Raw genomic sequence first — 60,948 nt, 5'->3', positions numbered from 1 at the left:
TACACTAGCAAAAAAGAATTCACCAACAGCTGTGTGTCTGAGAGACCAAGGGACTGATTAAATCCGTCACATGGACAACACTCTTTGAGTGGTAGGTGTGCACTAGAGCTTGCAGTAAGTCTGTTACCAGATGAGCCAACTTCAAAGATAGTGGTGGGCTGTGCAGAGGATAGTAGGAGGTGGGGAAGTGCCAAAGCTTCAAAGAAAATTGAGGGTGGTTTTTTTTTTTTAATCATTTAAATTCATTGAACACAAAAATATTTTGAGGTATGTTGAAAATGACCTAACATTTATTTTCAGTACAGTGACATTAGTATACAAGACAGATTAAATAAATAATGCAAATTAATTGCATTTATATTTTAAACAGAATAGTACTTCAAATGCAAATAGGAGACATCCTGTCTACAAGGATATTTAGCCAATTGCTTGATGCATGTGGTTACAAAGAGGATTGAGTATTGTCCAAGAGGCACAGATGGGATGATTTAGGCACAAACAACTTTTATTTTGTTACTTCTGTGCAAACTCTTGGACATACCTGCCTTTATAAAGATTATATTCTTGGTATACATATGAAAAGCCTTAAATATACATCAAGAAATTATATGGAGAGCAGTTTCTTGGCTAATAACTGGGGTTATTAAACTTTAATATATTACAGATCCATATTCTTTATAGATTTGTTATAATTTAGGAGTTAAATGTTGACAGTTCCTAGTTACAGAACTTTTATTTAAGATTTCTATTAGAATAACATTTCCCACCTGATTTGAAGGAACAATTTCTAGGATTGTTTCTTTTTTTATGCATATGCATTTATAAATGCACTAGATGATACAGTCAGCTGAAAGTATTTTTAATAATAGAAAACTCTTATACTTGGGATGTTTTTAAAACTTCTTCCTGAGCCCTCCAAGTGCCTATTGAAGTATTTGTTTCCCTCTTCTGGTTGGATACTAGGAAGATTACAGCCATGTTTGTCCTCTTCTAGTAACAGTAAAATTTCAGGACAGGCATACTTGAATACTAGTCTCATGTCGGTTTGAGGTTATTTTCCTATTCCTGTGTTCTTTTTAAAGGTTCTTTAAAAAAATGTTAATATTAAAATTTTCAACTTTAAATAACATTCTTTTAAATCTTACTTAATCTTATCACAGTATGTGAGCCACCTAAACAATCCTCAAACTATATACTGAAACACTGAACGAAACAAAGATACTGATGTTTCAGCACCTATAGTTCACTCATGATATAAATGTGGAAACTTTAACTCTGCCTTTTTGCATGGATGACACAGGGCTGCCTAGATTTCCAAGGGTAAAGTGGAATTAGAAATATATTACTATAAATGATTAACTCATCTAGGTCATAATGAGGATAATTATTTTTGTGTATCTTTATCCCTCTAGGATATGAAATAATTGTATCAATGCTCTGCCAAGTACATTTAAATATTGTTATTGGTTGAAACAAAATGCAAATCTTGTGGGCCTCATCCAATGTGTTCAAATGCAAAGAAAGATACCAAGAAGGTAACACCCAGATTCACATTTACTAAGGGATTCCAAATAATGCCCTAAATGACTATTTTGGAGCTCAGTTACATGCAGGTGCTAGGAGGATTTATGCTGTGAATGCCTGAAATACTTTCTCCACCGAGGGGAGATTATTAAGTACTAGCGAGCCTGAGTGTTTGGTGCCAATACTAACCATTAACTTTTGGCTCCGAGCCATGACTGTCTACTCGGCAGTGGACTCTGCCACCAAGGGGAAGGTCATTAAAGGCTGTTCTTTATTCTCGTTAGTATGTTCCAACATAATTAACAGAAGTTGTTCACCAGATGGTTTCCTTCCTGTCAGCAAGTACCTCCAGCTTAATGGGCTATGCAGGATTCTTTACTTTAAGTGGGTGAGGCGGGAAGCAAATTTAAAATATATCATCTTTGATCCTCCCACTTCTAATTAGTTCTAAAGGTTTTAGATAATAATGTAAAGGGGGCAGGGAAATGAAATCATTCTAAAAATCAAAGAATCTCAGAAGGCCGACAAGAGTTTTATACATACCAGGGGATATTTCTTCCTTCACGCCAGGTCTCTGCCCCGCACCAAGAAAAGTGCAGAAGCTGTTCAGCCTACTGCTAAAACATGTTCACAGAGCCTTAGAGCTGCAATGGATTTGAAATCTGATAACAGACTTCAGTAAATGTTTATGTAGTTCCCATTGGGTCTCAGAAATTGTAAGAGATGCTGGGGATGTACAGCCAAACTTTTGCTCCTCTTGACCCAGAGGTTAGAGAGTAATGGGTTCAGACCTGTAAACAGGCAATTTATAATGGAGCACTGTAAGTACTGTAGCAAATGCTGCTGGCTTCCAACCTCAGTGCCACACCCCCTTCTTGTGAAATAAACCTTGATCTTGTTTATGGATGCTGTCTCTTGCACAAGGTACTGGGTGCAAGGTGGGTCTGCTCTAAGCCAATCTTAGTTGTTTTATTCCCCTTCCTAGTTTTTGGTTTACAAATTGTGGACATATGAGCCACCTCTGGCCAATGCATCATGAAGGGAGGTTTGATTGGGAGCTTCTGGGAAAGGCTTTCTGGCTCCTAAGAATACACTAGAAAATCTGGCCCCTTTCACTTCAATTGTTGATATCATCATAGGAATCATCTAGCTACATGGCATAAGGCATCATGAACTATGTGCTAGAAGCTCAAGCTAAGTGGTTTCTCTCTAGTTACATTTAGATGATTTTATTATAAGGAATATAATAAAAATATCCCATTCTCTCTCATTATCTCAAATGATTATTATAACAATCTTGTAAATCACATGAGACAGAAACTGTTCCTTTTGTAACAGATGGAGAAACTGCATCTCAGACAGACTATGGCGATGGGCCTGGACTAAGCTGCTGGCTTCTGAAAGTAAGGATGCTTCCTGCCACACTATGCTGTTTCTATCTTAAATAGAGTAAAAAAGCTCAGTTGTACAGGCCAGGGATGTGATATAATTGTAAAACATTTCCCTCTCTTTCCCTCTTTTTTTTTTTTTTTTTTTTTTGCCTGAAAAATATACTAACTCTGCCTTCCTTTGAACTATTATTCTGGCATTTTAAATTCAGTTGAAACCTAATTGTTACATGAGGAATTTTTGAGAGGATGGTGGGAGACAGAGAGAGAGAGAGTAAGGGAGTGAGGGGGGGTGGAGAGAGAGAGTGGTAGGGGAGAGACAGAGAGAATCTTAAGCAGGCTCCACACCCAGCCCAGAGTCTGACCCAGGGCTTGATCCCACAACCCAGAGATCATGACCTGAGCAGAAATTAAGAGATAGTCACTTAACTGACTGAGCCAACCAGGTGCTTACATTAAGAAATATTTGGTTTTTGTTGTTTTAGTTTTTTAAATACTTATTTATTATTTCAGAGAGAGAGAGAGTGAGAGCATGGGGAGGAACAGAGGGTGGAGGAGAGAGAAAGGGAAAGAATCCCAAGCAGATTATTAAGTACTGATAACAAAATTCAGTAAATGTCCCCATGAGAACAGAGCTTGACATAGGCCTCGATCCCACGACCTTGAGACCATGACCTGAGCTGAAATCAAGAGTGCTCAAACAACTGAGTCACCCAGACACTCCAGCATGAAGAAATATTTTAAGTAAGGGGAAAGGGGCTTTCTAATAGGGTAAAATATCATTAAAAATCAGTTTAGTCTTCTAATGACTAGAAAGGTCTCAAAAGACTTTGAAGGAAATAGGAAGAAATGGTCTTCTAGTTTCAAACACTGCATACCATCACGCCACCTAGGAAGGATTGCAGCAGTGATGAATGGGCCAGAAGGCTGTGCTATAAAAATCTGGGCTAGAGTGGTTACAGGCTTAGTAATCATGTGCTATAGCTCACTTGTGAGGACAATTTTACTCATTCAGGATAGTTGTTAGGACTCCTTTATTTGTGAGTAACAGAAAGCCCAACTCAATTGGTTAAAGCAAAACAAGTAATATATTGGCTCCCATAACTAAATAATGTTCAACAGGTGGCTCTGACTTCTGGTGCAGCTTGATTGGAGGCTCAGCTCTTGTCAATAGGCTCCACCTATGGGCTCTCCTTTCTCTGGCTCAATTCTGGCTCTGAGTGGTAGTCCCAAACTTAAGGCTCATTTAATCATAGCACCCAATCCACTGGAAATAAAGTTTGCCTCTTGAAGGACTCAGATGAAAGTCTAAGAAGTAAAGTTCAGTGGTCTTGACTACATTGTTGTGGTCAATTGAGTTATTTCTTGGTCATAATTCTTCACTGTCTTATAGCAATATTATACATATAACTTTTTGCCAACTCTTCAAAGTAGGCAAAGTATAGACCTCTTCTTCCCTTGGCCATGGCCTTGGTCATGATCTGTTCAGGGACTGTGATGCTAACAAACAGATAGGGTGTACTCACTCAGCTGGGCTTGCCTTCTTGCTACAGTTCTGTCTTTTGCTATGAGAAGAGCATGCCTTGTATGTAAAATTTGTGCAAGGAAGATGAAAAATGCATGGAGAAACCCTTGACTCGTGGACTAGATCTATTAGCTATTGCTGTAATAAAACCATGTAATAAATTATCCAAAACTCAGTGGCTTATACATTTGTTTCTCATTTACATTTCTGCAGGTGGCTGAGATTTGACTGATAAAGATGAGGCTTGAATGATGTTGCCTCCAAGTGAGTGATTATGTCCAGGGTTTCTCCATATGTCTTTGCCTTCCTTGCACAAACAAATCTTACATTGAAGGTATGGCAAAAGAGAGAAGTGTGGTAAGGGAGAAAGGCCAACTGTGTAAGTATGCTGAAGCTTCTTTTTGTCTCATACAGTCATCCACTTGAAGCCAACACCATTCAAGCCGAGGCTTTATTAGCCAAATCTCAGCTACCTGCAGAAATGCAGGCAAGAACACAAATGCCTGTATTTATAAGCTACTGAATTTTGGAATAATTTGTTACATGGCATTATCACAGCAGTAGCTGACTGATATGGTTCACCGTGTCCATCACGATGTCATTCCCTAAGGCAAGGGGTTGGAATGTGATTGGGAAAGCCTAGGTGATGAGTTCTGCTGCTAGAACCTACTGACAGCATCTGACTCATATTTATTAGCATAAAGGAGGAAAGGGCAAAGAAATATGGATACTGTTGCCAGAAGGAGGTGCTGACAAGCAAGAACAACAGTCTACAGCCCCCACTATCAGCAAAACTGGCATTTAGAGTTAGCAACCAATTGCATCACACTGCCACACTCTACATGCAGACCTGCTGTAGATACCTGACACCCGGACATGAATGTGATATGCTACTGATCATGAAGGACTTATGGAGATAGATCGAAAGAATGACTTTCAGAAGCTACACGTTGTCCTGAAGCCTTGTGCCCAGAACAGAGTAAGTAGGAGGCTTGCTGTAGTCTTGACTGGTTGGGACATACCGAAAATGTTGGGTTTGATCCCAAATATCACATTTTTAAAGGCCCATTACTAATTGAAACCTGTTGGAAGTGAACGATCCAGAAATTTTGAAACAAAAAAGCTGGGCTTTATTGGCATCGCTGATGTAGGGGGGATGGAATATGAAATAAGGTCAGCAGGGGAAGAAATCATCATTTGCCAATATCATAAGAGATGACATATGGAAGAGTGATTGTATTTAGTCCACATGGTACAGATCAGATACAGGTTATTGTGGAAAGACTATGGACTTTGGGGTCATGGAGATGGAACTCAACCATTTATGAGCTATGTATCTTTGGCAGGTAACATTCTCTCAGTGTTTGCTGTCTCATTTGTAAAATGGGGGTGCTTCCTTATACATACAAGTGTTGGGGAGCTTAAAAAGTAATACACGTAAGGCTGGCCCTTGTAGGTGCTCATTTAATGTTAGCTGTTTTAATATTGGTGATGGCCTTATTAGAACTGTAACTGTATTAGAACCAACATGTGGAGTATATGGGAAAGCCCCTTTCACCTAAGGATAATAAAGAACACTTAGCACTGTCCAAAACCAGAATGGGCTTCTGAATGTCAAAGTAATTCTTCTGTCCCTGGGAATTGTTTCTGCAGAGGCTGGACTTGAGGAATGGAATGTGGAGGACTTTCTAGTAGTGGCAGGAGGCTATATTATATGGTTTTTCTAGGCTACCCCCTATTTCTGAGATCCTAAGGCCAATGAACTGTGAGCCAGCTTCATTAACACTCATCCCCAACTGGGCGAGCACTGAGAGGTATTATAAATAGGGAGTCCAAACATCTGGATGTACTTGGAACAATCTTGGTTTAGACCTGTTGTCCTGGTGTAATTATGAAAGAATCTCCTTTCTCTCTCAACACTGTCCCAGTTTAGATGGTAAAATTATATAGTCGCCCTAATTATAACTAATTCAATGAATAGAAGCCAAGCGTACTCTTGTTATTTTCAACATAAGTTACCCCCCTTAGTGCCAGAATTACCACTCTTCCTGGGTTTCCTTTCCTGGTGTAATGGTATTATCATCCTCCCATTAACTCAACCTCACACCTTTGGAAGTTGCTTGAGCATTTCTTCCTCCCTCTCCTTGCACCTTCAATCAGTTGCCAAACCCTTTTGATCCTATCTCCAAAACGCCGCCAGTATCTGCCCCTTCTTTTAAGTCTCAATGCTTTAATTCAGGTCTTGTTCCCTCTTGCCTGGAGCATTGTAAAATCCTCCTAACAGCCCTGACCCATTCTATTATCCATAAACCTCACTGTCACTGGAGTGTGCCTTTTAAAGCATGCCACCAATCCCACTGGTGCTTTCTATTCACCTAGATAGATAAAATTAAATTTCTCTTGTTAGAGCCTTATTGCATCATGTAAAAACAGATGGAAAGGTTTTCATCAAATGTGGAGGACACGTTTGAGATGGGATGATTTAAGATGTAGAGGTATGTGGCCTGCACAGAACTCCCCAGGAGGCACTCAGGAGGGGATCTCAATGATATAGGTTGTTCACCTTCAGAGCAAGTGGAATATACTGCTGAAACCAGCCTGTGTGACTCCTGCTTGGAAGAGGCAAAGCTAACAAAATAAGCCAAAAAATGGCTCCCAACCTGAGCCCAAGTTGAATGTCTAGGGGCAGGTTCTCAGAATTGCAGACGCTGGCTTGCAATAGGTATTGATTCTCCATGGAGTTGCTTCTTCATGGGCAATTTGATACAGCATTTTCTGGGTTTATTTACACAATGTTGGTGAGTGATTCCTTTGAGCAATCCCAGAGCACCCAGCTAGAATGGGAAAAACTACGAGCCTCTTGGATAAATATTCACATTCACCTGGTATCTCAGTCTACTAAAGCTGTGTCCCATGGACACTGTGCAGACCATGTCCTGTCTCTCACCTGTGTCTACATTCCTCTTCTTCCTGAATGGGGACTCAGGTGTCCTCTTCATGTGAAACACTCTCCCATCACCTCTATTTGTGTCAGTGCTTCCCATCTAGTTCAGCTCAAACACCACTTCCTCCATAAGACTTTGCAAGATTCTCCTGGGGTCTTTAATTTCCTCCTTGACCAATTTTCACTGTATGTTTCTATCTCTATCTCTATCTAAATATCTCTTTCCTTCTATATCTATCTATCTATCTATCTATCTATCTATCTATCTATCTATCATCTATCTATATTTGCCTATAATATGTCTCTTAAGCTGTAAGCCTGAGAGATGATACATAATCTCTTCATTTTAGTGACATCTTTAGTGCTTTACATATACAGATTGTCAATAAATATTTATTGAACTAAATGATATTTTATTTTATTTATTTTATTTTTATTTATTTATGATAGTCACACACACAGAGAGAGAGAGAGAGAGAGAGAGAGAGAGGCAGAGACATAGGCAGAGGGAGAAGCAGGCTCCATGCACCGGGAGCCTGACATGGGATTCGATCCCCGGTCTCCAGGATCGCGCCCTGGGCCAAAGGCAGGCGCTAAACCGCTGCGCCACCCAGGGATCCCTGAAATAAATGATATTTTAAAGAAATATCTTAATTGGGTTAAGCAACCATGTGGAATTGAAGTTATCTCCTAGAAAGGGGACCATAAAGGCAATATTATACCTTTATTTGACCGGGACAAGAGAGCACCCCTTCTGGTGAAGAAACCTATCTGCTTTGCAGTTAACAAAATGAGAAAAAGACTATATCCAACTTTTAAAAATGAGGATTCAGAAACTTTTAAAAAGCTATGGAATGCCAGAAAATACTGAGTATAAAACTAATCCGAACACTTAATTCTTGGTTATCCTAATACTTAACTTCCTTAGTTATCTTAGTACTTAAATTCTTAAATTTGGCCTGTAATGTGTGGAACTGGTAGAGCAACTTGTTACTCTACTCACCTATTTTGGGCAATGATCTCTGGAGAGTATCAAATCTTCAGCAAAGTTGTTGGCCTCAATCTAAGCAATTTTGAATTACCTTATGGGTTCCAGTCAGTGGGATATCAGATTGCTTCCTGTGTAGTATGCAAGTTTAAACCAACAACCACAAGGGCCTATCTTTGAAGCATAAAACACTTGGACATTAAAACTTCTTTTTGGCATCATGCCTGAGGTCAGAAATCTGCATTTTCAGAACACATCACCTGGGATTTCTCAGCACACATGGCCTGAGTTCCACATTTTCACTCAACTTCCAAGCATGCAGTTCTGTTGGAAAGAGAAAGCCCGGTTTTGGAGTCTGTTATAAAAGCAAAACATGGTTACCTCAAGCTGGGCAACCAGTAAGAAAGACATCTTCTTGAAAAGAGATATTATGGAGACCATGACAAGGTTATCAAGAAATCATTTGAACTATGTAAGGTGAAACTGAGAAAGGCATCTGCATTCAGATGAGCCCAAACAGAAAAGCAGTTTCCATGAAGACAGTGAAGATCAGACCTTGGGAGAAAGTCACTGGGAGTGAGTTGAAAGGGCAGTCACATAGAATCCTGTAGCAAAAAGTCCTAAAGCAATAAGTGATTCCTAATTTGGAACTGATAAAATGAAAGGGAAGAAATAATTAGTAAAAGAGCCCTTAAAGAATTGTTTAAACATGGGCTCAAACATGATGCTTGGTTAATTTAAAAGGGGTAGTCAAGGCACTACCATGTGTCTCCTTGATGGAGTGTGGGATATGAGGGTAGGAGACAGTGCAGGGTATTGTGTGGTCACAGGCAGAGGGCTGAGAACCTGCAGGGAGTACTCACAGGGGCTGGCAGAGGGGCTGTGGGAGGACATAAACATATCTTCCTATGGGCCTTGCCTGCTATGGTCAATTCCTCCTCCTAAAACTCTGAGACCCAGAAGGGACTTCAGAGGTTATTTAGTCCAACTTGTGTACTGAGAAGGAGAGTCCTAGAAGGGATGAGTGCAGTGCTCACTCACCCAGTGATAGAGCTGGGTATTGAATTGAACTGTTAGATTCCTCACCTATGCTTTTTCCCTTGGGACATGTGCTCCCAAATCAGATAGTATCCTGGCTCCAAGTCCCAACTTCCTCCCCTGTGCAGAGCACTCTCCTACTTTCAGATTTCACACAAGGGAAAAGAGAGTAAAGGATCCTGAAAGATGCCATGAAAGAAGGTGTGCACTAGGTACTTTGTCTCTGTTGTCTTCAAAACAACCCCACAAGGCAGCAATCACTGGCCCCATTGTACAGGAAGCTCAGAGAAGTTAAGGATCTTATCACAGGCAACAAAGCTAATAAATTTGGTATACGACAAGTGAATTCAGTCATGCTAACTTCAAAGTCAATGCTCCCTCATCCCTATGGTGAAGCTATCCAGGATTTTATCCCCTAGCTGATTCCTGAATAGGTTTCTCAAAGTTACCAAGAGTCTGCTCTTTCTTGGCCTTCTGGTCTGGCCCCAGCTCCCAGTTCCCAGACTCTGACTGGAGCTCAGTATAGCACTAGCACCCAGGCTCAGTGAGCAGTTTCAGTTACACTGGATCCTTTGTTGTAGGGTAGGAAGTCTTCTTTCAAAAGCTCAAGTCTGGATACCTATAGCCTCTTTTAGGCTGGTCTTGGAAGACCATCAAGTGAGGGAAACGTGTGCATAGGGGAGCTTAGGGAATAGTTCTGTGCATACTAAAGACTGTAGAGATCAAGGAGAGTGAAAACCACTATGTGGGACAGGAAAGTGACAACAGGAAACACAATGCCTTCTTCATCTTTTCCCTTAAGGATAAAATACCAGGAAGAAGTCTTGAAATACAATAAGAAATATATAGCTGGGGCTAACCTATCTCAACATGACCCTGACTGTGGATATGCCCAGGTCAACCTCACATAGAGGATTTTGTAAATAAGAATAGATCCCTTCATAAACCTAAGATATTTAGTGGCTGGGACCATGACTATTAAAAATTGTGAGAAGAAGGTGCCTGAGGAGAATGTGGGTTTAGAAATAAAGTTGTGTTCTGGGCTGTTGGACCTGTGAACACCAAGTCCTGGATGAAGGAATGAAGACTACAAAGGAGGCACTGGAACTGGAGAAGTAGGTTCTTCCTGCATGTGAGCATAGTTCGTCTGAGTCCTTTTGCATTAGAAGGTTTTCATCTATAAGCAATAGGAAAACCAACTCAAACTAGCTTATACAATAAGGTTATTCTTCAGCTTACATCTGTGAGGAAAATCAGAAGTAGGGGTGAACTTCAGCTTTAGTAGATCCAGAAGTTCAGTGATATCATCAAGGACTTAGGGTTTTTTCATCTTCCACATTGCTGTCTGCAGTGTCAATTTAATCCTAAAGCAGTTTCTCTTGGGGCCGTGGGATGCCTGCCAGTAGCAATCAGCAGGGGAGTGTCTGCTTTCCTGCTGCTCTTTCTTAAGAGTGAGAAAGCACTTACTCAGAAGCGTCCAGAAAATCTCTGGTCACATGCCTACTTCTAACCCAGTCACTGTCATGAGGGATAGGATAACCCTTCAGACATATCAAATCTACTCTTCAAGCTACCAGCAATTCCACAGAATGCTTTGATACCATTCATCAGAGGAGGGATGGAATGAATGTTGCCTATCAACCACAACATCCACCATACCCTCCTGACAGTCAATTGCATAGTGAATGCCAACAAATCCTTATTGAGTGAATGGAAGTATAGTTTCTAAGGTGAACTTCTTTTGGGTAGAACTGGGTACCGAAAGTCACCAAAGAAAGGCTAAGTCAAACAACCATTGGGCTGGAAGGTAGCCATTGGGCTGGAAGGTAGAGATACTGAATTCTACTCTCGACCATTTTCGACATACAATTTCTGTGGAAGCTTCGAATATTCTATATGCAAAATATATTTAACCCTCTCCTTCCCATAAATCCAAGGAGTTGTTTAAGATTAAATAAGATATATGTCAAAGTACTTTAGCTTCTTAGGAAGAAAGAAAATGTGTTATCTATTGTTATTTCATAACATTTTGTAACAAGATGGGAATTTTCCAAGTATATGAAAATCATCTCTTGTTAAGATAAGAATCTCCTGCTTATGACAGGTGACCAGAAGTACTGTTTTTCCAACTGAGCCAAAAAACTAATGGAACTCAAAGCAGCATGGGGGGAACCGCCCATGTTTCTGAGTCGATAATTGGCCCATCTTTTCTGGGTTTGGACTTCCTTTTGATTTAGTGAGGGCTCGATTAGAACTCATTATTTAGCTTCTCAGTCTGCTCTTGGGGGATTTGAGCTTGTTGGAGCAGCAATATCAGAAAACACAACCCTTAGGTTTATCAAATGGCTGACTCTGTTCTGGGGGCCAGAATGTGCTGGTCTGTTATCATGACTCTGTCCCAGTACTTCTCATAGCAGCTGTTTTCAAACACATTCTTGGGCTCATTCTTAACATATGATGTTAATCCATTTGTTCATTCAACTATCTGTTGATGTGTAATCTTGATCACTATCAAACCCCAACATATTTAGTAGGCCTAGGTCCAGGAATAGCACTGAGCTATGCTTGTTCAGAAGGAATTACTCAGACACGTTGCCTCTGGGTGTGATCCTCAGTGACCCAAGAGAGCTCACTCTGTGTTTCATTCTCTCATTACTACATATGCCACCTGCAACTCTTATTTTTCAAATGCCTTCATTATACCGATGATGATCATGTTAGCACAAATCATATTGTACTTCCTCCACCTCCAGGGGTTGCATGAGCCTTTGGGAGAGGCAGTTATAAGCACGATGGGTACTTCACAAGATTGGGAAAACCTAAGACTAACAGTAGGAAAGCCAGTGTTTGGGCCACTGTCTGCTTTCTATCTGCCTCTCCTTCACCATGGCTCCTTAGTCACTGTGTTCAGCAATAAGTCTAACATGTCTGGATCATGTCCTTATTCATGTACTATTATGATCCTGCCTATATATCCCATAAACTACCACCAATACACTCTTATAACTAATGGGGGGAAAAGAAAAATTATTTTAAAAAATATGTATATAAATTTTAACATACACATATCATATAACAAGGAAAAAAATACAGGTAGATATTATAATTTCATATCTGCAGCTGGTTAAAGAGCTATAGATCATGTTTATGATTTCCTTATTCTATTACTCATTCCATGTTCTCCTTGCTTGCAGGCAGTTTTTTCTTAGTGGGTTAAATCATACCTTTATACCTGAAAGTTCTGAGGCCTTCATAATCTTGCTTACCTAGGGTTGTAAACCTCCATTAAGTTTTCTAATCTTTGGAGACTGATGATATTTCTCCCCTAAATGTTAGAAGAATTCACTAGGGATGCCATCTGGGCCTGGAATATTCCTTCTGAAAAGTTTCAAATTACAGATTCAATTTCTTGAATACATATAAAACTATCCAGATTATTTTTTATTATTGTTGAGTTTATTTTAGTAACTTTTTTCCCCTAGGAAATTATACATTTATTCAGAATTTTCTGATTACCATGCAGTTGTTCATTTTAGCATTGCTTTATCTTTTTAATGTTTGTAGGATCTATAGAATGACCCCATACAAAGATCACAAGAATCACATTTAGTTGTTATGATACCACAAGTTATGATGTGCCATATTTCCATTACCAGTTAGTTCAAATTATTTTCTAATTTCCATCAAGAATTCTTTCATTCACAGTTTATTTGTAAATATACTGCTTAATTTCCAAACATTTGGGTATCTCTAATTCTCCTGTTGTTACTGATTTCTAACTTAATTCCAAGATGGTCAGAGAATATATTCCATTTGTTTCAATTTTCAAAATGGGTGAAGACTTGTTTTATGGTCCAAAATGGCTACTGTTGATAAATGTCCCATGTGTGCTTGAAAAGAATGTGTACCCTGCATCTGTTGGATGCAGTGTTCTGTATATGTCAGGTCAAATTTGTTCAGATCTTTCATATCTTTATTAATTTTTATTCTCAATTTCTCAGTTACTGAGAGAGATATATTGAAGTATCCCACTCTGATGGTGGATGTGTCTACTTCTCCATTTAGTCTTATGAAATTTGACTTTATGTATTTTGAAGCTACGCTTTTAGGTACAAACAAATTTAGAACTGTTTTATCTTCCTTGTAGATAGACCCTTTTATATAAATCAGTCATGCTTCTTGGCCAAGTTGACTTTAGGTATTGGAACAGCAGCATTCTTTTGGCTAAAGTTCATATTGTATCCATATTTTCCTCATTCCTTTTCTTCCAATTTTGGTCTTTCTTTATACGTAAGGTATGTATTTAAGTAGCCTATAGTTGGGTTTTATTATTCTCATTCAGTCATAAAATCTTCATATTTTAATTGGATTATTGAGTTACTTACATTTAATCATGTATTTGGGTTTATAACCATGTTACTATTTATTTTCTATTTGTCCTATTTATTCTATAGCCTTTTTTTTCCATCATGGTTTATGGTTAATGAAGCATTTTTAAAATTATTTTATTTTCTCTTTTATTGTTGGTTATGGTTTGCAAGAGTGAATATTCAGTTAGATTCACAAACATAATTACTCTGTTCCTTGATCTTTATTTCTTTTCTACATTTCCACACTTTTTTCCTGGTATTACATTTTTTACTCAAAAGAAATCGTTTAATTATTTCTTCGAGTGCAGGTTAGTGGGTAATGAATTCTCATAGGTTTTGTTTCTGGAGCTGCCTTTATTTCACCTTTAATTTTTTTTATTTAAAATTTAATTAATTCATTTTTATTTTTTTAGACATTATATTTTTAGAGTAGCTTTATTATATTTTTAAATTTTATTTATTTATTCATGAGAGACAGAGAGAAGGCAGAGACATAGGCAGAGGGAAAAACAGTCTCCTCACAGGGAGCCCAATGTGGGACTCAATCCCAAAACTCTGGGGTCAGGCCCTGAGGCGAAGGCAGATACTCAACCGCTGAGCAACCCAGGGGTCCCTTAGAGTAGCTTTAGAAGGAAGGATACAGAGATTTCCCATTTATCTCCTGCCCTTACACCAAGATAGCCTCCCCCATTATCAACAAACCAGAGCAGTACCTTTGTTACAATTGGTGAACCTATACTGACACATTATCACCCAACGTCCATAGTTTACACTGTGATTAACTCTTGGTGTGTGTTCTATGGATTCAGCAAAATGTGTAATGACATGTCTCCATCATTATGGTAGAATATAGACTATTTACTACCCTAAAAATCCTACATCCTTTATTTATTCATTCCTTCCTCTCCCCCTAACCCTGGCAACCACTGGTCTTTTCATTGTCTTCATAGTTTTGCCTTTCCCAGAATGTTCTATAGTTGGAATTATAATGTTATGTAACCTTTACAGACTGGCTTCTTGCAGTTTGTATGTGCATTTAAGGTTCTTCTTCATGGCTTCCTGGCTTGGTAGCTCATTTCTTTTTGATGCTGTATTATCCATTGTTCAGGTGTACCACAATTCATTTGTCCACTCACCTACTGAAGGACATCTTGGTTGCTTTCGGTTTTTGGCAATTATGAATACATTTTCTACAAACATCTGTGTGCAGTTTTTGTGTGAACATATGTTTTCCACTTTTTTGGATAAATATCAAGGAGTGTGATTGCTGACTTGTATGGTTAGAGTATGTTTGGTATTTTAAGAAGCAGCCACATTCTCTTTAAGTGTCTGTACCATTTTACATTCCTGCCAGCAATGAATAAGAGTCCCATTTGCCCCACATCATCAGTGGCATTTGACGTCAATGTTCTGAATTTTGGTCATTCTAATAGGTGTGTAACGGTATCTCATTTTAATTTGCATTTCCCTGATAACATATGATGTGGAGCATCTATTCATATGCTTGTTTGCCATCTGGATATCTCCTTTAGTGAGGTATCTATGAAAGTCTTTGCTCATTCACCTTCAATTTTGAAGGATATTTTCATTATATTTAGAATTCTAGGATGGTGGCTATTACTTCAACACTTTAAAAGATGTCATCCCTTTGGGTTTTTTTGTTTGTTTGTTTTTTTAAAGATTTTATTTATTTATTCATGAGAGACAGAGAGAGAGAGAGGCAGAGACACAGGCAGAGGGAGAAGCAGGCTCCATGCAGGGAGCCCGACGTGGGACTCGATCCTGGGACTCCAGGATCAGGTCCTGGGCTGAAGGCAGCACTAAACCGCTGAGCCACCTGGGCTGCCCCATTCCTTTGTCTTCTGGTCTCTATCTTATCTATTACTATGGTCCTTAAAAAGTACTACAGTTCCACACACACACACACACACACACACACACACACACACACACTCATTCCCCCTCCTTTGGCTGCTTTGTAGATTTTCTTGGGTTCAAACAAGATATTCTTGTCTTTGTTTTGTTTTTTAGCAGTTTTACTGTAATTTACCTAGCTATGATTTTCTTTGTGTTTTTCATACTTGTGATTCTTAAGAATTCTTGAATCTGTGGCTCTTCTCCATTTTGGAAAATTCTCTACGCCTATTTATTAAATATTTTTTCTGCTATACTTTCTCTTTTTCCTTCCAAGAGTCCAATTGCACAAGTGTTAGATCTTTTTGTCATGGCCCATATTTTCCATTCTTTTTTTACCCTATCCTAATCTGGATAATTTTTAATAATCTATCCAACAGATCACTACTTCTCTTTTTTTTTTTCTGTGTTTGATCAACTTTTGTACCCATCTCTTGTATTCTTAATTTCCCTTGTAGTATCTCTCAATGTCATTTGATTTTTCTTTAGAAACAATTCCCTGGTCAAAGTTTGTATTTTGCCCTTTATTTTCTAGCATATGTTAATTTTAGTTCTTTTAACATCTATATCCCATCACTTTATTATCTAAATCAACTGTGAATCGATTTCTATTTTTTTCTCCTCAATTTTGCTTCTTGATAATTTTTGCTGAATGTTGGATATTGTATAGAATATGGTATAGATGATCTATATGATGTTATTTTTCTCCAAAGAGGGCTTTCTTTAGTTTTTGGCAGATAGTTACAATAGGAGTAAATCACTTAATCCAATCAGGGACTGATCTGATTTAAGGCTAAGTTTCAGTCATTATAAGGTTTGATGTATTCTAGTGTGTCCTTATCACTAGAGTGTATTTTGGGGGAGATCTCAAAGCTGTTGATGTTTATCACAGAGCTCTATCTTGGTGGGCCCTGACCTTTAATTTCAATCTCCTTAGTATTGTGAAACTACTGATAGTTCTGCTTAATGCCTGGGCCTCTTAGCTTCCGCTTCCTGCTCATAATCTCCAACTCTAGGCTTGTGCAACTTATAATGATTCCAGGAAAAAAGAAGTAGAAGGCCTGGCTCACTTTAATGTGTTTTCCTTCCCTCTAGAATTTCTAGCCTCACAATCTGGTTGCCTTAGTAATCTTGATCTCCAATATTTGATTCTCCATCCCGTGAGACAGCTGAAGATCTACTCAGCTTCCATGACTCTTCACAGCTACTTTTTACTCAGTTTTTCAACCCTTTCTCATTCATTGCTTAGGCTTTAGCATGGAAAACGCATGGAAAAAAATAGCACAGAATTTCTTGGCTCATCTCAGTGGGTTTTCTTCTCATAGCCTGGCTGACTTAGTAGCTCTCTGATACCTTAAAACCGCTTTTAAAATGTTCAAGATTTTCTAATTGCCCACAGTGGGGGAGAGATAATTAATTTTTTAAAAGATAGGCTTCATATCCAGATGTGGAATTCTCCCATTAACTTTCCTGGGTAAGTCAATGCTAAGAGATAACCTGGATGTTTTCCTTTTACACCTCCCTCTGCCACTCTTGAGTGACAACAATCCTCACTGAGCAGGCTCAGTCACCTCAGATAAGATTCAAACTCCACTTTTTCTTCAGAATGTTTACCCCCTGAACAAAATGAGCAATGATCTCAGTTCTCAATCTTTTGAAACAATCGTTTTGTATACTTGTGGAATAATTCCTTTGGTACCGAGGTCTCTAACATAAAAGAGCCATTGTTGTGGGGATGGTAGAGCAAAAATTTTTAAGTGAATCATTTGATATAAAAATGAGATGACAGCCATCTTTTGTACCTTGGTTCCCAGACCAATGTATTCTGGCTGTGGGAGAATCATCATTTTTATAGGACACTGATTCAGAGAATAAACCACATCTTAAAAAATACCATTCCAGCCTCCCAAGGTTGTGTTATTGTCTCCCAGATGATGCTGTAACTGACTCTAAAATAGGCCACCCAACAGTTCTATAAAGCCAACTCTTCTTTGTGTGAGGTTTACAATACATTGCCATAAATCATTGGTTCTCAAGCAGGGGTGATTTGCCCTCCAGGCGACATTTGGCAATGTCTGGAGACATTCTGGATGGTCATGACTTATGTATGGGGGTATTACTGGCATCTACTGGGTAAAGAGCAAGGATGATGATAAACATACAATAGTGTACAGGAAAGCCTTCTGAAATAGTTACCTTGTCTAAAATTTAAAATTCTCACTGTAAAATGAGTTCCTTGGTCAGAAGCAGTGCTAATGCAAGTTAAAATCACTGAGGACAGAGCATTCAGTGAATCTTGGAATAGTCGTCCTTTAACAAGGTGACCAGAGAAAGCAAATAAAAACTCAGTGTATATTCAAGTGAGAACAAATTATCATCTCTCCCAAAAGGAAAAAGTCCAATGTAATTAACTTGCCCCAGTGGGGCACCCAAATGTAGCTAATGCTACATCTGTTGGATCCTAGATTCAGAGAGATATCCCTAAATACCTTAGCCTAATTCATGGATGATTTGGCTAAATTGAAACTTGGTTGTGTTCACAGGGCTTCAGTAGCTTTTCAAACTCTGTTTGTAGAACTGAAAATAGATGTGGTCACTTTGCTCAATGGGGAAATCCCAAGGACATTTACATAGCTTTGGCCAATATTCTCCTTGATGAAGCTTGTTATATTTTTACTGCCTCTTGAGTTCTTGCCAATGACCTAGCTATTTGGCCTGCTATTTGGAAAACAACATACTGGCATATCAGAGACTCCCTTCTTTAAGATTGCAAACTGTGGGGGAAAAGAATCACAACTTCTCATCAAACCACCTGTGTCATTTATATAGATGCACATGGTAAGGGTTTGTTCTCTGAGAAGACTGCTGATGGAAACAGTACTGCCCACAGTGCCACCATTGGCAATCCATAATTATACTGAATAGAACAACTCATCTATCATTCTAGACTAGGAATAACTAAAGGACTCTAGATTGTTGGAATTATGCCTCTTGCCACACGTTTATGCAATTGTCTGTGCTGACTCCTGGCACACTGACCACAATGGACTTTCAACCCATTCTTGGACCTACTGATGGTGCCTTACCACTATTGAAAACTTTTCAAGGTACGGTATTGCTGCCCAGCCTGATTAGCCAATTCCCAACACACTATTGTGACTCTTGAAACTAATTGGTTCATTTTCAGCTTTCCAGGCCATTTTCAGCCCTACAAAAATAGTATACATTTTATAAAAGAAACCACTAGTCAATGGGCTTTTGGTCAAGGTATATATGATGGGTCTTTCCATGCTTCCTACTATCTACATGCATCTAATATTGACAAAATTAAAAAAACTTCTTTAAAGACTTTACTTAAAAAACATTTCTGTTTCTGTCTTCCTCACTTTTTCCTTGGAGACATACCTTAGAAATATGACAATTTCATCATCAAATTCCATCTTCCCCAGAAAGGGATCATCTTCTCTCAGCCTCTTTTTAGGTAATGACTGAGACAAAGGGTTTGTCAGGTTGTATCAATCCCTTTGGAAAACTGAGTATTTCACACTGCTCACTGCTGAGCCTAATAACTCTTTCTGTTCCCCTGTGACAACTCCAAGCCAAGCTAGTTGGTATACCCTGAGGTAGCAGCCCAATTAAAAGATGGCCTGGTTGATTTAAGTTTCTTCTTTATATTTTTATTCTTATTTTCTTTCTTTTAAGAAAGATGGATCTATTTATTTTAGAGGGGCTGGAAGGGCAAAGAGAGAGAACCTCAAGCTGATTCCCAACCCAGGGAAGAGACCAATGTGGGGCTTGATCTCTAGACCCCAAAATCATGACCTGAGCCAAAATCAAGAGTTGGACACTTAACTAACTGATCCATCCAGGTGCCCCAGATTTTAATTTATTTCTGAGTTAGCAACCTGGGTTCCCTTATTGGACTAACTTGATCCTATGGCATAACAATTACTTGGTTGAGTATACCACTTATTGAATGCCCTTAAGGTAGTCTGTCTAGGTCTCTGTGAATTCTATAAAAATGTTCTTGTCCATCTTGAGTATGTTCTTCCTAGTTGGAGAGCCTGGGTACAAGTAAGTGATGACTGGCAAAACAATGCAATTGAGAATTGGCCACTGAGAAGAGGCATAGCAATCTTGTGGCAGTGAAGGGAGAGCAACAATTCTGGCACTTGGAAAAGACATACTTTTGACCTGGTTATTTATAGGAGAGAGATGGACAGTAATGAAATCTGTCTTTCAGAAACATGCCAAGAGCGTTCATCATAAAGGAAGTCAGCCTATACCTAAAGTTGATGTAGGTTCCTCTTGTGAGGACCCACACATCATACATGGTACTTTCGGAGAGCACCATTTATGTCTTCGGGAATATACTTCTTTTTTTTTTTTGGAATATACTTCTTATGAAGAAGTTAGGCATTCCTTTGCTTCTTGCTCCAAAACAAAATGACTAGCAACTTTCTTAGGGGTATCTTAAGAAATCTTCAAATGTTAAGGAAACACCATCAATGGATCATGTAGACCTTGGGTGGCTGTAAATATCTCTCCAAAATGAAGCTACCCTTGGTTAATCAAGGGGAGCTTCCCAGAGGATAACTGACCCATTATTTATGTATATGTTGTATGGGAAGGTATCTGGATAGCAGGAGTTACCCAATTATAAAAGGTGACAAAAATTTGTCCCTGACTTTAGTGAAGTGATTAATGACATTACCTTGGCTATAGAAAGTATTCTGGGAAGCCTCAACTTAATGGCCAGTGTTGTTGTAGATGATAGAATTGCCCTAGATTTCCTGTATATGGGCCAAGGCAAAGTCTGTGTAATTGCTAGTATATCCTGCTATACCTGGATCAATTCCTCAAGCCTAGTGGAAAGGTAAATACAGAAACTTAAGGAGAAAGCCACCTGGCTTTCTAAGGTAGACTCTGATGGTTGAGGGGATATGTTCAGCTGGTAGGGCCAGGGTCCTTGAGGTCAATATTGTGGGTTGGCCCCAATCTGCTGCTTGAAGTCCTACTGACAACAGCCTCAATTAAATCTGTATGAGACAAACTGAACATATTTGGTCCTAGCCTCTGTCATTCAGATTAATCCGAGTGGCCAATAGAGTGGCATAGTAATGGGATATTTTACCAGAAGCTAAGATGTGGTAGAAACTACAGATGGATATTGAGTGATAATTCTCCATGTGTCTCTTGCATTTCCGCATGTCTTATGAGCAAGACACTGATAGTCTTTGTTCTATATTATCTGTTTTGTTTGTGTGGCAAATGGCCTTAAATGATAAAAATAATGTCTCCTTTGGAGCAAAGAACATGTATGCTTACAGTTTTGGAAGACAGAGGTAGAATCTCCCTTCCATCAAAGGGCAAGCATGCTTACTGCCTATTATTAAAGATTCAAGTTCCCTCATCACACCATTCCTCTCTTGAAATGCAACCCATTTCATATTCATGTATTGATTTGAGTTCATCTGAATTACCCCTGAGGAATTTAGGGGCAAGGAAAACTGCTGTACGTATGCTCATGGTGCTTGGCATACCACGTATTAACAAATCCCTTGTCTTTAACTTGGGGGTCTTGTGTTTTCTACCATAATCTATGAAACTAGAAAGCTAATTGTTAAGCAGAGTAAAATTTCAGACTGCCTAATGAAGTCAGGAACCCATTTATACTGCTGTATTTCCCACCAGCCTTTTAGCCTGTGGAGAACAGCTATAATCACACATTTCAAAGATGCTGGCACTCCCTTCACCAATGTATTTCTTAGTGTCTTGGTAAAAAAATAATTTCTTATGCCCTCTTGGAGGATATATTTAAGGGGAGGGTGAGTACATAGTCCATAGTAAGTCCCCTTTCTACATTCTTGGTTTCCATTTTCTACATTATTCTGGAAACCTATGGCATTCTAGCCTCTCGTCAAGGGTCGTAGCTGACTCTGGGTTTCATTCCTCCAACCATGCAAACAGTTACACCATACCAAGTTGCTCTAACCAGCACACTGCATTTCTGATTAGAAATTTCATACCTATAAATTTGACCAGTTTGAAAATTGTGTTATACCCAATTTAATCCAGCACCTCAAAAGCCATTCCTTCACACATTTTCTACATTGTTGCTCATATACATTAAAAGTATCTTTCACGTCTCTTTCTGGATTTGAGTTGTAATTGACCTTCCAACTCCAGTCTCAGAACTTTCCAGGTCCCATGGGAAGAGTATGGTGTTTTATTTTGTTTTGGCCTTTCTATGCATCTTTGGGATTTAGCTTACTTGGTTCTGCTTAGTCACAAAGTAAGCAGATGTTTACTTTTTGTTTTCCAGAAATTTGTCAAAATTTTTGGTATGCGGATGACCTCTCTTTCTTATTCTCAGGGCAGTTATGGAGTTAGACTCCTTTGTAATTCTTCCAATCATCTCAGTTGGGTGACAAGGGAGACAGATGTGTGTGTTCAGTCTGCCATTTTGAATTGGAGGTCCCTCATTCAGTTTCCAACCCAATACTCATTAAAACTGTTCTATTGAATGTCACCTATGACTCACAGGTTGCCAGATCTAACTGGCCCATTCTTGGCTTATTTTACTTGATTTTTCTGGAATTTGACATTGTTGATTATTTCTTTCTTGAAAAGTTTCCTTTAAATACTTGGCACTTTCCTGATTCTTTGAGTCCTTTTCCTCAGATTGTTTTATAAGATTCTGTGTCTTCTTCTTAACTCCTAAAATGCTCGTATTACTAAGTTTTAATCTTTGTTCGTTGTTTTCCACTACTAGTGTTCTTCCAGAGATGGGAGAGAAATAAAAGGAAATAAAACTAAAGTGGAAATTGGACATCTCATCAATAAGCCTATATGATAGAACATCAATCAATATTTCACACCCATAAAAGAAAAGAACTTCCACCTAGAATCCTATGCTCAGTCAAATTATTGGTCCAAAATAAAGACATGTTCAAGCATGCAAAGGTTGACACAGTCATTAATACAATCTCTGTGTTATGACTTTCAAATCTATTCAATTAGCACAGACCTAAACTTAGGTCTCAAAAACTCCCTAAACTTAGTATGCTCAAAACTGAACTAAACAACTAGCTTGATAAAGTCTATTTATTCCCTGTATTAAACTCTTTATCTCTGCAAATTTCACCATTATCCCTCCCACCAAACTTCCAGTCATTGCCAAATTCTTTCTCTCCTGTTAGCAAGTAATCAGGTCTTCTCAGTTCTACCTACTAAGTATTTCTCATTGCTATTCTCTCCTATTTTCTCACAATTGCTCCCTTCACTCACATTCTCATCATTTCCTGTCCAACCTCCCTACTTCCAATCTTGACCTACTCAAGTCCACTTTCTTCACTATGGCAAGAGTAATCTTTCTACAAGGTAAGAGGTCATATCTCTCCCTTTATTCAAAGACTCAGTGGTTTTCCAGTGCTTATGATAACACCCCAAAACTCCTTAATTTCCTGATATTTCTCCTGACTTTTCCCCACTTCTCCAACTTTTCTCCAGCTTTAATAAATTGTATCATAATTGTAGCTCTCTAATGCTGTTTCATGCCCCCACATTTTTACTCCTATTGTTCTCACTGACAAAAATCTCTGTCCTCCTGTTGATAATAGCCCAATCATCCTTCATGACTTAAGGGAAGCATCAGCTTTTCTAAGAGAACTTGTCTAAATTCCCATACAACCCTGCCATTCTGTACAGATATCTGTTTACATTTTGTATGTCTCCAGTGTGCCCTGAAAATACCTGCTAACATGCCTGCTCCCTGCTAGCCTAGGAATTCCTTAAAAGCATGGACCATGTCTTGCTTACACTTACATAATCAGCACAGTGTTTAGCACAGCCAAAATTTATAAATGAATGGATAAATAAATAAGTGAATGAATAAAACCTTCATTATCCTTTGTTCTGGGTAATCCTTCTCCAAACTATTATCCTTAAAGTATTACTAATTCTCTCCTTCCTTTCATAGATCAACACCCTGGACTAGGGACAGAAAGATAATTCCCAGATAGATTTGGAAGGAATCTGAAAATAAGTATCAGGAAATGTGCTAGGTTTTCTTTGTAAACTGGCAAGTCACTCAGAGAAATTCAACCCATGGGATTAGAGCAGTGAAACAGTAAGGTCTCAGGGAGGTGCTCTGGAGGTAGAGCTGGGTAGGCTCCAGAACTCCATACGCTATATAGTGATACAGAGAAAGTAACTGAGAATTCTCAGGAGAAAGGCAAGGACACAGAAGGACAGGCAAACTAGTGAATCAGAAAGAGCTTGGACTGGATAGGAGGCAAGAGGTCTACACCTAGTTGGAAGGAATGGAGAAGTCTGTGGATTCTAGCCTGACACTCCTAGGTAGAAGCCACACCACAGTGGGCATGGCAAAGAGAGAAGTTGATGCTCAAAGACCAAGTGAGGTGAGAAACCCAAACCAGGGACTGCTCAGGACTGGGTGCTCCTTCTCAACACCAGAACAATGTAAAAGCCAGGATATTAGGTTAACTCCAAGAAAAAAGACAGGAAAAAAGGAAGGGGTAGAAGCCCTGGATGGCTGATATATAAACCAGATGTGACAATTTGATAGTAGCTGAGATAGTAATACTCAGGTTTGGCTACAGATCATTAGATCAGACTATATAAACCTGAATGGAATAGGTAGGGTAAGTTGTCTGTCCTAGGAAAGCAAAGGAGATCAAGAGAACAGTTGTCAGTTACAGAAAATCAAAAAGTTCTCTTTCTGCACTTAGGGTCCTAGTGTGTATGTTTGGGTCTCCCTGCTTCGGCCCTCAGCTATCCATGGAAACCACATATCCCAAACACTCCAGGAGAGTTCAAACTTCAAATATTCTTGTCTTTCTGATTGCATCAATTGTTCAGAGCCCACAGCCTCCAGTTTAGAAAATATTGCATACTTAGTTTCATTATTTTTTTTTAAAGATTTTATTTATTTATTAAGGAGAGGCAGAGAGAGAGAGGCAGAGACATAGGCAGAGGGAGAAGCAGGCTCCCTGCAGGGAGCCTCATGTGGGACTTGATCCCTGGACAATGGGATCAAGACCTGAGCCAAAGGCAGATGTTCAACCACTGAGCCACCCAGGTACCCCACTTAGTTTCGTTATTGACTTGACCCTAGCCCCACCCACGCACCAGAGGAAAAGAATAGTTGGTAAGTTATGTTTTGCTTTCAAGTCTCTTTAGCTGTGATCCTGGTATTGCCAGGAATGTTGTATGGCACACAGAGTACAGATTTATATGCATGATGTTGGAGAACTGAGACAGATTTAAATTTGCACTTGGCCTTTGGGAGTGAAAGTCTGCACTGTTTCTCCATTTGTTTCATCATATCATTAGTAATTATGCATAACACATGTGACCCTCCAGCGAGAAATGATGATAGTGATAGAAAAACATTATTAACCCTTGAAGGAAAGCTTTTAGAAAAGTCAAGTTTAGTTAAGGTCTTTAGTCAAATTAGCCTCTGGAAGTTTAGAATAAATAAAAACAATCAGAAGCTCAAGGACCTCTTGGGTGGTTGGAAGTGGGAGGAGAAGAAAGCTGTAATTAAGTTTCCTTTGTCATCAACCACTTCTCAGATAAATGATCATAAATTACTGGAATGTGTCTTAACTCTTGGCGCTGCTAAGCCATTAAAAAGCTCAATCTTTTGCCTTGCTTTAGACATTTGGTGTAAGTAATTGGAAGAATAGGAGATTCTTAGGTTCAAACTTCTGGCTTTCTTTAACTTCTTAATAAAGCTTCTAAATAAACTAGAGTAAAGATGCTTGAACTAAACCACATTCTGGCCTGTCTCCTGTGTCATTTTTGCTGGAAGGAGCAGATAGATTTTCCAACATCATATTTAATTTTATTAGCTACTGTTGCTTTTTTTGGGAATCTACTTATAACACATGCAGATAAACATTCCCCTGTGATAAGGCTGTGTTTATAAACTGGGTTTAGGATGAAAGAAAACCTTAAACTGATGTGTTTTCATTGTGGGGTTAATGGTGCTTTACTAATCCCCTTTCTGTGGGCCAGCAAGAAGCAGGCATTTGAGCATTTTTGGAGACTCTCACATGTTTGCCCTCTTAAGCATTGTAATGGGAAGAAACCCCATCTTGTGCTCAGGAATGCTAAGAAGTGATGCCCCTCCTCCTCCTGGAATAGAACTTTTGTCCAGCAAAAATAAAAATGTATGGACTTTGAAAAGTTTATTAGTAAGGGTTGAATGAAAGGTATTGGTCCCTTTAGTAACTCAACACCTAATGCCAGCGTCTCCTCTCTCTTTTTTGTCTCCCTGCCATGGATGCAGGTCTCTCCCACACTGAAGAGGAAGGACAGTGCCACGACTTCTAGGTGGTGGGAAGACACAGCTCCAGCGTGGGCTTCCACTCTTCTTCCCAGGAAAGAATTGAAGGCATAAAGAAAATAGGTTGTTAAATATTTCAAAGTACAGAAAGGTGAAAGGAATTCTGTAAAGAACACCCATATGCCTACTACTCAGCTAAAGAAATGAATCATCACAAGTATGGTTGAAGCCCCTGTATACACCCTATTCTGTTTTCCCATACCCTATCTTTCTCTCTTCCTCCAGATACAAGTTTATTTATTTATATATATATATATATATATATATATATATATATATATAAATGGGTCCCTAACCAAAAAAAAAAAAGTGTTCCTTTCAAGTTTTTAGACTACATAATAGAATTCTGACATATATATCCTTTTGTAACTTGTTTGTTTTGTTTTTGAGCTTTGTCCACATGGATGAAGTTTTTTTTTAATTTATTTTTACTGAGATAATTTACGTATAACATGGTGTACGTTCAAGGTGTATAACATGTTGGTTGGTATATATATCTTGCAACATATAATTGCCACTGTAGCATAACTTAACACCTCTGGCATGTCATGCAATTATCATTTCTTTTTTGTAGCAGATGAAATTTTATCATGAATTGTATCAGGCACATTGTTCCATGACATCATTTCCACTGAATGTTGTGTGGCTATACCACAGTTTATCTCGTCATGGACCATTTCCTCTTGAACAGATATAGCAATGCTGGGAGCACTAATGAGACCCTCAGAATCTATAGCAAATGCAGTATCTCCACAAACAGAAATGTAAAGAAAATGAATAATGGATGATACTTTTGTACTTCACTTTCTGCTTTAACTTAATTCTATTGTACTTTCTTTTGTATGTATGCTGAAGTGGATTTCTGCAACTCAGTGAGTTCACACTTTCCACACAGCACATTGAGTGTGTGCTGAAATAAACTGAGAGCTGTTGTCACCTGTTCCTGTTGTTCAGGGACCCAAATCTTCTGGCAGGTGAAGGCATTCTTGGGTACTTATCTTAGGGTGTCCTTGGCCTCAGAGGAGATGGCCAGGTGGGAAGGGTTGGGCAAGTCCAGGAAAATTCTACCTTGAGAGGTTAGCAGTTCCAGAAAACTTCAGAAAGCCTGCCACTGGCAAGGACCAGGGTGTCTTTTCTCTTTGCATTTTAGAACTTGTATAACACCAGAAGGCAAGAGGCTAGCAAGTTTTAATGGTGAAGCGACCTCCTGATTTTAAGGAATGAATTAACAAGTGCACTGAGCAAGGTCATGGGTTGCTGACCCCCAGGCCTGGCTTCTATTCCCTAAGCCTTCTATCTTTTGCTCCTTCTACAAGTGTTAGTCATTTTCTTATCTCTTCTGTTGCAGACGTGGTAAGCCCAGTGATTTTGATCTACTGAAAAGTGTTTATTAAATCCTGCTGAGTCTTCCTTTGAAATGCCTCTTATCCACACCCCTTCCTTTCCATCACCTCCCCCACCCCTACCCGTCCCAGTCATCACTTCACACCTGGGTGGCTGGCATGGGCTCGTAGCTAGACTCAGTGAGGCCTCCTCTTCTTCCCTAGCTCATCGTATAGGCCATGGCTATTCATCTTCCTCAGACACTCTTGTTCCACAGTTCAGTGGTCCCTGAACCTTCAAAGACTCCCTGTTTTCTAGAAACCCAAGCTTCTCTTCTGAGTTTCTCAGACCCATAATTTGTCTATCCTCACAATCTTTACTTCCTGTTATTTCATGTGATCCAGCTTTAGCTCTAGTTTGGCTAACCTCTCTCAGATTCATCAATATGCCATTCTCATGCCTCTCTGCTGATGTTATTTTCTCTCCTGGAATACTTTATCTCTTCAAACAACATACATATTGCAAGCCTCCTATATGCCAAGTCCTAGAGTTCAAGATCAAGATTTTTTATGTTGAATTTTGCGACTACTTCATCTCTATTAATCTTTCTTTTATATTCTTAACCACTTTAAAAAATAAAATAATAAATGGAATATTACATATATCAGGCCCAGGGCATAAGGGTAAAGGCAAGTGAGAGACATGGACCTTTGTCCTCAAGTAGCCTTCCCTTAAGCACCAAGAGGAATGAAGAGAATTTCAGTCCCTAGAGAAGTATTTATGTGAGGCAAGGTGTGAAAACTAAATGAAATGGAATTAGTGGAGTGATGAGTTATCACTAAATTATGTATAACCTGATTATGTTCACTCTTGTTCCAAATGGGTTTTCCTTATTTCTTGCCAGAAGATAAGCTATTTGAGCACAGAAGCTAAGCCTTTTTTGAATTGTCCCAGTTCTTAAGTGTGTTTGCTATACACTTGAGCCTTTACCAACTTTGTACTGCTTCTGACTTCCACAAAATGAAATGCTCCTTTGCCTGTATTCCAGGAGCACTACTGACGGAAGGAGGCCCAGGGTGTAGCCACTTTCCTAGCTTTATCCTCAGTTTATTTCCTAAAGCAATAGAAGCCCTTGGATAAGGGCAAGGCAGCAATATAGTGAATGCAGGTGAAGTCTGGAGCCCTACTCACCTTCCTAGATATGGTTTTACTGGATCCACTGATCCAGTGGGTCCTGGGTCAGTCAAAAGTCTTATTTATTTCCTTGGAAATGTCTGTCTATATGTTCACATCTTTGAATCCACTCTTTTTTGAGATATGCTTTCATCGTTTGAGTGATTCCTCCTGACGTATCATGACATTTTTAACATTCTCTTAAGCCATGGATCCTAGCAAGACTGTATGATTGTAAGTCAGAGAATCGAGGAGGCATTCCTCAAGCTACCATAGAGGAATCTGCAGTGGTTTTGATTGGGTTTTAGATTGGTTAGAGCTGCATTTTAGTTCAAGTCATCCTGCTACCAGTTCAAAGATTTGTGGATGGCCGTGGCACGCAGCCTCTATTTCTGCCTATTTCAGTAACTTCATTCTCTGTGGTATAAGTTCATTTTGAACCAGATCATAATTTGGATTGTCTTAGGACTTCATCAGAGTGGTGCTCTATTATGAGTCAGCACTTTAGGGTCCTCTGTCTGTCTCCCTCCTACAGAACCCTGTGCTACAGCTTTTAAATTTAGACTATTGGGTCTGAACAAACAATGACTCATGACTTTTCAGAAAAGATGCTGAAACTGTGTTTTACTTGAAGGAAACCAAGCTATAAATGCTAAAGAAGTCAGTGATTTATAGTTCAATTTTTAAATTGAGAAGCAATAATAAATAGGAAGTTCAGTGATGCTGCAACAGTGGCCACAAGCAACCTAAGTGATTCCATTACAATGTAATGTACCAATTAACGTAATGATGCTAGCAAATTAGTTGAGGGGGAGAGAAAAGGAAAATACTTCTCAAGGATGTTTCTAATAACAGAGAAAGGTAGCTCTATACTTCTTTACTTTAGAAAAAAGTGAGATCTCAATGTTCATTTAAAAATTGGATGTGGTGAGGAAGGGGAGACCATACTAAATGATGAAGACATATAGATTTTCTATAAAATATCTTGGCCTAAAAAAAGCTGAAGATTATATCTTTCCTTTCCTTCCACATGCCCACCCCCACCCTGAATATGTTATTTCAATTTATGGTTGGCCCAACGGGCCATATTGTTTTAATTTCCATTTTATGGGTAAGGAAATTGGGATGTAGTGGTACAAGAATTCAAATTCAAAACATCAGCCGAGAAACCAGAAGTTGCAATTGTTCAGTGCTGGACCTGTGCTCATTCTACAAGACTAGGGACTAGGGTGAGAAATGGGAAGATGACATCATTGGGACATTGCTATGGTCTGAATATTCGTGTCCTTCCCAAAATTCATATGTTGAAATCTACCCCAAAGGTGATGGTATTATGAGGTGAGGTCTTTGGGAGGTCATAAGGCCATGAAGCAGAGCCCTCATGAATGGAATTAGTGCCCTTAGAAGAGAAATTCCACAGTACTCCCTAGTCTTCTCTTCCATGTGGGAATACCATAAGAAGTCTGCAATCCAGTGCTCACTTGGGCAGCACACATACTAACAAAAGAAGTCTGCAATCTAGAAGAGGGTCTTCACCCAACCATGCTGGCACCCCGATCTTGAACTTCCAGATTCCAGAACTGTAAAAAATATGTTTCTACTGTTTATAAACCATCCAGTCTGTGGTATTTTGTTACAGCAGCCCAAACAGACTAAGATAGATGCATTTCTATGATCATTTATGCAATACTCCTCTCAACAACAGCATTCCACATAATCTTATGAAGTGTACATGGGTCAGTAACAAAAATAGACAGTATTCTGAGTCATAAAATAAATTTCAAAAATTTTAAATGGATTTAAATATTTACAGAGTATTTTTTTTCTGAAAACAGTAACATTAAACTAGAAATCAACTGTGGAAAATATTTCTGGAAAAATCATAAATAGAAATTAAACAGCACATATCTAAATAATTTGTGACTCAAGGAATACATCACAAGGGAAATTGTAAAAGAGTTTTATATAAATGAAAAAGAAAATACCATGTTTTAAATTGTAAGATTGGTCTAAAATAGTACACTTAAAGAAAAATGTATAGCATTTAAAAAGTATAATATTACAGAGAAAAAGTTAAAGTCTATGATCAAAACTTCCATCTAGAGAAATTAGAAACAGGAAAGCATCAGTAATTGAGTGGAAAGAAGTAAAAATTAAGAAAGTACAGAAACTAATAAAATATAAGAAAAATGAGGGGGGGAGGGGCAAGATGGCGGAAGAGCAGGGTCCCCAAATCACCTGTCCCCACCAAATTACCTAGATAACCTTCAAACCATCCTGAAAATCTACGAATTCGGCCTGAGATGTAAAGAGAGACCAGCTGGAATGCTACAGTGAGAAAAGTTCGCGCTTCTATCAAGGTAGGAAGACGGGGAAAAAGAAATAAAGAAACAAAAGGCCTCCGAGGGGGAGGGGCCCCGCGAGGAGCCGGGCTGAGGCCGGGGCGAGTGTCCCCAGGACAGGAGAGCCCCGTCCCGGAGGAGCAGGAGCTGCACCAACCTTCCCGGGCGGAAAGGGGCTCGCAGGGAGTTGGAGCAGGACCCAGGAGGGCGGGGATGCCCTCGGGCTCCCGGGGACACTAACAGACACCCGCGCCCCAGGAGAGTGCTCCGAGCTCCCTAAGGGCTGCAGCGCGCACGGCGGGACCGACCGGAGCAGCTCGGAGGGGCTCGGGAGCGGCTCCAGGGAGGGAGCTGCGGGGCGGGAGCGCGAATCCAACAACACAGGCCCCGGAGCACAAGGCGCCGGGACACAGCCCAGGATCCGGCCTCCCCCGGGACAGGCAGAGGCCGGGAGGGCCCAGGACAGCAAGGACGCTCCTGCCCCGAGCTGAGCAGATCAGCGGCCCCGCCCCGGAGCCTCCAGGCCCTGCGGACGGAGAGCCGAGAGCCCCGAGCCCCGTAGTTCCTGCGGAGGCTGAATCCAGGCTTCCAGAGTTGCCATAGCAACTGCAACTGTTCCTCCTGAGACCTCACGGGGTAAACAACCCCCGCTGAGCCCTGCAGCAGGCAGGGGCAGAGCAGCTCCCCCAAGTGCTAACACCTGAGAATCAGCGCAACAGGCCCCTCCCCAGAAGACCAGCTAGAGGGACCAGTGATACTCCCCCGTGTTCCAATACAACTTGTTTTTGGCCACTCTGCACTGAGCAAAATGACTAGAAGGAAAACCTCACCTCAAAAGAAAGAATCAGAAACAGCCCTCTCTCCCACAGAGTTACAAAATCTGGATTACACTTCAATGTCAGAAAGCCAATTCAGAAGCACTATTCTACAGCTACTGGTGGCTCTAGAAAAAAGCATTAAGGCCTCACGAGACTTCATGACTGCAGAATTTAGATCCAATCAGGCAGAAATTAAAAATCAATTGAATGAGATGCAATCCAAACTAGAAGTCCTAACGACGAGGGTTAACGAGGTGGAAGAACGAGTGAGTGACATAGAAGACAAGTTAATGGCAAAGAGGGAAACTGAGGAAAAAAGAGATAAACAATTAAAGAACCATGAAGACAGATTAAGGCAAATAAATGACACTCTAAGGAAGAAAAACCTACGTTTAATTGGGGTTCCCGAGGGCGCCGAAAGGGACAGAGGGCCAGAATATGTATTTGAACAAATCCTAGCTGAAAACTTTCCCAATCTGGGAAGGGAAACAGGCATTCAGATCCAGGAAATAGAGAGATCCCCCCTAAAATCAATAAAAACCGTTCAACACCTCGACATCTAATAGTGAAGCTTGCAAATTCCAAAGATAAAGAGAAGATCCTTAAAGCAGCAAGAGACAAGAAGTCCCTGACTTTCATGGGGAGGAATATTAGGGTAACAGCAGACCTCTCCACAGAGACCTGGCAGGCCAGAAAGGGCTGGCAGGATATATTCAGGGTCCTAAATGAGAAGAACATGCAACCAAGAATACTTTATCCAGCAAGGCTCTCATTCAAAATGGAAGGAGAGATAAAGAGCTTCCAAGACAGGCAGGAACTGAAAGAATATGTGACCTCCAAACCAGCTCTGCAAGAAATTTTAAGGGGGACTCTTAAAACTCCCCTTTAAGAAGAAGTTCAAGTAACTCTGAACGTGAATGGGCTTAATGACCCCATCAAAAGGCGCAGAGTTTCAGACTGGATAAAAAAACAGGACCCATCTATTTGCTGTCTACAAGAGACTCATTTTAGACAGAAGGACACCTACAACCTGAAAATAAAAGGTTGGAGAACCATTTACCATTCAAATGGTTCTCAAAATATACCCTAAAAACTACAGAACACTTCTGAAAGAAATTGAGGAAGACACAAAGAGATGGAAAAATATTCCATGCTCATGGATTGGCAGAATTAATATTGTGAAAATGTCAATGTTACCCAGGGCAATTTACACGTTTAATGCAATCCCTATCAAAATACCATGGACTTTCTTCAGAGACTTAGAACAAATTATTTTAAGATTTGTGTGGAATCAGAAAAGACCCCAAACAGCCAGGGGAATTTTAAAAAAAGAAAACCATATCTGGGGGCATCACAATGCCAGATTTCAGGTTGTACTACAAAGCTGTGTTCATCAAGACAGTGTGGTACTGGCACAAAAACAGACACATAGATCAATGGAACAGAACAGAGAACCCAGAAGTGGACCCTGAACTTTATGCTCAACTAATATACGATAAAGGAGGAAAGACGATCCACTGGAAGAAAGACAGTCTCTTCAATAAATGGTGCTGGGAAAATTGGACATCCACATGCAGAAGAATGAAACTGGACCACTCTCTTGCACCATACACAAAGATAAACTCAAAATAGATGAAAGATCTAAATGTGAGACAAGATTCCATCAAAATCCCAGAGAAGAACTCAGGCAACACCCTTTTTTAACTTGGCCACAGTAACCGGAGAAGGACAGTGTATGTTCTCATTCATTTGGGGAATATGAATAATAGCGAAAGGGAATATAAGGGAAGGGAGAAGAAATGTGTGAGAAATATCAGAAAGGGAGACAGAACATAGAGACTCCTAACTCTGGGAAATGAACTGGGGGTGGTGGAGGGGGAGGAGGGTGGGGGGTGGGGGTGAATGGGTGACGGGCACTGAGGGGTACACTTGACGGGATGAGCACTGGGTGTTATTCTGTATGTTGGTAAATTGAACACCAATAAAAATTAATTTATAAAAAAAAAAAATCCCCTACCCCTGGACGAAAAAAAAAAAAAAAAAAAAAAAAAAGAAAAATGAAACTACCAAAGCAATAGAGAAAATCAATAAACCCAAAAGCTTATTTGAGAAGGTCCATATATTGATTAAAAACCAGAAAGAATGATCAGGAAAAAGCAAAACAAAACATGAATCACTATCCACAATAAAAAAAGAATAGAACTACAGAGCCTGCAAATGTAAAAGAAATATAAGGCAATATTATGAACAACCAAATGCCAACAAATTCATCAGTTTGATGGAATGGATGAAATTTTTGAAACACAAAGTATCCAAGCTAACTCAAAATAGATGAGCTAAATCATCCTACATCTATTTTTTAAAAAGAAAACCTTCTTTTCTTTTTTAGGTCTGGATAACTTTTTGAGGTCTGGATAACTTCATTGATGAGTTATACCAGGCATTTAAGGAAGAAGTAATACCAACTATATAAATTCTTCCAGGAAAGAATATTTCCCAAATCATTTTGGGAGGTTAACATTAACCTATTACCAAAATAATAGAAAGACATTACTTGAAAATTATTAGATCTTTATCTTTCATGAACATGGTTGCAAAAATCTTTACCAAAATATTAATAATTTGAACCCAGCAACATATAAAAAGGATAATATATCCGGACCAATAAAACACATATGATATGGTCTTCTCTGAATAAAATCTTAAAATATCTTTAAAAAACATACTAGAGCTAATAAATGTATTTAGCAAGGTTACATTGTTAACAAAAGATTAACATACAAAAATCAATTGTATTTTCATATGCCAATAATTAACAATTTGAAATTTAAATTTAAAAAGCAATATCATTGGAGTGCCTGAATGGCTCAATTGGTTAAGCATCTGTCTTCAGCTCAGGTCATGATCATAGGATCATGGGATTGAACCCCTCATCAGGCTCCCTGCTCAGTAGAGACTTTGCTTCTGCTTCTCTCTCTGCCCCTACCTACCCCTGCTTGTGCTCCCTCTCTCTCTCTCAACATAAATAAATAAATAAATAAATAAATAAATAATAATAAATAAATAAATAAATAAATAAAATCTTTAAAAAATAAAAAAAGCAGCATTGTTTATAATAGCATAAAAACCTTAAATATGGATAAATTTAACAAAAGCTGCGTAAGACATGTAAAACTGAGGATACGTAAAACTGAAAATTACAAAACATTACTGTAAGTAATGAAAGAAGACAAATAATGGAGAGATCTGCTGTAGTGATAGATTGGTAAAATTTAAAAAATATTTTTATTTATTTATTTGAGAGAGAGAGAGAGCATGAGCAGGGGGAAGGGAGGGAGAAATGGGCAGAGGAAGAGAAAGAAGCAGACTGCTCCCTGAGCTGGGAGCCCGATACAGGCAGGACTCCTAGGACCCTGAGATCATGACCTGAGCTGAAGGCAGACACTTAATTGAGATACCCAGGTGCCCCAAGATGTGAATTTTCCCCAAATTTGTCTATAGAGTGAATGAATTCCCAAACAAAAATCCCAGCAAAACATTGAGAAGCTGATTCTTTAAGTTTTTAATTAACATACTACGTAATATTAGTTTCAGGTGTACAATATAGTGATTCAACACTTCATCCAGTGCTCATCTCAAGTGCACTCTTCAATCCCCTTCGCCTATGCCCCATGCCCCACCTGCCTTTCCTCTCTCTGGTAACCATTAGTTTGTTCTCAAGAGTTTGTTTCTTGGTTTGCCTCCCTCTCTTTTTTCTCTCTTTGTTCATTTGTTTTGTTTCTTAAATTCCACATATGAGTGAGATCATATGGTATTTGTGTTTCTCTGACTGACTCATTTCACTTAACATAATATTCTCTACTTCCATCCATGTCATTGCAAAAGCCAAGATTTCATTTTTGATGGCTGAGTAATATTCCATTGTATATTTACACCACATCTTCTTTATCTATTCATCATTCAATGAAAAATTGGGCAGTTTCCTAATTTGGCTATTGTAGATAATGCTACTATAAACATCGGGGTACATGAATCCGTTTCAATTAGTATTTTTGTATTCTTTGAGTAAAGACCTAGTAGTGCAATTGCTGGATCAGGGTAGTTCTCTTTTCAACTTTTTGAGGACCTGTTTTCCAGAGTGGCTGCAACAGTTTTCATTCCCCCCAACAGTGCAAGAGGGGTCCCCTTTATCCACATCCTCACCAACAACCTGTTGATTCTTGTGTTTTTTTATTTTTGCTATTCTGACAGGTGTGAGGTGATATCTCATTGTAGTTTTAATTTTTATTTACCTGATGATCAGTGAAGTTGAGCATCTTTTCATGTGCCTGTTGGCTATCTATATGGCTTCTTTGGAAAAATGTTTATCCATGTCTTCTGCACATTTTTTAATTGGGTTATTCATTTTGAGGGTGTTTGAGTTTTATGAGTTTTTTTTAATATATTTTGGATTGGATACTAACCCTTTATCAGATATGTCATTTGTGTATATCTTTTCCCATTCCATAGATTGCATTATTCTTTTGTTGATTGTTTCCTTTGCTGTGCATTAGCTTTTTATTTTGATAAAGTACCAACAGTTCATTTTTGCTTGTTTCCATTGCCTCTGAAGTATCCAGAAAAATGTCTCTATGGCTGTTGTAAAAGAAATTATTGCCTGTGTTCTCTTCTAGGATTTTTATAGTTTCAGGTCTCATGTTTAGGTCTTAATCCATTTTGAATTTATTTTTGTGTGTGATGTTAAGAAAGTGGTCCAGTTTCATTCTTTTGCATGTTGCTGTCCAGATTTTAGCACCATTTGTTGAAGAGACTTTTTCCCACTGGATATTCTTCTCTGCTTTGTTGAAGATTAATTCACCATATTGTTGTGGGTTCATTTCTGGGTTTTCTATTCTGTTCCATTGATCTATACGGCTATTTTTGTTCTAGTACCATACCATTTTGATAATTTCAGCTTTGAACTACTACTTGAAGACTGAAACTTTGAAGCCTCCTGCTTTGCTTTGGCTATTTGGGGTCTTCTGTGGTTCCATACAAATTTTAGGATTGTTTGCTCTAGCTCCGTGAAAAATGCTGTTGGTATTTTGAGAGGGATTGCACTAAATGTGTAGATTTCTTTGAGTAGTACAGACATTTTAGCAATATTTGTTCTTCCAATCTGTGATCATGGAATGCTTTTCCATTTCTTTGTGTCATCTTTAATTTCTTTCATCAGTGTTTTATAGTTTTCAGAGAATAGGTCTTTCACCTCTTTGGTTAGGTTCACTTCTAGGTATCTTATTGTTTTTGGTGCAGTTGTAAATGGATAAATTCCTTAATTTCTCTTTCTGCTGCTTCAATATTGGTATATAGAAATGCAACAGATGTCTCTATGTTGATTTTATAACCTGTCACTTTACTGAATTCATTTAACAGTTCTAGTAGGTTTTTGATAGGGTCTCATTTTTTTCTATAAAGAGTATCATGTCATCTGCAAATAGTGGAAGTTTTACTTCTTCCTTGCTGATTTGGATGCCTTTTATTTCTTTTTGCTGTCTGATTGCTGTGGCTGGACATCCAGCATTATGTTAAATAACAGTGGTGAGAGTGGACATCCCTGTCTTGTTTTTGGCAGAAGCTGATTCTAAAAGTTGTATGAGAACTCAAGGTACCTAAAGCAATCTAAACACTCTTGAAAAGGTAGGAAAAAAGTTGAAGGATTTATATTATCTGATTTCAAGTTTTACTGTGATGCTACAGAGATTAAGATAGTGTGATATAGACATATAGATCAATGTAATAGAATAGGGAGCTCAGAAATAGATGGCATATAAATGGTCAATTGATGTTCAATGAAAGGGCTAAGATAATTCAATGCAGATAGTTTTTTTTTAACAAAAGGTGCCAAAACAATCAGATATTTATATGGAAAATATTAACTTAGAAACTTTACCTCACATCACATATATATAACTCTCAAAGGATTAAAGACCTAAACATAAGAACTAAAACCATAAAATTTCTAGAAGAAGACATAGGAGAAAATTTTTGTAACTTTGAGTTAGTAAAAAAACCCAAAAACTATATATAGGACACAAAATAGCATGAACCATGAAAGAAAACTTCATAAATTGGACATTAGAATGAATCATTTTGCTCTTCAATAGACATTGTTAAGTAAATAAAAGAGGCGCCACGCAGTGGAAGACAGTATTTGCAGATATATTTGATAAAGAATTTGTACTCACAATATATAAAGAAACTTTACAGCTCAATAAGCAAGAACATAAACAATCCAGTCAAAAAATGAGCAAAAGATTTTAAAAGACATTTCACAATGAAGATACATGAACACAAATAAGTACATATTCAATATTAAGAGTCATCAAGGAATTTTACATTAAAATTACCATGAGCTTCTACTACCTAATCAATTGAATGGCTCCAATTAAAAGACTGATAATACCAAGTATTGACAAGTATGCTGAGCAACTGGAACTCTCATACATTATGGTGAGAATGCAAAACTTTGCAACCACTCTGTAAAACATTTAGACAGTTTCTTATAAAGTTAAATTCAGATTAACCATATGACTTTGGAATTACACTTATAATCATCTACCCAAGAAAAATGAAAACATAGGTACCCTACAAAGGCTTATGTGTAAATATTCATAGCAGCTTTTTTCATTAAAACCTCAAATAGAAAACTACTCAATATTCATTAATAGGTAAGTAAATACATGTGGTATGTCTATGTAACGAAACAACATATAGTAGTAAAAAGGAACAAACTACTGATACATGCAACAGCATGCATGAATTTCAAAAGCACTATGCTCAGTGAAAGAAGCCTTTCAAAAAAAAAAAAGAAGCCTTTCACAAAGTAGTATATACTATACAAATTCATTTATATGAAATTATACAAAGGGAAAAACTATAGGGATGAAAAGCTGATCAGTGGTTGCCTGGGGCCAAAGGTAATGAGAGGGGCTTAAGTGGAAAGGTGCAGAAAGAGAGGGGACTTTTGGTCTGATGGAAATGTTCTTTATCTTGATTGTGGTACCAGGCTACCATGTGTAAGTATGACTGCTTACATTCATCAAAATTCTGAACTGTTAAGTTAAAGTCAGTGAATTTTACTGAAATTAAACCTTGGAAAGCTTATTTTTCAAAAGATATTTATTTAAAAATCCAAATTTTGAAAATTACAACCTAAACTTTTTTTAAAGATTTTATTTATAGCACATGTGGTATGTATAGGGGGAGGCAGAAGGAGAGAGAGAATCTCAAGGAGACTCCCCACTGAGCATGAAGCCTGATGCAGGGCTCAATCTGATGACCTTGAGATCATGACCTGATCCAAAATCAAGTCAGTTGTCTAATCAACTGAGCCACTCAGGCACCTCTAAAATTTTGTTTTATGTTACATTTGTGTGACATTGTATTGTAGGCCCTGTGTTTGTCAGAATACCATAGGTAGAGCTTGATGTCCATCTTGGTGTGGTACTTTGTTTTATTATCACAATCTTGTCTTTGCTCCTTTTTTTTAATTAAAAGTTTTTATCATAAGTCAAATTTCACATAAAAATTGGAAGCCAACTTACTGCCATCTTGCTCAATTTAGGATAGTCAGTTTTTGCCCTAAGAAGTACAACTGTGAAGCCCACAAGCTTCCTCCTTTTTTTTTTTTTTTTTTTTCTCTTGAGGGTTTGAAAACCCTGTGGGAGAGGTAGGTCAGGAACACAGTGGTGAGCACTTCAGGGAGAAGATAGAAGCTGTTCCCTCCTTTGGCGACTCTCACACCTGGGATACTGGAGTGTGATTGCCCAACAAGAAACAATCAGGACAGTTCATAATAGTGAAAACTTCATCATTAAGGGTAGGATTAACATTTGGGAATCACTGATCTGTGACACTGAGGTTACCATTTGGAGCATAAAGTAGTGATTTTATAAAGGATTTGAAACAGCCCATCATGGATTTGAATCCTGGTTCTGACAGTTCTTGCCTGTGTGCTCTTAGGTTCAGCTTGCAATCTTCAAACTGCAGAGCCATATACCTACCTCACTGCACTGATACGAAGATTAAATGAAATAATATATGTAGAATGCTTAGAACTACAGTGCCTGACACATAGTAAGTGCTAAATAAACAGGGGCTATTTCTTGTTGTTGTTTTTTTGTTTTTGTTTTTGTTTTTCATTCTCTAGGATTACTCTGTCCTAGGACCATAGGGAACCTTGAAAAAAGGTGTTTGAGATCATGGAAGAGAAAGGCAGAAGCCCAGGGAGAGCAGCCAGGTAGGAAACTACAGAGTAGGACAACTTGAAATTGTCTGCCAGGAGATGGGACTTAGCAATATGGGGAAATTTGAAGCAGGTATGGCTGGGCTGCTCTAGCACAGGATCTTTAACTCATGATATCCATTTTTTTTTTAAAGATTTCATTTATTTATTTATTTGACAGAGAGAGAGCACAAGCAGGGGGAGTAGCAAGCAGCAGGAGAAGCAGACTCCCTGCTGAGAAGGGAGCCTGATGCAGGCTTGATCCCAGGACACTGGGATCATGACCTTAGCTGAAGGCAGATGCTTAAGTGACTGAGCCACCCAGGCGCCCCACGATATCCATTTTTTATTTTTCCTTGGCTCATTTCTTCTATTTGCTTGTCAATTTTCAACTTGTTTTCTTACATTTAAAAGAACTATTCTAGTAAGACTGTTTAAAAAAAGACATAGGAGAAACTTAAAGGTAGATGTGTATAAATCCCTAACTGGTTGACTTTATGTTAATCAAAAAGGAGATTATCTTGGATGGGTTTGATTTAATCATCCAGAAGGCCTTTATTTATTTATTTTTTTCAATTTATTTATTTATGATAGTCACAGAGAGAGAGAGAAAGAGGCAGAGACACATGGCAGAGGGAGAAGCAGGCTCCATGCACCAGGAGCCCGATATGGGGTCTCCAGGATCGCGCCCTGGGCCAAAGGCAGGCGCCAAACCACTGTGCCACTCAGGGATCCCCATCCAGAAGGCCTTTAAAAGTGGGGCTAAGATCTTACTAAATGAAGGAAGCCAATTTGAAAAGGTTACATACTACATTATGCAGAAAGACCAGTGGCTGCCTGGGGCTTGGGAGAATGGAAGGATGAATAGGTGGAGCACTGGGAATTTTTTTTTCCAGATTTTATTTATTTATTTATTTATTTATTTATTTATTTATTTAAGACACACAGAGAAAGGAAGAGACATTGGCAGAGGGAGAAGCAGGCTTCCTGCGGGCAGCCTGCTACTGGACTCAGTCCCAGGACCCCGGGATCACTCCTTGAGCTGAAGGCAGACACTTAACCACTGAACCACCCAAGTATCCCACACAGGCAATTTTTTTTTTTTTTATAAATTAATTTTTATTGGTGTTCAATTTACCAACATACAGAATAACACCCAGTGCTCATCCCGTCAAGTGTCCCCCTCCGTGCCCGTCACCCATTCACCCCCACCCCCCGCCCTCCTCCCCTTCCACCACCCCTAGTTCATTTCCCAGAGTTAGAAGTCTTTATGTTCTGTGTCCCTTTCTGATATCTCCCACACATTTCTTCTCCCTTCCCTTATATTCCCCTTCACTATTATTCATATTCCCCAAATGAGTGAGAACATACACTGTTTGTCCTTCTCCGATTGACTTACTTCACTCAGCATAATACCCTCCAGTTCCATCCACGTTGAAGCAAATGGTGGGTATTTGTTGTTTCTAATGGCTGAGTAATATTCCATTGTATACATAAACCACATCTTCTTTATCCATTCATCTTTCGATGGGCACCGAGGCTCCTTCCACAGTTTGGCTATTGTGGACATGGCTGCTAGAAACATCGGGGTGCAGGTGCCCCGGCGTTTCATTGCATCTGAATCTTCGGGGTAAATCCCTAACAGTGCAATTGCTGGGTCGTAGGGCAGGTCTATTTTTAATTCTTTGAGGAACCTCCACACAGTTTTCCAGAGTGGCTGCACCAGTTCACATTCCCACCAACAGTGTAAGAGGGTTCCCTTTTCTCCGCATCCTCTCCAACATTTGTTGTTTCCTGCCTTATTAATTTTCCCCATTCTCACTGGTGTGAGGTGGTATCTCATTGTGGTTTTGATTTGTATTTCCTTGATGGCAAGTGATGCAGAGCATTTTCTCATGTGCATGTTGGCCATGTCTATGTCTTCCTCTGTGAGATTTCTCTTCATGTCTTTTGCCCATTTCATGATTGGATTGTTTGTTTCTTTGGTGTTGAGTTTAATAAGTTCTTTATAGATTTTGGAAACTAGCCCTTTATCTGATATGTTATTTGCAAATATCTTCTCCCATTCTGTAGGTTGTCTTTGAGTTTTGTTGACTGTATCCTTTGCTGTGCAAAAGCTTCTTATCTTGATGAAGTCCCAATAGTTCATTTTTGCTTTTGTTTCTTTTGTTTTCGTGGATGTATCTTGCAAGAAGTTACTGCCACACAGGCAATTTTTATGGCAGTGGAACTACTCTGTGTGATACTGTAAGGGTGGATGTATGTCATTATACACTTATCAAAACCTATAGAATGTATGACACAACCAGTGAATCTGAATGTAAACTATGGATTTTGATTGATAATAATGTGTCACTATTGGTCCTTTGATTGTAACAAATGTACCATTGTGGTGCAGAATGTTGATGGTAAGGGAGGCTGTATGTGGGTGGGGAAGGGGGTGACTGGGAAATCTATACTGTTTTTTTGTGAACCTAAAACTGCTCTAAAAAATAAAGCTCATGAAGTTTTAAAAAATAAACCAAAGCTCCCACAATCCCACCACTTTTAGAAATATTCTTACTTTTGGATAGTGATCCTTGTGCATATACACACCCAGCTCTGGATAGTTGTGACTACTGAGGGATGATCACTTGACTGCACCGGAACTATTTAATTTATTTGTAAGCTGTACCAGATACCACACCTTAATGGATAAACAGAGGGTAGAAAGCTAACATTTATGGAGCATTTACCAGGTAGCAGGCCCTGTGCCAGGTGCTTTACACATTTTATTTTATTTAACCCTCTTAACAACCTTATGAGATCGGTGTTATTATCCCCACTTTATAGGGAAGCAAACTATAATTTTAAGATAACTCAATTACTAGATAACCAAAGATCATCCTTGGACAAGCTTAGATGTTACTGGTCATATACCCTCCCCCCAACTTTTCTTATGGTAGGAAGAATAGGTCAAAATAATATTTAGTAACATGGGTTTTATGAAACTCCATTCTCAAAGGAAGTTAAAAAGTAGATAGATTACAGATAGATATTGATAGCCATATGTAGATAAAGATACATCTCTCTCCTTTTTTTTTTTTTTTTTTTTTTTACTTCTAAAAGTTTGAAGTCACCCTAGGTGAAAATTGGAAAAGCTTCTTTCCTATAGAACATCTCAAGGCTTTGACATACTAATAAACGCTGTGAATTTCCATCTTTTCCCATTTTTTGGAGAAAGAGTACGGCAGCACTAGTTTGGGAAACTACAACATCAAACACACTTTGGGAAATGCCGACCCATAACATTATCCATAATTTATTTAGTGAACTCACTAGTTAATTGTAAGAATTTCCAAAATATATTCCATGACAGTGTCCATAAAAAATTCCCAGTTTCATCTTATTATTTATTTTATCAAATGAATAATATACCTTGGGGTTAAGCCATAAAATGATGTAGAAGCATAGAATTGTAGGTCTGGAAGAGATCACAAGAACTCAATAGGTCACCTCCCAGGCTTCAGAGAGGACCACACCTAAGCCATCATGGACAGATGGGTATCTAGCTTGTTGTAAAAGACCTCCAGGGAAGAAAATTCCATAACCTCCCTGTAACTTATTCCAGATGCCCAAGCTCTTCTGAGAAAATGAGGAGTTCCCTGAAGCTCTTCTAGTCTATTGTGCAAGTACTGTGCGCTTTATCATCATGGTAATATATTATATGCAGGTGTTCAGGTTTTTAAAAAGGGTACTGGTGAAGGTAAGATGAAGATCTCTATATCTATATAGACATAGACATATAGATATAGAAGATATAGATAGATATATCTTCTACCTATCTACAAATATATATTATCTATCTGTTATGAGAGAACACAGGAATTAAAAATGTCATCTCAGAATTATCTTTGGCTTCTATCTATTTTCAATCTCAATTAGTCTTCTCATCCTATAACTTTCTACTTTCTCCTTTGAAATGTCTCTTGATTCAATTGCCTCCTCTTTTTCCCTTGCCACCCATACTTCAAGCTCTTTCTTAGAGCTTGCATCTCTCAAATAATTCTTGACTAATTTCCCTATCTCTAGACTCTCTTCCTTTTCACTGCCCCCCACAGTGCTAAAGCATTCATCTTTACAGTGCAACTCTATCATGTCACTACCACGTCTAACATTTTTGGTGACTTCTTATTGCCAACACTCTAAATGTGAGCTTCATAGACTGGCTTATATGGTTTGGCTCCAAATTCCCTTCCCAGTTCATCTCTGGTTATTCTCCACTACACATTCTACATGTTGCTCACAGTGGACATGCTTTCCTGACCCTATGGATTTTCATGCTTTTTGTGCCTTTGATTTTTTCATTCTTTCTGCCTGAAATTGCATTCCTTCCCTCTTTGTGGTATTCTTGTTCATCCATCAAATCTTAGCTCCATTGTGAAATCTGCTTCATTCTCTCTAGACCAAACTCATTATTTTATCACATTTTTGCTCTTTAAAACTTTTGCATCTACCACACTCACATCCCTTAGAAAGTTAGGTCATAAACTGTAGCAGCTAGTCAACCAATGGGTAACAGGACATTGATGTGTGCCAGGAAGAGGGGCAATGGGCATTCAGTAAGCCCAAGGGAGGCCAGGTGTGACTATCTGATCAGCAAAGGAGCAATGGTGATCATGAAGATAATGGTGAATGTGAGAGAGAAAATCACATAAAGACCCCACTCTGGGGAAGGGGAAGGCTGTCTGTCACCCAGGGAGGATAGGACAAGCACAGGGCTAAGGGCAGGGCAGGCAGCAGCTCCTCAACAGCTCCTGGAATCAAGGAGATAGGACACAGGGAAGCCGGCAACCACAGAAACAAGAAACCTCTAGGAGAAGAGCTTCCAACTTCATTACTATCCCCAGAATTAGGGATGAGCAGTGCCAAGGCCACGAACTTCAGAGGAAAGGAAAAGGCCACACTGTCCATCCATAGCACATCTCAGGCATAGCTCAAATGGAGTTTTACACTACAGCGATTTGTATCTCTTATGGTCAGAGCACCTATCTAGCCTTGCAGTTGTTTTCAGGAGTTCTGGCTGGGAGAAGAGGGAGTATGCCAACTTGGCAACACTAAAGGAAGCTCATTACTTGAGGACAATCCAAATAAATTGCAATGATGAGTATACTTAAGTGTTGTTGGATAATTGAATTAATATATGAACTAGAAATGGAAGGGTCTCTTAGGAAATAACCATCTAAGAATGTGTCAATAGTTGAGAGTCGATTTTACCATAGGGACATAAAACAGATGCCCTGAAACACCCCAATTTACACATCAAAACAAATATTTTTCTTTTTTCTTTAAAGAGGTTACATTAGGTGGCTGCACTCCTAGGACAATCATATTGCCATTTCTCTTCTGTTCTAATTTTTTGAAGGCCTACCATGTGCTAGACTCTGTTATCAGTGCTTTATACTTTCTAATCTACCAGTATTTGTAGGAGGTAAGCATTGTTATCTTCATTTCAAAGATTAGAAAACTAGAGAATTTGCCCAGCATGGGTAACTGACGTGAGCTGTGGGCAAAGCCTGTGGTTGCTCAAACTCTAATCTGAGACTTAAGTTTATATTCTTCTGATTCCGCCATCTTGACTTAAAACATTTTGGGAGGAAATACTTTTAGAACCTAAGGTACAGTCATTTGATATACTCAATAGTAACAAACATTCTTACTTGCAAGATAAATGTGAGTTTTAAAAACAATAAAAAGATTTTTGGAATCAACGTTGGTGAAAATGGTGGGAAATTGTGGGTATATTAATATAATTTGGGACCAAAAATGAGGTGTGACTCTGGAAGAAATACGATGAACACTTTGTATAATTTTTAAAATGAAATAAAAGATTTAAATTTTAAATATCATTGGCTTTGGAGTTTCTAAACATCACAGACCCAAGAAAAGTGGGATTTGGTGTAGAAAGTGTGGATATTTTAATTTTATTTCAAATCTATAATCTCACCATTGACAAATTTTAGGATTGGGAGGGCTGTTTTAGGTCACTGCCTTTTTGTTCCCTCCCAAATTCTATATCAGCAAGTGGCAGAGCAAACCTTTGAACCCTAGACGGTCAGGCTCCAATTTCTGTCCACTGTACATTCTGGCCCTCAAACACTTTGGGAAGTGCTTTTAGAGCCCAAGACCCTGGCTAGTAAGCCTTCATCCTGTGCTTAAAACCTCTGAGAATGATGGTCAGAGACCTCATCTCTGACCCTTGAGTAGAACGCAAACATCCTTTTTGTTATATTGAGCAAAAATTCATCTCCATGTCATGGGTATTTCAGGATTTTGAGAAATGGCTGTGATTTCATGAGCCCAAAGGAATAAGTTAATTTAGATATATTCTAAAAAGGTGTGTGTCAAACAAAATTAAAGTTCCAAAGCAGATAAACCTGATCGCCCCTTGCCAGGCTGGTGTTTTTTTTAGCATTGCCCAGCCCAACTTTTAGAGTAGACTCAAATGAAAAGCACTGAAATACTTTTCTGACTTTTCCATATTTAGCACAACACCACACAAAATTGCTAAATACCATATAACCACACTTACCATCCTGGGGCCTATAAATTCAGAATTCAGACACTTGATTACAAACCGCAGAATGACTCTGTTTAAGAAATAGTATGTGGTATTGCAAGGGAACTGCCCCTAGTTAGATGTTCTTCTGGTTATTAATTTAGTAACATGGCCTTTTTTACTCTCTCTTCTTTCTCAATCCTTCTACCATGGCTGTCATCTCCAATTTCTGGTACAATCGTATGTGTATTGGGGAGTGTGTATGCCTGCAAGGGTCAGGGGAGCATTTTCTGTCATAATTATAGTCCAAGAGGAAAATAAGCACATGCGTTTTTGGTTTTGCAGTAAAATTCCATAGCAAACCGGGAATCAATCATCAATTTTCAGGAGGGTGAAGGTATGATGGAAAATTCACTCTTCTCATCTCAGGGTGGCCCAGGCACCTCTGTGGTGTTTTGTTTTGTTTTGTTTTGTTTTTTTCTCTAATTCAGCTGTGAAGAGCTCCCTGTCTCTTAGTATTCATAGCTATCCTCTTTTGTTCCCTACTTTTACACCAACCTCTGATCAGACCCGTTAGGCACTATAAAGTGTAAATGATGGGAATCCCAACCTACGTTTTATATTTTTATAGAGATCGGAACTGTAAGCTAACCCAATGGAAGGCAATCTTCCCCACACACACGCTCAGAGAGCCACCTCAGAAACACTTATAAGTCACTTCCCCACCAAGCAGAGCTTTCTTCCACCCTTTATCAAGGCCTCTATTGCTGATAAACTTATTTAAAGAGGTTAGAAAATTATAAAATTTAAAAAATCCTTAAATTTTCTTTACCACAGAATTTCAGTTGTTAAATATAAATCCCTCATTTTATCTGTCTCTGAGAGTAAATGTGTCTTATCTTTCCATAGCCATGCCTCCACACCACTAAGTATTCTTTCATTCGTTTAAAAGCTCATATTGACACTTTATATGTTCCAGAGATATGCTTATTTTGTTTTACTTTCTAAGAATAAAGTGTAAAGCTGTAAGGTGCTTCACTTTGCAGCCATCTTAGAAAGTGGATATCATTCTCTTCATTTCACACTTAACTACAACTTGAGTATATGTGCAGCCAAAGCAACTATGGTGAAGACAACTACAAGTGAGATTATATAAGTTATATATCTTACACACAATCCTGGAGTTATGGTAGAGGCAGGATCACATCCCATCCCTTTAACCACTATTATCAGAAAATCTATACTGCGTGAGATGAAAACTTCTGTATCAGCACGAGCTTTTGGAGGCAAGCAATAGATACTGATTCTGCCTTATTGAAAAAAAAAAAAAAAAAGACAATGAGTAGCTCATAGAAACTGTGGGAGTGCTGGAGAAATCCAGGCTCAGAGGCGCTGAAATCAGGAGCAATACCAAAGTCACAATGTAAAATAGGTCCATGGAGGATGGCTCTGGAGCCACTGCTGATGAGCCCTAGATATGCACTTGAGCTATGAATGCAAATGACCCCAGGCACTGAGCACAGCTGCTGGCCCTGATGCTCTTTTGCTTTGAGAACTTGATCTCACAGCAATGGCCTCCACTGCCAGAGAAGACCTATCTCAAACCTTGGTCCCTTGCATCTTTACCCCCCTGGTCAAAGATTAGAATCGGTACATTTGATTGGTGGAGCCTAGATCACATGCCCACATGCGAGCTGCAAAGGGGACTGGGAAAAGTGAGTTTGGGGGCATTTTTAGCTACTGTGCTGACAGAAATTGTTTGCCTCCCACAAAACCTATAAGGTGGATAATTGCCCATTGGGAATGTGGTGTAGATCTTGGCAGCTGGAAGGAATGAAAGATGCCCACTCCACCTAAGAAGTAGAGTAGTAGGTTTCACCAGCACCGCACAGTTACTCCTTCATCCACATGAGTGTAAGATGCCCCTTCTCCCCCCACCTCCCCATGATTCTAGGGTCATCCATACGTACAGCAGGGCTTTGTGGTTTGCCAGAGCATTCTGTGGACGATGAATGGTGTCAGCAGAGATCCTGAGTCATGCATGGCTACTATTTAAAAAGAAGACAGAAGAAGAATTTAAGTAGTTTTGAAAGATTGGTGCTGGTGAATCAATGCTCTGTGGATTGAGGCTAAAGAACATTGTGTCCAGAGAAACTGCATTTTGGATGAAAAATAAAAGAAGAGCTTCTGTAAACTTGTAATTACCCTTCTGGTGTGCTCGTGGTAAATGCCAACAGTACGGATGTCAGCTTCCAGCTTGGGCCAATTTGTTGACCGGATCCATTTTCTTTTCACCAGAACTCATCTCCCAGAGGTCCTTGACTCTAAAAAAGAAAGAAGAGAAATATCTCTATTAGGAGAAGGATAATAAATCTCGCCTGTCACGGACATCTGTTATGTTTCTCTGCTTAGCATTCATTCTTTCTTCTTTCATTACCAGCATTACAGTATTCCTCTGGGAATGGCCCTTCCCTCCTGGTTCTAGGGGGTGTTCATGTGACCCATGAACACCTGTACGTGGTGATTGATTCAGGGGAGAATATGTGATACAGAACATCCCAATCAGAACATTCCAGGTCTTTCGTGGAATTACTGGGAATGAAATTTCTCTCTACTGGAATTCTGGAGCTGGTAGATTGTGTATGAACCTTCTGACAGACATCTTGCTGTGAAAAGGAGAGAGCCTATCTAAGAACAGAGCTAACAAAGATACTCAGGCAGATATTTAAAAGAAAAGTGAATACTCACAGCATTATTTTAACATCTAGATCAAACCAAACTTGAGACCAATAACCTTGGGCTTTTCAATTACCTGAACTGATGAGTTCTTTTCCTTAGCCCAATGTAAGTTGGGCTAAAATGCAACAAAAGAATCTTAACTGATTCATTGACTTTGTTTATTAATTCTGAGAGTTCTGGGTTGCACTGGTTCAAGAAGAAACCTGATAACTACTTGTCTTGAATGCCATAAAAAAGGCTCATAGTTTGTGCAGAGAATTGATTTTCGTCCAACACTGAGAGTCTAGGATTGTAAGAATAAAGACAAATGAGAAGCATTTGTTAAAATACATTAGATGCTATCTCAGAAAAAGATAATGATGGGCTTGCCATTTAGCACAATAAAGAACATTACCCAAATTGGGTTAGTAACTATTTTAAGTTCCATTTAACTTCTCGTGGTAATGCTTTTCATAAGTACTTTGTAATTTCTAAGTTTGTGAGGCTTAAATAATTATGTAATTACTTTGCAACGACCACAAAACTCCACTCAGATTTTGTAGCTACTTTAAGCCATGTTAAGTTTTTCATTATAAATTATATTATGTTTAGTACATAATTTATAGTTTGTATGAAAAGAAGAATCATATCATGCATCTATTCTGTAATAGCATAGCAATTACTCCTATATTGCGGTAACTTCCAGTGTAATGGATATTTCTTTTGTAATTACAGAAATGATAACATCAAATCCAACAATTTCCTGATGATAACATTTATAACTATAAATTCAACCGTAACTCAGTTGCTTCTTTGTGGCCATTTTAGCTGAGCAAGAAAATAAGTGGTGCAAACTGTTTTCCTGCCACTTTAATATTACAAGTATACAGTACAGGAACTGGAGCTTGGAAATAGATCATGTGTAATGAGATCAAAGTGTATTATTTGCCTCCATTTATACTCTGGCAACAAATAGGCCTTGATCAGCTACAACAGTTCAAGATCAAGGAATCATGCAGGAAAGTTATATTTTATTGTAACATAAACCCAGTTGACAAACCACCCTGAAAGATGTGGTGTGAAAGACAGGCTTCCGTATGTCCTGGAAGGAAAGTGAAAGCACAGGATGTGGGATTAGAAACCTGAGTGGAAGTCTGACTTTGCTACTTCCTAGCTAGGTGATCTTACCAACGGCACAATCTCTGAGTCTGTTTCTTTTTCTATAGATTTGGCGGACCCTGTACTTAGTCTTATAAGATTTGTTGCAAAACCAAATGATATAATGCATTGGAAGAATTGTGTCAAATAATAAATATGAAGTACTCTTAAAGAAGAAAACCCTTTGTTCTCATTTCACTTATTTAGTTGGAAATAAAACACTCCCTTCATAAAAAGTTTATAATAAAAGATTTAAAAAATTAGTGCCTACTATGCAATACTGAACTACTGCAAAGAATTTATGCTGGCTTCTCTTTCTCTTTTTTTTGGTACAGTCTGGACTTTTCCCAAGAACTTCTATATATTTGTTTTCCCTTAATAGATGTAATGTTTGAGGACCTTTGAATTTTTACTTTATTAGTGAGACTCTTAGACAATAAGAAAAAAAATACATATATATGGGAAGTTATTTCTTCATCAGATGGTTCAGGTATGGCATACAATGCAACTCCCCAATCAGCTTCTAGAAAATAAGTATCTGAGTCTTACTGGAGTGATATTAGTGTAATTTAAAACTTTTTAAATTAGTGTAATTTTAAGAAGTATGAGAAGTTATTTTTTAAATATAACCAGTTATTTAATCTTACACAGATAGTTTCAGTTTGTTGATAGCCTTCAAATCACTAAGTAGTAAGTTTCCTACTGGTTGTTTATTTGGTATAATATAAAGTGCAATGTGCATATACTTTTGTCTTACATTTAAAAGAGATCCACTTTATTATTCTAGACTGGAAAGGAGGAATTTTAAAGAGTTATAAAAGACTTCTACAGAGCTTTGAACTTTTATTATATGTAAATGTCTGTATTGATACCATGAATATAAAATTTCAACAGTGGTTTTATGGGTTCTTTAGAGGTGAATGGGAATAAAGAATCAAACCATCTTCCCTTAAGGATTAAAGAAAAAAGCAAAATCTTTCCAAGTTGAGCTCTTCCCCTATCAACCTTGAGTATTGAAAGTGTTCTTATTTCATAAGAGGTCAGAGGTTCTAGTAACGTTGGATATGGCTGGACCAGGAATGTCTTTTTACTTGCATTAAGCATTAAGGAGGTATACCCTGTTACACTGAAGAGCTTATGCATTTATATTTCTGGCTCCCTGATGATTCAGTCAAATCTTTTGTTAAATTTTCTTCTTAATTATATTTCTGTATTCTCTTTCTGAACCTATTGTAACCATGTACCACAGATTGGCCAGCTTAAACACCAGAAATTTATTGTCTTACAATTCTGGAGACTACAAGTCCAAAATCAACTGTTGGCAGAGTATACCTCTCATCTCTGTATAATACCCCCTTCTAATTCACAAATTGCTCAGTTCTGAGTAAATTGTTTAGTGCTGAAGACATAGTAGCCAGCACTAAAAACAGAAGCATCATCTTGTTTGAGCTCATATGGAAGTTTCTCAGCTATTTTTAATTCCTACAGATGCACCTGTTATTATTTAATGGTCAATGTCACTGTTAGTATATAATAGATCTCTAATTAGTCTATGTATATATGACAGAGACTTATAAATATATTTTCCTTTCATCAGAATGATAGAAATATACAATGGAAAAAAAAAACATACCATATCCCAAAACTAGTTGCTGTCTATCAAAAGTTGGAATTATTGCTATATTATTCGGTACAAATATCATTTCATAAACCTAAGTGCAGAAAATAAAATTTTATTGTTTTTTATTTTGTTTTTTTAAAAGATTTTATTTATTTATTCATGAGAGACACAGACACACACACACACACACACACACACACACACACAGGCAGAGGGAGAAGCAGGATCCATGCAGGGAGCTGGATGTGAGACTTGATCCTGGGACCCCAGGATCACACCCTGAGCCAAAGGCAGGCACTCAACCGCTGAGCCACCCAGGGATCCCCTGTTTTTTTTTTATTTTGAATCTAAATTCTGCCAAGATGACAGAGACCCAATTTCAACCAGTACAGGGTTTTACCTGATTATCTTCAAGGTACGGTCAGGTAAGGATGTTTAAGTGTTAGAGAGGGTCCATTCAATCCTCAGGTATTTGTCCATACAGCTAGCCACCAAGTCAGTTGAGTTTTGATGAAGATGCAAAGAAAAGTCAATGAAAATATGATGATATTTTCAACTAATAGGGCTGAAATCTATACTTTAAAAACCAATACAAAATATGGGGCCATGGTCCATAAAAGACTTACAAAAACCCAAAAGAAAAGGACTTACTTCTCTCTGTAGATTTCCATTCCTGATGCTCTAAGTCACCTTTTCTTGGCCCTCACTACGACTCAACAACACAAAATAAGCCATCTTCCTACGAGAGTTCAGGCTTCCAGAGTTTTGCTATGTTCATATAACATACTTTTTATGTCTACTGGAATCTGAAAATTGTCTTCATTTCCGTAGTTTTTCATTGGGAGTATTATCTTTCTCCAATTGATTTCTAAGAACCCTTTAAATCTGTAGGGTATTATACTTGTGTTTGACACATAGCATTCAAATATTTTTTCCAAGCATCCAAATATATTTTCTTACTTGCTGCTTAATTTGGCTCACATATTGTTTGACATATAAGGGTTTTCATTTTTATGCAGACAAATATGTAAATCTTTTCATTTTTGGCTATACTCTTATTCTGAATTCTATTGCAGAGCTTCAAAGTATCCATGAACCCTTCAGAAATATATCTTAAAATTAGATGTACACATAAGTGTATAAGAGATACATATAAAGTAGTTTCAATTTTCCTTTTATACATTTTTATAAACTTCAATATATAGTTTTCTGGTGCAATATAGTTTGGCACGAAAATCTTTCCTTACATAAACATTCCTAAACTCTTTGAAAGAGCATTGGCAATTACAAGGAAGTTATAGACATGAATTGCAGAATTCTAGTGCAAGCAATTAATTAATAAGACTTAGAAGATGTGATTTGTTTATCTATCTCTAATCCCTTATTCTAAGTATTTCAAAGCATTTAATAGGCACCATGATAGTTTACTATTGTCTGCATCAAGTGGTAATTTTAGAGTATTTATGTGATGAAGCTTGCATAGCTCATCATTTTGAAGTCTAGAGCCCAAAATGATAATCAGCTCAACAGACACATAGGCACATAAGGTAAGGTGGACATTTCTGAGTAATTCTGTTAAAAGGAAAATGAACAGCAAGCTGCTGAAACTCAGTTTCCATGGTAAATTTGTTCCAGAAATTTTTTAAGAGTCCTCTTTCATGATACCTCCCCTAGAACAGGTTGTTGAACAGAAAAGAAATGGGGAGTTACTGATGTTGAAAGTGATAAGAAGATTTAACTATAGTTGCACATTACACAGATGGGTAATTTGCATGTTGAGCCATCTAATCTTGAATTAGCTTGGACATGCTACAACAAATTTTCTAGAAATCTAGTGCTTCAGTTATTGGAAAGAACCCAACAATCTAATCCCAACACAGTGTCATGTTTCATTGCTGAATAAGTCAATGCATAACATAGAATTAAGAGGCTCATTAATTATATTATCATAAATTTTAGAGTAAAAAAAAGGCAAATTGGGTATCTTGAGGTAATTAATGGCTTTGGAGATGAATAGCCAACTTAAGGCTATTAACCAAATGCAAAGAAAAGCTTTGGAACCCATGCTCTTTGGGAAAAAAAAATCACAAGGCCTGAGATGTTACTTACGTTTGCCACTCTTCACCCATATTTTTGGCTAGACTTTTTTTTTAAGTCTTATTAAAAACCAAAAATGAATAATTACAACTCTTAATTTATATCAACACATATGAGGAAAATACCTGCTATTTGCCAAGAACAGCTCTAAGTGGGACCAGCTTAATAGAACTTGCTTTGAGATATAACTCTACTCTCTTCTCAATATGTCCCCTCCTCCTGACCAGATAGTACTATTTTACAGTAGTGCACACAGAGAAGGAAAGGCCAAAGGGAAAATTCTTTTCTAATTGTAGATGATGATTCTTTAAGTTTAAAGATCATGGATAATTTTAAAATAGCCCAAGACATCATGGCTCTGGAGATAATCTACACAATTAAATAAATGTAGGTAAGTGTAATGTCTATTCCTTTAGACAGTTTGTAGATAGCAATTCGTATCAAAGCTTATTTGTTGGTGCCTGGGTGGCTCAGTCGGTTAAGTACCTGCCTTCAATTCAGGTCATGATCCTAGAGTTCCAGGATCGAGTCCTCCAACAGGCTCCCTGCTCAGCAGGAGTCTGCTTCTCCCTCTACCCTCACCCTATTCATGCTCGCTCTTTCTCTCTCTCATTCTTTCTGTGTCTTTCAAATATAAATAAAATCTTTTTCTCTTTTTTTTTTTAAGTTTATTCTTAAGGACAACATTCTATAAAGTCAGCAACTGGATAACAATCTATATTCAGTCAAATGAACCTTATACTAATAACTCTAAAGTAAAGAGTTTGTAATTGTAATCTTAAATAATGGTCCACAAATTAGAAATTATTTCCAGTCTCAGATTACAGGAAGAATATAAGCATCAAGGCACAAGTAATACAACAGCAATTTAACAGGTTGTCATGCACTTTTTTTTTAAGATTTTATTTATTTATTCATGAGAGACAGAGAGAGAGACAGAGAGAGAGAGAGAGAGAGAAAGAGAGAGAGTCAGAGACACAGGCAGAGGAGAAGCAGGCTCCAGGCAGGGAGCCTGACATGGGACTCCATCCCTGGTCTCCAGCATCGCGCCCTGGGCTGAAGGCGGCGCTAAACCGCTGAGCCACCGGAGCTGCCCTCAAGCACTATTTTTAAAGGGAGTATGAATGAAGATGAACCCTAAAAATATTTTCAGTATACACTCTAAAAGCAAACCAATTCATGCCTATTCTGAGAAAGCTTCTCTAAAAACACGTGTCTGCCCTGAAGAGCATCAGCCACTTCTGATGAAGGAGCAGATCTTCATTTGCAGCAAATGCCTTATATTTATTTTTTCAAAGGAATGATGTTAAGGTCAAAATCAATGATCTCAAGTCAAATATCCACTTCCCAAGATTATTATATAATCAGCTATGCCCTAGGTTTTTCTAGAGACTGAAACCAAGGTCCCTACTACTTGGCATTGGGATGCACAATCTTAGCCATTTTCCTGATGTGCATGTTCCACGGTACCCTGTCTTCAGATTCCAGCTCAACATTTAAACAAGGAGAAAAATGAACTTGTTCTTTGCCCTCCTGAGAGGAAAGCTGGTGTCAGAAAATATCAGTCATATTTCCAAGCTAAAACTGAGTTCAAAGGTGGCTTCTTACATTCAAGAATGCCTCAAGCTTAGAGTCTCTCCACCATTGGAACTTCATGGGGGATGTGGAAAGCCAAGAATGTCTGAGAGGGCTGTCCATAGGGATACACAACTGGAAATATCAAAAAGGCCTCATTAGAACACCTATCACCTATAACACAGTCTATATTTTTGTGGCCCCCAAAGATTATGATATAGAAATGTCCTGGTGAATCTCAAAAGTTAGAGATGCAGTGCAGTGACTTATCTAAATGGGGATATATCCACATTCACATAGAAAAATTTGGATTAAATGACCATTGGGAGATTAGAAATATTCAGAGTTAAAAAAAGATATTTTGAGTACAACATTAGAGAAATAAGTGTGTATTTTATATTGTATCCACCATCTTTTTGATATGAAAGTGACACTATTTGGATTAAGCTCCAAGCAGCATGTGAGGTCTGGGAATTTAATTTAGAGTTGAAGCATGTTGGAGATTTAGAAACCCTCAGGGCCAGTCATTCCCAAATCTCTAAGTTCTTAAAAATTATTCAGGAAATTTGGTGACAATGCAGGCTCCCAATCTTTATCCCATGATACAAACTTTGAGAATTTGCTTTGGTTCTGAAGCAGGTGCTATGCAGGTGCTATGCAGAATGTAACCGGGGAGATACTATTTAATGCAATTCCTGTAGTGTATAGTCAAAGAAGTTGAGAACCAGAGAGGATAAGTGCCATGATCAAGGACACACAGAAAATCTTATCAGACACACTCTGCTCATCTGGGGCAGAATGCTTTGACATCATCTGACACCCTGAGATGGTAGGAAACCAGCCCCTCACTACTGCCTCTGATTGAATAGCCTGCTTCTTACAAGATAGATAATGGTTTAGTTAGGAACAATGTGAATTAGCTTCCACCCCTAGCTATATGTAAAAAAACGTGTGGGTAGCTTTTAAGTGTGCTTTGTCTCATAGGAACACATGTATATATATATATATATATATATATATATATATATATATATATATATATACATACATACATACGGCATTCTCCAGGAATCGAGAGAGCTGGATTCTAGTCCTCCCTTGGCAAGAAGATTCTCTTTAGCTGGTCACTCCTCTGACTTTTACTTGACATGTTGTTAATAATGTAACTGGGCTAGGAGATATCTAATACTTCTTCTAAACCTCAAATTATGAGTTGTCCCACAGGTGTAGAAATATACATCTTTCATTTTGGCTACACAATTTTTTTTATGAATGATAATAATTATACCCATAGTTAATAGTACTGGGTGCCAAATAGCATCCTAAGCTTTTTACATTTTTTTTGCATTTATTTCCTGTAATAACTCACTGTTACTATACCCATTTTTCAGATGTGGAAACTCAGATACAGAGAAGTTAAGTAACTTTCCTAAGATCACTTGACTAGTGAGTTGTAGAGATAAGAAATCAGATAAGGTTGGGAAAAAAGAAAAGCAAGATATTGTGGTGACATAGTATATTTTAATGTCAACCTTTGCCTTTCCCTCTTATAAAGTAGACTCTTCTGTGCTTATTGCTGCAGAGAATGGATATGAAAAACAAGCTTTTATCTTTCAGTTGCTTAGGCTTTTAGAAAAAAACTGAAATGAGTCAGTACATAGATGATTTGGGAGAAAACATAGACTGAAGTTTATGCACACATACACACACACATACAGACACATGCACACCTACACAGGTGTATGTGCTTGCTAGAGAGAAGAACAATAGAGAGAAAGCAATGAAAGTGTTGATATTGCAGTGTAATGTATCTTGCTATCAAGCCCTGGGGAGGTGGTAAAAGTCCACAAAGAGGTTCATAAAATCCAAAAGGAGAGGTGCTTGGATTTCATTTCCTGGAAGAAGGCAGAGGTAGACATTTAGAACTCTAAGAACTGACCAGCACCTTAATGCATGCATAGAGTTGAGTATGACCCAAAAGCAGCACTAGAGATACAAAGAGAATGGATGGACAGGCTGGATGGACAAATGACAAAAGGCCATTGGGGTAATGGATACCTTGGTGACTATCTACATGGATAGATGACTAAGGATCTTATGGACTCTAACACTTAAGCATCCTTACTCATACACAACTGTCTACAGAAACTTTATTTCTGATTGCCCTAAACTGTAAACAACACAAACATCGTTCACACAGATAATAAACATCCTGTGATGCATCTAATACAATGGATCATTACTTAGTAACAAAAATAGACAAACCATTGATGCATGCAACTTTATTGGTAAATCTTAAATGCATTATGCTCAGTGAATGGAGCCAGGCTCAGAGACTATATATTCTGTAATTTCACATATATGGCATTCACTAAGGCAAAGAAACAGGTAAGAATTGGTAGGGTCTGGAGCAGAAGGCACAGTTCACTAAACAGTGCTTGAGGGAATTTGAGGGGTGAGGCAAGTTGTCAATATTGTTGTTGTGGTGGGAACATCACTGTATGAACTGTACACTACTAGAAAGAATGAGTTTTTACATGATATAAGTTATGCCTTAATAAAAAAAATGTATTAGCCTATAGAAATTTCCCCAACTAGTTCAGAACCTTATCTTTGATCCTACTATTGAGTCTAACTTTTTACAGTGGAAAGCAGTAAGTCAGTTGCAAATTGCAAAATGGGAGATTTTTGTGGGAAAGAAAAGATGACCTGTCTATGCTAATTATGTGGATGATTATTTATAGTTGAAAAATCAAAGAAGCAAACCAAGAAAATAAAATCCTATGGTATATTTCATGCTCATGGACAATTACTATTGTTAAAATGTCTATACTACCCAAAGTGATCTACAGATTCAATGCAATTCCTATCAAAATTCTAATGGCAGTTTTCACAGAAATAGAAATAACAATCCTAAAATTCATATGGAATCATAAAATACCCCAAATAGTCAAAGCAATCCTGAGAAAGAACAAAATTGGCAGTGTTACACTCTTGATTTCAAACTGTATTACAAAACTGTAGCAATCAAAATTGTATGGTATTGGCATAAAAACAAATGCATAGATCAATGGAACAGAATAGAGAAATCAGAAATAAGCCCATACATTATGGTTAATTAAATTTTCATAAAGGAGCCAAGAATATATAATGGAGAAAGTTTAGTCTTCTCAATAAATGGTGTTGGGAAGACTGGATATCCACATGCAAAAGAGTGAAAGTAGACACTGTCTTACACCACACACAAAAGTCAACTCAAATGGATTAAAGGCTTGAGCCTAAGACCTGGAACTATAAAACTTCTAGAAGAAAATGTAGGGGTAAGCTCCTTCACATCAATCTTAGCAATGATTTTTTGGATTTGATACCAAAAGCAGAGGTAACAAAAGCAAAAGTAAACAGGGACTACATCAAACTAAAAAGCTTCCACACAGCAAAGGAAACCACCAACAATAAGAAAAGACAACCTATGGAATGGTAGAAAATATTTGCAAAACACATATTTGATAAGGGGTCAATATCCAAAATATACAAGGAATTTATGTAACATAATATCAAAGAAATAAAAAATAAAAATAAATAGTTCACACTGAGAGGGGCACTTGACAGGATGAGCACTGGGTGTTATTCTGTATGTTGGCAAATTGAACACCAATAAAAAATAAATTTATTATTTAAAAAAATAAATAAATAGTTCAATTAAAAAATAGGCAAAGGACTTGAAGAGCTATTTTTCCAAAAAGGACATACAGATGGCCAACAAATACATGAAAGGTGCTCAACATCACTAATCATCAGGGAAATGCAAATCAAAACCACAGTGAGATATCACATTACACTAAGATGTCTATTATCAAGAAGACAAGAGATTAATAAATGTTGGTGAGAATGTGGAGAAAGGGAACACTCATACACTGTTGGTGGAATGTAACTGGTACAGCACTCACTATGGAAAGCAGTATGGCAATTCCTCAAGAAATTAAAAATAGAACAACCATATGATCCAGCAATCCCCCATCTGAGTATATATCCAAAGGAAATGAAATCATATGTGAAAGAGATATCTGTACCACCATGTTCATTACAGCATATTTCACAATAGCCAAGGTATGAAAACATCCTTAGTGTCTATCAACAGATAAATGGAGAAAGAAGATGTGGGATATATACAAAAAGCAGAAAATCCTGCCATTATGACAACATGGATGAAACTGGAGGTAACAGTGTACTAAGTGAAGTAAGCTAGAGAAAGACAAATCCTACATGATATCATGGAATCTAAAAAGAGGAAAAAGTTGAATCCATAAAACAGAGTAGAATGGTGGTTGCTACTCTGGGGCGGGGAAGTGAGGGACATAGAGAGAGGCAAGCTAAAGGCTATAGACTTTTCAGTTATAAAATGAATAAGATTAGAGGATCCAATGTATAACATTGTAGTTCTAGTTGATGATACTATATTATATGATTGAAATTTGCCGAGAGAGAAGAATTTAAGTATTTTCACCAAAAAGAAAAAAAAAGTACGTGAGGTGGTACATGTGCTAGTTAACTTAGTGGTAAGAATATTTTCCCTGTTTGTGTATATCACATCATCATCTTGTACACATTAAATATATTACAATTTTATATGTAAGTTATACCTCAGTAAAGATTAAAAAATTAAAAATTGAAGATGTAAAAAATAAAAATAAATTAAAATTAAAATTAAAGATAAAATTAAATTCTATGGTATATTTTAAATCTCACATGCTATGTGGCTAGAATTTTGACTTTATTTTATTTTCCTCATGGTTGGGTGTTGGCTGTTCAGTAAGCAAGCCCAACTATCCTGCTTCCTCAGAATGAATTATTTCAAACTATTTTAAACTTCTTATCAAGGCCATTTTTATACTAGAGAATCGCTACATCATATATAAAGTTGTAAACATAATGTATAATGTCAATGATCATATTATTATATTTATAATATATATATTATACTGCAACAAATTGCATTTCATAGAACTCTAGTTTCTTGAGACTTAATTCCAGCCCAAACGGAACTTTTTTCTTTGAATCAAGGAACATTTTCAAGTGAGATTTTCTATAGTCAATTTGCAGCACAGTTTATCATGTGGTTTATTAACTACAAAGATAATTGGTTAAAATAAAACCATAACAGACTCTCAATGATAGAGACAAATGAGGGGTGATGGAAGGAGGTTGGTGGGGGATGGGCTAGATGGGTGATGGATATTAAGGAGGGCACTTGTG

At 38.1% G+C, this 60,948-nt stretch overlaps 1 long non-coding RNA gene across 1 annotated transcript; it reads left to right on the top strand.

Annotated features, from left to right (window-relative positions):
* The first annotated feature begins 5,192 nt into the window (after positions 1 to 5,192).
* Positions 5,193 to 41,076, top strand: LOC129495857 (uncharacterized). Its single transcript, XR_008661628.1, has 4 exons — positions 5,193 to 5,416; positions 26,010 to 26,129; positions 39,727 to 39,840; positions 40,929 to 41,076. It is a non-coding gene; the product is annotated as an uncharacterized LOC129495857 (long non-coding RNA).
* The last annotated feature ends 19,872 nt before the right edge of the window (positions 41,077 to 60,948 follow it).

Source organism: Nyctereutes procyonoides, unplaced genomic scaffold, assembly GCF_905146905.1.
Source record: "Nyctereutes procyonoides isolate TBG_1078 unplaced genomic scaffold, NYPRO_anot_genome, whole genome shotgun sequence".
NCBI lineage: Eukaryota > Metazoa > Chordata > Mammalia > Carnivora > Canidae > Nyctereutes > Nyctereutes procyonoides.
The sequence above is the reverse complement of the archived record's forward strand: the minus strand, read 5'-3'. Positions and strand labels throughout refer to the sequence as shown.